Raw genomic sequence first — 66,714 nt, forward strand, 5'->3', positions numbered from 1 at the left:
ACAGGCATGAGACTTTCACATATGAATGTCCCGACCCTTCTGGCACTCACAAAAAAGGAATTTTGTGGATAACTGTTACGGTTTTTCCGCAGGAACAATTTGTTCGGGAGTAGCGAATTTGCAAAATCCTGAAGACGCTTTGGACCTCCATCACCCCAAATGATCCACTTTTTTACATCGTCGCTGTGCCTACACCGATTTTTGTACAAACATAAAAATAAGCAACTTAGTCCTCAAAAGCCAGCTGATACTCACAGTGAAAGAATTATTTTGATATCTCTTATACTTTTTCAGCTAGAGCGATTTGTTCGGGACTGTTTTTAGAGGATTTTGGAAATTCCTTAAAAAAACCCTTTAGATCATAATTTTTTACGCCTTTATTAAACTTTTTCCAGCAAAAAACGATAGCTTTTCTTCTTCTCCTATCCGTTACGAACTAAACGCAGAAAAAATTACGTCTCTACCATTTAGGGATCAGGAGATATGAAGCGTTGTTCGGGGCAAAGTTCTCCATTATAATCCAATGGGACTTATTGTGAGCAAAGTCTCTGCACTTCGGTAGACTCGCCCGCTTCAGGTGTGTCAGTGAGTTTCCATGACGACGGAACTCTGAGGGCCAGAGGGAGAGGATCAATTGAGATAGAATGGCAACTTTCGACGCTCACCGCAGTTGCTGTGATTAATGTAGGAATCTGAAATTCGCACAGTCACTTCCTCTTGACATTTTAAAATTTTCACGTGACTTTCAGCTATGTGTCATTTTTCTGTCCCATTTTGGATTTTACATGCTTTCCTATTGGGTCTTTGCTTCCAACAGGACCTGGCATGATGCCCAGACACGACCCAATTGGCCAATACAGCACCACCCACCTGTGGGAAATGGCGCTACTGACCATTTTGGTCAAATATTGAGTTCTGGGCCCAGATGTGGTGAGGCTGAGTTGCTAAAGGAGGCCAATCTGACCCATGAACTTTGGTCACGTTTGGCGACATTAAGTATTAGCACCCCTATTTGAGGCACTTCCCAGTACAGGATTTGGACCAAACTGACAGAGTACAATCACCCGGTGATCCTGAGCACAACCATGTTAGCGGCTAATGGTTAGCATGTTGCTAATTGGAAGTAGCTCTAGGAAGCTCGGACAAACTTCTGCTTTACAGAGTCTGTACCTCCTTTATACAGAATGCTCCACAATAAGTTTGGGCCTCGTCACGTAAAGCATCTCCAAGTTAGGAGGTGTCAAACATCCAATGCTTTTCAATGGGGGCGAAACCCCTTATACTCCCTAGAAATGCAGGCCCACATATGGCAACAGTATATTCAAGTTTGAAATTCTACTTATGCTTTGTTAAACGATTCAGTGTTTAGAATGAGTTAGGAAATGTTTGGTTCCTTTCCCTCGGTTTTTTCTTCTTCTAATAATTCAGCTATTGTTCTTTCATGTTCAAATTCTTCAACTCTTTCAAATTCTTCAACTTTTTCAACTTCTTCAACTTTTTCAACTTCTTCAATGCTTTTCAGCTATTTTTTCTCTTCTTCAAAGATCTTCTGCATCTTTCGCTCAATCATTCAGCGATCTGCATTCACAGTGCATTTTCGCAGGAAATGCAAATTTTTCTAGTTCCTGTTTATTCTTCCAAATGCGTTTTTACTGTTTAAACTTTGCTTCGCTTCTCCTCCTACAATTTTTCTCCGATTTCAACCATTCAACTTTTAAACTATTCAGCTTCTTCTGGAATGGATGGCTATGTCTTTTTGTACTTTTAACTCTTCAACTTTTTAAAATATTCAGCTTTTTCTGCAAATTTTCAGCTTTTTTTCTCCCATTGGAAATGAATGTAATTCACTCAAATTCCGCTCATTTCAGCTGCTTTTTGACAGCTTACTGCTTCAGCCTACTTTCAGCTAGAAACGTCATTCAACTTTTAAAATGTAGTGATATCTTTCAGCTATTATGGTCTATTTCAGCTTTTTCATATCTTTTACCATTTTCATATAGTACCTCCTTAAAATCATTTTAGCTTTTCAAGAAATTCAGCAAATAACATGCGTTGCTATGGTCGTCAAGGAGGCAGTTATAGAGTGCGCACTCTAGAAATTCAACAAATTCTTCTTCTCCGAACAACTTCTTCTCACTCGCTCAATTTTCAACCTATCCACATAAATTATACATCAAAACGTAGGAATTTTTGTCTGGATTCAGGAAATGTAACCGTCATTGGTGTAGCATTTATAGATTTTTCGCAAATCACCTCAGAGCGACACAAACCCGAAACCTCCCCCATTCATTTCCTATGGAGCGGTTTTGAAAAATGACGTCTGAAAATCCAAAACATCACACGTTTTCGCATTGTCGCTACTCCTAAACCGTTTGATGTACAGGCATGAGACTTTCACATATGAATGTCCCAACCCTTCTGGCACTCACAAAAAAGGAATTTTGTGGATACCTGTTACGGTTTTTCCGCAGGAACAATTTGTTCGGGAGTAGCGAATTTGCAAAATCCTGAAGACGCTTTGGACCTCCATCACCCCAAATGATCCTCTTTTTTACATCGTCGCTGTGCCTACACCGATTTTTGGACAAACATAAAAATGAGCAACATAGTCCTCAAAAGCCTGCTGATACTCACAGTGAAATAATTGTTTTGATATCTCTTATACTTTTTCAGCTAGAGCGATTTGTTCGGGACTGTTTTTAGAGGATTTTGGAAATTCCTTAAAAACCACCTTTATATCATAATTTTTTACGCCTTTATTAAACTTTTTCCAGCAAAAAACGATAGCTTTTCTTCTTCCCCTATCCGTTACGAACTAAACGCAGAAAAAATTACACCTCTACCATTTAGGGATCAGGAGATATGAAGCGTTGTTCGAGGCAAAGTTCTCCATTATAACCCAATGGGACATATTGTGAGCAAAGTCTCTGGACTTGAGTAGACTGGCCGCTGCAGGTGTGTCAGTGAGTTTCCATGACGACGGAACTCTGAGGGCCAGAGGGAGAGGATCAATTGAGATACAATGGCAACTTTCGACGCTCACCGCAGTTGCTGTGATTAATGTAGGAATCTGAAATTCGCACAGTCACTTCCTCTTGACATTTTAAAATTTTCACGTGACTTTCAGCTATGTGTCATTTTTCTGTCCCATTTTGGATTTTACATGCTTTCCTATTGGGCCTTTGCTTCCAACAGGACCTGGCATGATGCCCAGACACGACCCAATTGGCCAATACAGCACCACCCACCTGTGGGAAATGGCGCTACTGACCATTTTGGTCAAATATTGAGTTCTGGGCCCAGATGTGGTGAGGCTGAGTTGCTAAAGGAGGCCAATCTGACCCATGAACTTTGGTGACGTTTGGCGACATTAAGTATTGGCACCCCTATTTGAGGCACTTCCCAGTACAGGATTTGGACCAAACTGACAGAGTACAATCACCCGGTGATCCTGAGCACAACCATGTTAGCGGCTAATGGTTAGCATGTTGCTAATTGGAAGTAGCTCTAGGAAGCTCGGACAAACTTCTGCTTTACAGAGTCTGTACCTCCTTTATACAGAATGCTCCACAATAAGTTTGGCCCTCATCACGTAAAGCATCTCCAAGTTAGGAGGTGTCAAACATCCAATGCTTTTCAATGGGGGCGAAACCCCTTATACGCCCTAGAAATGCAGCCCCACATATGGCTACAGTACATTCAAGTTTGAAATTCTACTTCTGCTTTGTTAAACGATTCAGTGTTTAGAATGAGTTAGGAAATGTTTGGTGCCTTTCCCTCAGTTTTTTCTTCTTCTAATCATTCAGCTATTGTTCTTTCATGTTCAAATTCTTCAACTCTTTCAACTTCTTCAACTTTTTCAACTTCTTCAATGCTTTTCAGCTATTTTTTCTCTTCTTCAAAGATCTTCTGCATCTTTTGCTTAATCATTCAGCTATCTGCATTCACAGTGCATTTTCGCAGGAAATGCAAATTTTTCTAGTTCCTGTTTATTCTTCCAAATGCGTTTTTACTGTTTAAACTTTGCTTCGCTTCTCCTCCTACAATTTTTCTCCGATTTCAACCATTCAACTTTTAAACTATTCAGCTTCTTCTGCAATGGATGGCTATGTCTTTTTGTACTTTTAACTCTTCAACTTTTTAAAATATTCAGCTTTTTCTGCAAATTTTCAGCTTTTTTTCTCCCATAGGAAATGAATGTAATTCACTAAAATTCCGCTCATTTCAGCTGCTTTTTGACAGCTTACTGCTTCAGCCTACTTTCAGCTAGAAACGCCATTCAACTTTTAAAATGTAGTGATATCTTTCAGCTATTATGGTCTATTTCAGCTTTTTCATATCTTTTACCATTTTCATATAGTACCTCCTTAAAATAATTTTGGCTTTTCAAGAAATTCAGCAAATAACATGCGTTGCTATGGTCGTCAAGGAGGCAGTTATAGAGTGCGCACTCTAGAAATTCAACAAATTCTTCTTCTCCGAACAACTTCTTCTCACTCGCTCAATTTTCAACCTATCCACATAAATTATACATCAAAACGTAGGAATTTTTGTCTGGATTCAGGAAATGTAACCGTCATTGGTGTAGCATTTATAGATTTTTCGCAAATCACCTCAGAGCGACACAAACCCGAAACCTCCCCCATTCATTTCCTATGGAGCGGTTTTGAAAAATGACGTCTGAAAATCCAAAACATCACACGTTTTCACATCGTCGCTACTCCTAAACTGTTTGATGTACAGGCATGAGACTTTCACATATGAATGTCCCAACCCTTCTGGCACTCACAAAAAAGGAATTTTGTAGATAACTGTTACGGTTTTTCCGCAGGAACAATTTGTTCGGGAGTAGCGAATGTGCAAAATCCTGAAAATGCTTTACAGCTGCATTGTTCCACATGATCCACCTTTTTACATCGTCGCTGTGCCTACACCGATTTTTGTACAAACATAAAAATGAGCAACATAGTCCTCAAAAGCCTGCTGATACTCACAGTGAAATAATTGTTTTGATATCTCTTATACTTTTTCAGCTAGAGCGATTTGTTCGGGACTGTTTTTAGAGGATTTTGCAAATTCCTTAAAAAACCCCTTTAGATCATAATTTTTTACGCCTTTATTAAACTTTTTCCAGCAAAAACCGATAGCTTTTCTTCTTCCCCTATCTGTTACGAACTAAACGCAGAAAAAAATACGTCTCTACCATTTAGGGATCAGGAGATATGAAGCGTTGTTCGGGGCAAAGTTCTCCATTATAATCCAATGGGACTTATTGTGACCAAAGTCTCTGCACTTGGGTAGACTGGCCGCTGCAGGTGTGTGAGTGAGTTTCCATGACGACGGAACTCTGAGGGCCAGAGGGAGAGGATCAATTGAGATAGAATGGCAACTTTCGACGCTCACCGCAGTTGCTGTGATTAATGTAGGAATCTGAAATTTGCACAGTCACTTCCTCTTGACATTTTAAAATTTTCAAGTGACTTTCAGCTATGTGTCATTTTTCTGTCCAATTTTGGATTTCACATGCTTTCCTATTGGGCCTTTGCTTCCAACAGGACCTGGCATGATGCCCAGACACAACCCAATTGGCCAATACAGCACCACCCACCTGTGGGAAATGGCGCTACACGCCATTTTGGTCAAATATTGAGTTCTGGGCCCAGATGTGGTGAGGCTAAGTTGCTAAAGTAGGCCAATCTGACCCATGAACTTTGGTGACGTTTGGCGACATTAAGTATTGGCACCCCTATTTGAGGCACTTCCCAGTACAGGATTTGGACCAAACTGACAGAGTACAATCACCCGGTGATCCTGAGCACAACCACGTTAGCGGCGAATGGTTAGCATGTTGCTAATTGGAAGTAGCTCTAGGAAGCTTGGACAAACTTCTGCTTTACAGAGTCTGTACCTCCTTTATACAGAATGCTCCACAATAAGTTTGGGCCTCGTCACATAAAGCATCTCCAAGTTAGGAGGTGTCAAACATCCAATGCTTTTCAATGGGGGCGAAACCCCTTATACTCGCTAGAAATGCAGGCCCACATATGGCAACAGTATATTCAAGTTTGAAATTCTACTTATGCTTTGTTAAACGATTCAGTGTTTAGAATGAGTTAGGAAATGTTTGGTGCCTTTCCCTCGGTTTTTTCTTCTTCTAATCATTCAGCTATTGTTCTTTAATGTTCAAATTCTTCAACTCTTTCAAATTCTTCAACTTTTTCAACTTCAACTTTTTCAACTTCTTCAATGCTTTTCAGCTATTTTTTCTCTTCTTCAAAGATCTTCTGCATCTTTTGCTTAATCATTCAGCTATCTGCATTCACAGTGCATTTTCGCAGGAAATGCAAATTTTTCTAGTTGCAGTTGAATTTCGCAGGTGAATTTTTTGCAGGTGAATTAAAATTCAGTGTAAGGAATTCAATGTCTAAAAAAAAATCAGTGCTTAAAATTCAGTGTTAAAAAAATTCAGTGTTTAAAATTCAGTGTTAAAAAATTCAGTGTTTAAAATTCAGTGTTAAAAAAAAGGTGGATTCCAATGGGACTGTTTTTCTTCCATAGAATACATTGTTACAGAAATTTGGACAGTAAATGGGCCATTTAAAATAATCATCTTCTATAATCCAAGTAAAAGACTTTTGATAAATTTAATGGAGGAACTTGGGGTGTATTTAGAGGGTAAGGTTATATGGTGTGGGGACTTTAATGGCATAGTTCATTATGGGGTAATCATAATGATCAAGACGGGGATATAATAGAATAAATAATGGATGTTAAAAATTTGGTATGTCTAAATGATGGAAGTGGAACCAGAATTAATTTTAGAGATAATACAGAGTCAGCAATTGATTTAACATTAATTTCAAATTCTATAGCAGGTGTTTGTTTATGACAAGTAATCAATAAAACAACTATAGGAAGTGATCATTATCCTATTATGATTGAAATAAAGTTAAATATAGAAAGGTATGGGATAAAGAAATGGTGTTTTAGGTCTGCAGATTGGGAAACATTTAGGAATAGTAGTGGAATGAAAATGTTAAAAGTGGATATGAGTAGTAGTATTGATTAAATAATTTTTTCTATATTTAATGCTATCTTAGAAGCTGCTAATGAGGCTATAAGGAAGATAGGTGGGGGAAGGGAAATACGGTTGGTGCCCTGGTAGACATCAGAATGTAAGGAGGTTATCAAAAAACGAAATAAAGCTTTCAAATTATTAAAAAGAAATCACAACTTTCATAATCTGAATAACTATAAGAAATTACAAGCAAATGTAAGAAGAATTATTAAAAATGCAAAAAGAGATTATTGGAGGAGTTTCTGTAATTCAGTAGGAAGGGAGACAGATATTTCTAAGGTGTGGGCAACAATTAAAAGGATGAATGGGATTAAAAGAGTGAGTGGATATCCAATATTAAATGAAGGAGAAATAACAGCAGTTACTGATAGAGAAAAAGCAAAAATGTTGGTAAATACTTTTGTTAAAATTCATAGTTCTGAAAATATTGGTGAAGAAGGGAAAAAAAGGAAGAGAAAATACTATTTTAGAGAACAAGGATTTATCACAGGAAATGGAAGATACAAATGAACCGTTGAACATGTTTACAATCACAGAACTGAATAGGGCTTTTAAAAATATAAATTATCAGCTCCAGGAAAAGATAACCTTTATTATGTTACGATTAGTAATTTAAGTGAAACTTCTAAAAAATATTTTATTAGAAATGTATAATAGGATATGGGAAGATGGGGAATTGCCAAAGAGTTTAAAGGAAGCAGTGATTGTTCCAATCAGATAACCAGGGAAAGACGAGTCAAAACCAGGAAATTATCGGCCGATAGCTTTGACATCCAACTTATGTAAAATAATGGAGAGAATGATAATTGAAAGATTAATATATTATATGGAGAGTAAGGGACTTATATCGTCTTATCAGAGTGGTTTCAGGAGAGAGATGGGTACAATGGATCCAGTTTTATGTTTAGAGCATGAAATTAGAAAGGCCCAAGTGAATAAAGAGAGTGTTGTGACAGTATTTTTTGACATTGAGAGAGCGTATGATATGATGTGGAGGGAAGGGTTATTAATTAAAATTAGAAGAATGGGTATAAATGGTTATATGTTTAAATGGATTAAAAATTTTCTAGAAGAAAGACAAATACAAGTGAGGATAGGGAAGGATTATTCTTGAAGAGTATGAAAATAGAAAATGGGACACCACAGGGAAGTATAGTAAGTCCGTTATTATTTTCAATGATAGTTAATGATATTTTTAAGAAATAGAGGGTGAAATGGGATTCTCATTATTTGCAGATAATGGAGCAATGTGGAAAAGGGGAAGAAATTTTATTGTAACTTTATTGTAAAAAAACTTCAGGGAGAAATTTCAGTTGTAGAAAAATGGTCATATAAATGGGGTTTTAAATTTGCTGTAGAGAAAACTAAAATAATGTTTTTTTTACAAGGAAAAGAGTTGATGAAAAAACTAACTTAAAATTATATGGTCAGGATTTGGAAAGAGTTAAACAATTTAAATTTCTTGGGATGTGGTTTGATGAAAGGATGACATAAGGTATGCACATTAACAAAAGAATCGATAAATGTAGGAAGGTACTAAATATAATGAGGTGTTTAACAGAGTGGGGAGCTGATAGAAAATCATTAAAAGCAATTTATACTGGGTTAATCAGGTCAGTACTTGACCATGGATGTATAGTTTATAACTCAGCAGCAGATACAAACTTCCATAAGTTAAATATTATTCAACATCAGGATATGTACTGCCGCTTTTAAAACATCTTCAACAGCAGCATTACAGGTTGAAATGGGAGAAATGCCTCTTAAGAAGGAATCAAATATCATTAAACTACTGGTCAAATTTACAGGGACAAAGGAAGGATCATCCAACATTAGAGGTGCTTAAACCTGGATGGGAAAAGGAAAAGAAAAAATTAAAGAGCTTTGGATGGGTAATAAACACTAAAGTTAATGAAATTCATTTAAATCAGTTAGATATATGTCAGACAGTCCCATTAACAGCAATACCACTTTGGATACTTCCTGATGCTAAAGTTGGTCTTTCATTATTAGAAAAGATGGAAAAAGAAGGGACAAAGGTCCTTAAAGCACATTGAACAACAAGAGACTGCCACACTGTGAAATGAACTCAGCCAAGGATCTTCTAGGTCTAACATCGAGAGCCGTGAGAACATGAGCAGCCAGGATGAAGAGATCATGAACAGATAAATCAGGTGGACAGTATTTTTTATTTGGGTACCCTCCGGCGCACGGAGGACAGCCAGGCCTGGATGTTGTGGGGCTCTGGATGTTGTGGGGCTGTGTTGGTTAACGCGGCTCTGCAACATTGCGTGGACATCGGGGGCAGTTCCCCTGGATTGGCAGACTGGGGTGGTGGTCCCCCTATTTAAAAAGGGGGACCGGAGAGTGTTTTCCAACTACAGGGGAATCACACTCTTAAGCCTCCCTGGTAAGGTCTATTCAGGGGTTCTGGAAAGGAGGGTCCGTCGGATAGTCGAATCTCGGATTCAGGAAGAGCAGTGTGGTTTTCGTCCTGGCCGTGGAAAACTGGACCAGCTCTATACCCTCAGCAGGATTCTGGAGGGGGCATGGGAGTTTGCCCAACCAGTCTACATGTGCTTTGTGGATCTGGAGAAGGCATTCGACCGTGTCCCCCGAGGGATCCTGTGGGGGGTACTCCGGGAGTATGGAGTACCGGGCCCTTTAATAAGGTCTGTCAGGTCTCTGTACGACCGGTGTCAGAGTTTGGTCCGCATTGCCGGCAGTAAGTCGGACTCGTTTCCGGTGAGAGTTGGACTCCACCAAGGTTGCCCTTTGTCACCAATTCTGTTCATAACTTTTATGGACAGAATTTCTAGGCGCAGCCAAGGTGTTGAGGGAATCCGTTTTGGTGCCCTTAGGATTGCGTCTCTGCTATTCGCGGATGACGTGGTCCTATTGGCTTCATCAGGGCGTGATCTACAGCTCTCACTGGAGCGGTTCGCAGCCGAGTGCGAAGCGGCCGGGATGAAAATCAGTGCCTCCAAATCCGAGACCATGGTCTTGAACCGGAAAAGGGTAGAGTGCCTTCTCCAGGTTGGGGAGGATGTGCTTCCCCTAGTGGAGGAGTTCAAGTATCTTGGGGTCTTGTTCACGAATGAGGGGAAGATGGAGCGGGAGATCGACAGGCGGATTGGTGCAGCATCTGCTGTGAAGCGGGCGCTGTACCGATCCGTTGTGGTGAAGAAATTTACCGGTCGATCTACGTTTCTACCCTCATCTATGGTCACGAGCTTTGGGTCGTGACCGAAAGAACGAGATCCCGGATACAAGCGGCTGAAATGAGTTTTCTCCGTAGTGTGTCTGGGCTCTCCCTTAGAGATAGGGTGAGGAGCTCAGTCATCCGGGGAGGACTCAGAGTAGAGCCGCTGCTCCTCCACGTCGAGAGGAGCCAGTTGAGGTGGCTCGGGCATCTGGTCAGGATGCCTCCTGGATGCCTCCCTGGTGAGGTGTTCCGGGCACGTCCCACCGGGAGGAGGCCCAGGGGAAGACCCAGGACACGCTGGAGGGACTATGTCTCCCGGCTGGCCTGGGAACGCCTTGGGATTCCTCCTGAGGAGCTGGCCCAAGTGGCCGGGGAGAGGGACGTCTGGGCCTCCCTACTGAAGCTGCTACCCCCGCGACCCGACCCCGGATAAGCGGAAGAAGACGGACGGACGGACGGAGACGGACGGAAAAAGATAAATATGAAATTATGAATAAATATATAGTACAAGAACATTTAAATAAATATTATAATTATATACAAATATATACAAATGCATCAAAAAACACAGCTAATAGGGTAGGGATACCATTTATTATACCACAGTTTCATATTAAGGTAGGAAAAAGGATTAGTGATGGCGTTTCAGTGTATACAGGAGAAATGCTAGCTTTGCTTTTAGCAGTACAATGGGGGGAAGAGGTAAGCCCATTAAAATCTATTATTTGCTCAGATTCTAGTTCGTCATTAGTCAGTTTGCAAAATAATCAGTCAGACAGTAGACCAGATATATTAATTGAAATACAACAAACACTTTACAGAATAAATATGATGGGGTTAGTAGTAAATTTTGTTTGGGTTCCGGCACATAACGAGATTAAAGGAAATGAAATGGCAGACAGGATGGCTAAGGAGAGTAACAATAAGGTATGGGTAGATATTAATGTTAGTTTTGGTATAACAGAAATAAAGGGTATAATTTAACAAAAAGCAAAAGAGATGTGACAAAAGTTATGGGAAGAAGACAACAAAGGAAGGTGGTTTTATAAAATACAAAAGAGAATTGGACCAATGAGAAGATCAGAAAGGAACAGGAGAGAAGAGATAATTATTTCATGACTTTAAATAGGACACACTGGATTGAATAGATCATTATTTCTGATAGGGAAACATCAGACAGGGGAATGTGACTGTGGGGAAGATGAGATAGTGGAACATGTTATTTTGAATTGTAGGAAATATTGGATTCAGAGAAACGAGTTAATTAGGAAACTTAGTAACATGAAAATGAAACTTCATATTGTTGATTTATTGCAAAATGATTCAGGAAGCAGAGGATACCAGGTTATATTTGAGTTTTTGAAACAGATTAGGTTGTATAATAGGATATAGTTTTTTTTGTCATGTGGTCCACAACATACCATTTGGTGGCGGTAATGTTCACATAACGTTTTTTTTTTTTTGCCAACCGCCAATAAAATTCAAGAAGAAGAAGAAGAAGAAGGCTCTGCTCATGGCTGATATCGCTAACTAAAAGCCCAGTATGCAGATATTCACAAAGCAACACTTGTTTTGGACGGCTTCTTTGAATATGAAGATTTCCTAGGTACATGAGTCTCACAGGAGCTATCAGAAGGCGAGGAAAAGGAAAAAGCTGAAGGAAATAACAAGGCTAGTGTAACCGGAGTCCTCCCCCCTCCCCCTTACTGGGTAAGTAGTTGTACCACAAAGCTAATAAGCTAACATAGGACGTTATTCCGCACTCGATGTTTTGGAGTGCCTGTCAGTCTGCCCTATGTTGGTTTATGTTCAGCCAATAAACGATGCCCAGCGGTTAAACAGGCTGGTTTGTCAGTTGTAGTGGATCCTCCCAACTAGCATGCTAGCGGATTTGTTCGACGTTGCTAATTCTGTTAGCTTCACGCAATCGACATCAAACGTGGTGAGAAGTAAGGATTGTTTCATAAAACCAAATTTTTATTGAAGCGATCTTATATAAGCGGATGGGCATTTGTATATGCAGAGTCGACACATTATAAAAGGACTTGAATGACTTGATACAGCTAAATAATATTTCCCTGTAGTTCATATCAAGGGGTCACGGGTTCGTTGCTATGGTTATCGATACTCATGTGCAGGTTGATGTTTAGGATTCACTTAATTTGCTCAAAAGTAAAATTATTACTGTAATTATAGCTGCATTGATGCACATTCAAGAGCTTTACTGACTTTTCTATGTTGCTCCCAAACATTCGTGTCGTACGTGCATAAAAAATGAGTGAAACGGTCTAATTATGCAAGAACCCTGCATAATATTGGCTCCGTTTGGGGTCTTCACACTCAGAGATAGCACAGGGTTCTGAAAATTACACAAATACTCTTTTCCCCTAAATTAATATAATCAGAATAATTTTAAAAAGTTGACGAAAAACAAAAACATAAATCTAAACGGTGGAAAGCACTTGTCTCGTAGTACAAAGTATTTCGTCCCCCTGCCCTTTGCAATAGTGATGAAATCAGAGAGTAACAACTCCTGTTTAAACCCTTTTTTACTTTCAATTCAATTATGTTTATATAGTGCCAATTCATGATACGTGTCATCTCAAGGCACTTTCCAAAGTCAAATTCTATCAGATTATACAGATTGGTCAAAAAGTTTCTTACTAAGAAAACCCAGCAGGTTGCATCAAGTTTTGACAAGCAGCATTCACTCCTCCTGAAAGAGCGTAGGGCCACAGGGACAGTCGTCTGCATTGTATAGGGCTTTGCAGCAATCCTTCATACTGAGCAAACTTGAAGCGACAGTGGAGAAGAAAACTCCTTTAACGGGAAGGAAAAATCTCCAGCAGAACCAGGCTCAGTGTGAACGGTCATCTGCCCTGACCAACTGGGGGTTAAAGAAAACAGAGCAGAGACACAAAAGGCCCGTTTACACTACACTTTTTTTTAGCCGAGCCGAGACCAGTTTGAGCTTGTATCAGTTAACCAAGCCGAGACGACCTTTTACACACCACAGTATCCTGGTTCCTTGGTTGCTCCTCGCCTCCTAGTGACGATCTGCGGTACTGCTGCTCTCTGGGATTGAAGGCGGGACCGAGCAAATCAAAATGGCGGCGCCTGTAACATTCAGGATGTTATGGTTAGACAGAGTCAGCTTTTGGGACGTGGATAAGATAAACAAACGTCTAATAAGGATTTACAGATGCAGGAAACAACAACAGACACTGAGGTTCATCACACTGCTAAGCAGAATCATCTCTGGAAACCGTGTGGCATGGTAAGGAAGCTAGTATTTTTATGAATGTCTGAAATTTGTCTGAATGGAGTGGGAATCGGGACGTGCAGCCAGACACGCCGGAAACACCGCGGACAGTCAGCTGACTGTAAGGGGATGACGCGGTCTGCTCATGCGCTCTTCGTTATCAGATAACCAGGATTAAAAAAGACAGTCCGAGACCTACTCAGGAACTGGTCTGCAGTTAGCGCGGTCCGGTTATGTCTAGCGCGGTCCAGTTCAGTCTGCTGACCGTTTAGACAGGACAGTTATCTCGGTTACCGAGCTCGGACTGGTCTCGGCTCGGTTAAAAAAGTGTAGTGTGAACGGGCCTAATAAGAGACAAAAAAGCACAGAAGCACACATTCATCCAGCAATCTTTTCTACGTTATATTTTTCGTGCGCGCGTGTATGTATATACTGGAGGGCCAACTGAGTTTGCAAGCCGAAAAAACTACAAGTCGCCTCCAAAGCTTCCTCTGTTTGGTGGATATTGGTGTGCTGATGACCATTAGAGACTGCACAGTCGAGCAGGGTTGCATAATAGAACATGGCTGGAAAATGAGTGTGTATGAGCTGGTGGCTTTCATTGCAGTTCTGTTTATGAAGGCAGTACAGGGGAGTGTTGGCGGGATGTGTGGCCCAAAGACTTTGGGAATGCACATATCAAAGCCACAATGCCTCAAAACCGGTTTCAAGATATGATGAACAGGTGCGGATTTAGGAAATTTGGGGCCCTAGGCAAAGAAAGGCATGGGGCCCTCTAAATTGTGAAGACAACAGATAACAGACCAATTATACAGATACAGAAATTTTAATAGAATAGATATACATTCTTTTTTCTCCTTTTGTCCTTCTCTTATCCCTTTTCTTGTTGTTTTCCTCTATGTTTTCTTTTGTCCCTTTTTCTAGTAGACAAGCCATGATCTACTTATCTGTTCTCCATTTTTTTATTTGAATGAAATAATAGCTGGAAGTAAATCTGCGCCCGTCTCCATTTCTTGGTATGATCCTGTTCTTCACCTGGGGCGGTCCTCTCAGTACTATTGAGCAGCGTGCACGATCAGACAGCTGACTGGCCAGAGCTGGGTCATCTTCAGAAAGTACACTGTGCTGACTGCTTACCAGCAGAGTGGATGATGCTGGACTCTCTCAGTCTGGTAGAACAACATCATTCTCAAAGCCTGGCTGGATAATCAGCCCCCAGGAACTTGGGGGCCCTAGGCAACTGCCTTGTTTCGCCTAATGGTAAATCCACCCCTGATAATCAAATATCTGCGCTTCGACAACAAAGACACTCGTTAGGAACGTGTGAAAACGGACAAATTTGCTGCAATTTCAAACATCTGGCAACAGTTTGTACAGAACTGTGTGTGTCCTACAGTCCAGGGCAACATATTCCTGTTGATGGGCAATTATTTCCATCAAAGGTTCGTTGTCCCTTTCTGCAATACATTGCATCAAAGACTAATAAATTTGGAATTAAGTTTTGGATTGCAGTGGATCTGGACACAAAATACACGTGTAATCCATCCCCTATTTGGGAAAAGATCCGTCCCGCCCCACAGGAGAAAGGCTGTCTGAGAATGTTGTTGTGAAACTGATGGAGCCATTTATGGACCAGGGCAGGACTGTAACTATGGACAATTTGATGAACTTTGTTAGAGGTTTATGCAGGAAAAGGCAATACAAGAAGAAAAGATGAGACAGCATCGTGAGATGAAGAGACGTTCTCATGGTAAAACAACACAGTGCCAGGTGTGCAATCTCTGCAACAGGAACCACAGCACTGAGCGTTGTGTGCACTGCACAAAGTATACCTGTCGCAAATGCAGGAAGGACTCACCTTGGGTTTGTGGAAACTGCTAAATGGGACAATTGTAGCTTCATATGTAGTGCTTTTACTTGGGTGAAATCAATGTTACTCCAATACTGAAGTCATACTGTTTATTTTCTAAGCTGAAATGTTGAATGACATGAAAAGGCGAGACAAGACAAAATACAATTATTCTCTAAGTTCTTTCTTTCACACAGTGAGGTTTGCAATATAAATGAGTCTGTTGGTGAATGGGCAATATAAATAGGCTCTGCCTTGCCTTGTTGGAAAAGCATGGCTATGACCTGTTCTCAGCTCAGGAACTAGGACCCGTCACAGGTTATTTGCATTACAATAGGCATAGTTAGCAAGGTAGAGTGAATACACAAACCTGAAGAGGGGAGGGGGGCTTGCAAGAAAACTGAAATTCTCTGGGACTTCTAGTGGTAAAGAGTGACATTTAATCTGGTAAGTGAATTTATTCAGTTGCACTGCTGCAGCCAGAATTGGCTGAATACCTGGGAGATTGAATGGGGTAAATTAGCACAACAGGCCACTAACTCCAACCCGGAAAGTTCTCGTCAGAGCATTTGTGTCTAATTACACTGAAATTAGACAGTGAACTAACAATGCTACGTGCTAAGCTAACAGTATGGCACAGATGTTTCAGAGCTACATAAAGCTCACATACAGCATCTGCGAAGTTGTAAACCGCCCGGACAACAGACCTCTAAGATAGTGCTAGCTGTTATTAGCTTCACAGACAGCCCAATTATAGGGTTCTGTCACAGTCTGGGCCCTTTGGCCTGCACCACTCAATGCCCCGCTGCGTGAATGCATATTAAAACAGGGAAACAACATACGTACATGTGTTCAGTCTTTGTTGTTTCTAAGTTAGTGTTTTAATAAATTTTTAAATGGTACAGGGGCAGCATATATTTAGTTTCCACAAGCCTAGCGTGCCCTCTTGCGGCTATAGACGGTAATGTTTACTACTTGGTTCATGTTGTTCAGTATGATTTACCATTTAAAATTGATAAATAAGTTGCACCTGACTATAAGTTGCAGGATTAGCCAAAACATAAAAAAAAAGTAACTTGTAGTCCGAAACATATGGTACTTAACCTTGATTGAGCTAATACGTTAAAAAGTCTTACCAAACCTAGTCAGTTCAATAGTTTAGTCCCTTAAAGGAGCATATCACAAGTTCCGGAGTTTTATTCAGCCGTCTGACCCATCTGGCGACGAGTTGAAATGACATGGCATTGCATGGGAGAAGAGGAAAAGAATGTGCTGCTGCGACTGCACAGATTTTTTGTTCAGAGGCGTAATGTCTTCTGAGGTAGCAAATTTGAAATATTGAAGTTAGCCTGTGTTCTGTCGCTACTGCACCAATTACAGTGGAGTTTTGACAAAGGAGCCAGGTGAACGAGAGTGTGCGGAGCTCGCATACCTACGTGCACACCCAGAGAATACAACCCGAATCACTCTCTTATGAACTAGGGCTGGACGATAATTCAATAACAATATAGATCGATCGATAGACGTGTGACACAATAGGAAAAAAAAGGGTCGATAAAAGTGCGATACAGAGTTTTCCTTCCTTCCTTTCAGCCTATCATGTTAGTTGATGCTACAGTCACTACTTCCTCTCGACCAATCATAATCGCGGACTCAGGCACGCCGTCACAAAGCGCCGCTCTCTCAAACCACAACACACAGCACGTGAATATGTTGCAGTAAGGAGCGGTGGAGGAAACGGTCCCAAAACGGGGTTTTACTAGCTGACAAAAATAAACCACAGTGATTTGTAAAACTTGCCCAGAACCAGTAAAAACAAAGTCTGGTAACGCAACCAACTTGTCTCATCATGTAAGCCGCTCACTCCCGCAGCAGCGCGAGCTGTGCAGCCCCGCGCGACACCGCGTCATCTTCGTAGGAATCTTCTGGAACTTCTTCCAAAACAAAGCAGGTATAGCAGCTAAACTGGGCTCCCTTCTTCGTGATAAAAAGACAAATCGTCCAAGCGGCATCGCGCAAGGACATCACGCATGCAGTAACATGCTTCATAGTGAGGGGATATGTCTGCAGTTGAAAAACCTGCCTTCAAACAATTACTCGCCACTCTTGATCCGCGATATAAAGTTCCCGGACGCAAGTTTTTCTCTAACAGCGCTCCCTAAATTGTGCAACGAGTGCCGGGAATCAGTGCAAAATGAGCTGCAATCTGTGTCCTTACACGCCACAACCTCGGACCTCAGCCCTGCGTCAGCCTCTCAATTTTGAAACCTGAGAAGTAACTAGTGTACTATTCCCTCCTAAATAGGCTATTTTATTTATTTATTTGGTATATTTATATTGGTCATTTTACTGGTCACTTTAATTTATTCTTTGTCATTATTTAATAACATAACTCGGGTCTCTTAAGTTATTTTTCTTTAAAAAAATTCTGTTATGGTTAAAAAAGTTGGTTAAATAAATATTTAATTGGAGTTCTGTGTTTGTGTCCTTTATTAAAATTAAATCATTTAGCAATATCATAAAATGTCCAGGCAGAGCTGCACATAAAATATGGTTTTAAATATTTTCAATAATTATCGATATCGATCAATATGCATTTTTTTTTTTATCGATAAGCTTTTTTTTTATATTGTCCAGCCTTATTATGAACTAACTGCAGCAGAGGATGTTCTTCCTGCGGCAGCTGAAAAAATTCAACCTGCCAAGTACAATGATGGTGCACTTCTACACCATCTCAATTTTGAAACCTGAGAAAGGAGCCCAGTTTAGCTGCTATACCTGCTTTGTTTTGGAAGAACTTCCATAAGATTCCTCCGAAGACGCGGAGTCGCGCGGGGCTTACACAGAGCACGTGAATATGTCGCAGCAAGGAGCGGGGGAGGAAATTGTCCCAAAACGGGGTTTTACTAGTTCGCCAGTCTGACAGAAATATACCACAGTGATTTGTAAAACTTGCAAGGAACCGGTAAAAACAAAGTCTGGTAACGCAACAAACTTGTTTCATCACGTAAGCCGCTCACACCCGCAGCAGCGCGAGCTGTGCAGCCCCGCCACCACTCCGCGTCTTCGTAGGAATCTTATGGAAGTTCTTCCAAAACAAAGCAGGTATAGCAAGCTAAACTGGGCTCCCTTCTCTGTGATAAAATGACAAAGCGTCCAAGCGGCATAAGGACACCACGCATGCAGTAACGTGCTTAATATTGATGGGTATGCTGCTGTTGTCTACAGTTGAAAAATCTGGCTTCAAACAATTACTTGCCACTCTCGATATAAAGTTCCGGTACGCAAGTTTTTTTCTAACAGCGCTCCCTAAATTGTGCAACTAACGCTGGGAATCAGTGCAAAATGAGCTGCAACCTCGGACCTCAGCCATGCATCAGCCTCTCAATTATGAAACCTGAGAAGTAACTGGTGTACTATTCCCACCTAAATTTTTATTTATTTATTTGGTATATTTATTTTGGTAATTTTACTGGTCACTTTAGTTTATTCTTTGTCAGTATTTAATAACATAACTCAGGTCTCTTAAGTTATTTTCCTGGTTAAATAAAGATTTAATTGGAATTCTGTGTTTGTGTTCTTTATTAAAATTAAATCATTTGGCAATATCATAAAATGTTAAGGCAGAGCTGCACATAAAATATGGTTTTAAATATTTTCAATAATTATATGCATTTTTTTTAATCGATAATTTTTTTTCTATATCGTCCAGCACTATATATATATATATATATATATATATATATATATATATATATTCTATATATTATATTTGATATCTTATATAATTATATTATCGTGTGTGTGTGTGTCTCTCTCAGTATCATATGTGTGTGTGTATATATATAAATATATATGTGTGTATATATATATATATATATATGTGTGTATATATATATATAAATATATATGTGTGTATATATATATATAAATATATATGTGTGTATATATATATATAAATATATATGTGTGTATATATATATATAAATATATATGTGTGTATATATATATATATAAATATATATGTGTGTGTATATATATATATAAATATATATGTGTGTATATATATATATGTGTGTATATATATATATATATATATGTGTGTGTATATATATATATATATATATATATATATATATATATATATATATATATATATATATATATATATATATATATATAATATAATATAATATAATTTTTGTGTGGAATGTTTGTATATCTGAATATTTGGAGCATGTAACAAAAGTAATTTCCCTCTGGGATTATTAAAGTATGTCTGATTCTGATTAAACTCCCTAAGCCTGAATGTTATAATGCTTTATTTACACAAATGAAGTCTGTAGCATTTTAAATTTTGAATCTAAAAATATGTCTTGTAGTCAGCAACTTTCAGAGTTCCCTTTTTACTAGGAGTATGCCGTCCTGTTTTGTTGCAGAACTCTGCAGAGATGCCTGAGGTACGGGACCTTTCAGAGGCCTTACCAGAGATGTCTATGGACCCAATCACTGGTGTTGGAGTGGTAGCTTCCAGGAACAGGGCACCCACTGGATATGACGTGGTAAACAATGAAGGATGCCAAGGGCAAATGATGGATAAACTTGAGCCATTCTGTAAAGTGAAAATGTGAATAATATATTTTTTAAAAAGCACAAACATTAACTCCTACATGTAAAATATGGTCCAGAGTTTAGTGGGAACTTGTGTTAAATCAGTTCTTTGTTCCAGTCAACATGTTCATTTTATTTAACTTCAGACTTCAACAGACTTGTAACTTTCCTCACTAAACCATTTGGTGTGTTGCTTTATAGGCTTTACATTGCTCCCTGTCAGGGCGCAACGCTCATAAAAACATGTTTGCTCTTTTGAAGAAAACAAGAAGCATGCAGTGTTTCCCATAGCTTAAGAATTTACTTGTGGTGGTGGACAGTGCGAAGTAGCATGTTGCCTGTTTCGAAAGCACAGACATTCCTCATACTGTAAATCTCACATATCAGGTGGTATTTATTTACACTGAATGTGTAATCAGAATTTGACCCTGTCCTGAGCTGTTTTTTGCTTTGTTTTTTTACCTCATTGTCCAACTCTCTGTTATTCCTACCTTTGTTTGTCAATCATACTTTTCAACCAATCAAAACAGCACGAAGAGCAACATGCTAGCCAATTACTGAGGGGGTTGGGGGGTGGGTCACTACATTCGTAGCCTACTTGGATCATCGTCGCTGGTGCGGAATGCATATTCTGACTTATTTCTCAATACAAGAAGTGACAACTGAGCAAACGAGAGCGAACAGGAAGCAGTGCCATTAATTTATGTTGGAAACATCAACACTGAAGTAAACATCCATGCTGGAATGGTTGGCTACAGCAGTTTGGGGGCACAACATATTCACATGCTCTGTGTTGTGGTTTGAAAGGGCGGCGCTTTGACGGCGTGCCTGGGTCCGCGATTATGATTGGTCGAGAGGAAGCAGTGACTGTAGCATCAACTAATATGATAGGCTGAAAGGAAGGAAGGAAGGAAAACTGTCTCTATATCAAACTTTTATCGACCCTTTTTTTTTTTCCTGTCGCACCACACGTCTATTGATCGATATATATTGTTATTGAATTATCGTCCAGCCCTATTTAGCATGTTTAAGATAGTCGGCACGAGAGCCAATTCTTCTTCAGCAAGGTTCCATCCCACCAGTCAATACCCGGGAGAGACTGCGATGCTGCGCGTCCTTGCCTGCTTGGAGCAGTTCAGCGCATCCGTTCTGAGTCCATGTAAAACAATTCCATATGGGAACACTTCTTCCCGCCAAGCCGATTCCTTGATCACCGTGGCCGTAAAAAGAAGAGCTTTGCATGTCTGGACTCAAGTCCGCAAGTATGAGGAAAGGAGCCTGTAGTTAGGCGCACTTGTTTGTTCAAAAAAAGTGATCTGCTCTTTGCTAGCGCTCGTATTTCCATACAATGTCAGGGGCCTGTGCCCCGCAGTTCTGTTTGTTTGATAAATCTGGGGTTCAACTGTAAATTATGTGATTATGTCTTTGTTTTCCGCATCACGGAAATTATGGGCCTCAGCAACTAGCTACTTTATCGATACCTTATAGAATAGTCATACAATATGGGACAAAAAGTTTACTTAGCACTGAAACACCAGCTTTACACTCTGGCGCTAGGTGCATAAAGTAGGCTGCTGAATCTGATTTATTTTTTTTTTGGAGAGGGTGGGGTCTTCCTGGGCTGGTCACCCAAGTAGAGTCTGTATGGGAAACACTGGCATGTCACTATAATCCTGTGCTGTATTTGCTGTTCAGTCTTAATCTGGTTTGCCGCTCAAAAATGCTTTTGTGACTGTTTTGACAAACTGTTGGTTGAATTGTTGTCTCAGGTCAGTGATTCTTCCTCTCAAATTCCCTTCCTCTAGATATCTACGACAACAGATGGCCTGGATGCAGACTTGTGGAAAGATGGTCTTTTCAAATCCAAGGTGACCCGTTACCTTTGCTTCACCAGAGTTTTCTCAAAAGAAAATGTAAGTTGGCTCACTTCAGCAACCAACAAACTGAATGTATTTTTCACATATAAAACTGTTAACCTGTCTCCAGTTTATCAAAGATCAAAGGCTTCCTCCGCAGTCTTAAAAGCAATATATTTGTGGTGTGTGTCTTGAGTTGGTGTGGAACAGGATAATAGATTATTTTGTGTTTCCCAACCTTTCTATTGCTTTTAGTGAAAAATATTAATCTGAATTATAACAAGCAATTGATGACATGTAGATGTGGGAGATCCTAGCTAGATTTTAAACTGAGGGGAGCACATCAACATGTTTGCAGTCAGGCTTGTTAACTTTAATAAAGGCAATATTCTCAGCATCAACATTAAAGAAGATTACTTGCTGAATATACTCTCCATTGTTCCAGTTAGACATTAAAGTTAATTAAAACTATTCTGTTATGTAGCTTCAAAATAATTTAAATCTAAATTATAGCTGTGTTTACCTTCCACTCGTGCCGCAGTAGATTCTGAACAATCTGTCTCGAGGAGCTGCCTCAGTGCTGAGGAGCTTTATTGCATGCTCAGCTGACAGCTGGCTGTAGTGCAGCAACAGCAAACATAACGCAGCAAAGAACACCTTGGAGTACTTTAACATTTAAGCCATGTCTTGATAAACCAAACAGATATTGGAGCTTCACACAGCTGTGATGGGGTGCTCTTTGCTCATCTATTGACAACATATGCATAAACGCCTTAAGGACTGGCCTTGCCTATTGGGAGCTGACGTTTCAGACTGGCTGAAACGTCAGCTCGGCTGAAACGTGGGTCCCTCACGCGGTTAAAGTGCAGTTATTTGTGCTGAGGAAGCTGTTTGCCCAATTAAAATAATCACATAACTCCCATAATCTTTAGTCGATTTTCACAATGTTTGGTTTGTTACAAACGACAGAGATATGGTTATAATACAGCACACTGTCACACATTAAAGATATGTTTTCATGGGGAAATTACCTGTTTTATACTCTTTAACAAAGACTTATGGTATCACATAATAGATATAAATTAATACATTTTATATTTTATTAAAAAACAAGCCTGATTGTTTATTTGCATTTATTTAAATTATCTCTCACGCATAATCCTGAGCCTTCTGCACAGACCAACAATGATTTCTTCATATTTTTGCAAGCTGTGTATGCACAGTCACGTGCACACAGTGTATTCACACCAGCCCTGTTTGGTCCGCTTTAATCGGACTCTGGTTCATTTGCTCAGAAAGTTCGGTTCATTTAGGCAGGTGTGAATGTGCACTCAAACTTTGATGTGGATCAAAAAAGCGAACTAAGGTCCGCCTCAAAACCTAGGTCTCGACTGAGCTGAACTCTGGAGCAGTTTGAATGCATATGAGAATGCCAAGCGGGCCGGTGGCCACTCCAAAAGCAGGAAGCAGACTGTTGTTTATCTTTTCAATGAATTTGTAATTATTTTAATTTCTTGCCTGTTTTTGCACTAAGAGTGTAACATGGTCCTTAAATACACTATATGGGTTCTGTTTTATTTCAATAAATTATATTTTTTAATTTAGAAATCCGGAATGCAATGTGTAAGTTAAACTTTAAGCACTTTTTTGTTTGTAAACAATTTCACTACAGAGGCAGCTACACTGTATTGTTAGTTGAATTTTTGTTGACCAAAAAGGAATGAACTTTTAACATATTGATGTTAGAACGTTTAATTTTAGTTGCAGATGCATCCTTTTCAGTTTAATATTCAAAAGAATTTCACTATTTTTTAATTTGCATTTTTTCATGTATTTCTGTTAAAATAAGATTAAGTGAAAAATCTCCAGGATGTGCTCATGTTTTTAATCTGACGATTTGAATAATCATCAGATTAATCAATAGTATAGTCGAGTACTTAAATAATTGCTAGTGACAGCCCTAGAGTGTATTATTGGCAACTACTAATGAAATAATTGTGGTTGGAATATAGGAATATATTTCTAAAGTTATCTATCTCTTCTGTGGAAACTTTGTTTTACCATCAAAGAGCAACTGACAAAATGTAAGGATTTTTACACTGGTCGAGCAAGCATAATATATTGGGAACGGAGATTGTGCTTGAATCTATGCTACCTGCTCTTTTTTTCACCTCTCTTGACCTTCATGTGAATATCAATAGTCTGTCCTTGTAATCACTGATCACCCTCTCTTCTAGAGCCATTTAGGCAACGTTCTTGTGGACATGAAACTGATTGATATAAAGGACACTTTGCCAGTGGGTTTCATCCCAATCCAGGAGACTGTCGACACTCGTAAGTCTGACAAAAACCAATAGGGAATTTAAAGATTTGCTTCATCTTGAAGCTTTTAAGTATGGTTAAAGTTCAAATGGAAAGAAGTGCATCCAGAGCAGTTTTATTGTGTGTGATGGTAGATTATAATTTTTTTTTCTCCATGTGGCTGGTTGAAATTGCGATTAAAAATGCTCCAAGTAATAAAAAAACGCGAGACTTTTACAGTATACTGGGCGCCTCCAGCAATTCGCTAGTCCAGCGAGAACAGTCACGTGACGAAAACACAGCCATGACGTCAGTGTAGTCAAACATCCTCGAGCGTGTGTCAAGTACCACTACCACTACTAAAGGATCTTAAAAAGTCATTACAATGGTCTATTGTACTGCTGTCAGTTGTAAGAATGGCTTTAGATCAGGGAAAGGAATTATCCAACGGACCTGGTTTTGCATTAAATTTGGATCCGGAAAGGCTGGGTAAAGCTACTCCCTGTTAAATCCCTATTTCTGCCATGCTGCCTACTAGCGTCATAATCATCGCTACTACTCCTCTCTCCACTTCCCTCATTGTTGTCCCGGAATTCACGCCTAACTATCGGCTCAAAAGCATATGGCTGGACACGGCACTCTTCGTTTTTAACATCCGATGGGCTAGCTTCGTATTCGTCCTCGTTTAAGGTTAAAAACTCAATCACAAAGGTGAATAAATATTGACTCGCTATGTAAAATGACTACTTCTTGATATCATGTTTGACTGAACCGACGTCACGGCATCCTAAAGCGCTTCCTCGTGGCTAAGACAGTGGGTCACGTGACTGAATGAGGAATTTAGCGTCGTCTGCTATTTTTGTGAATTATTTTATGCTATAAACAATAAAACGCTTTCATTTTTTTTTGTTTTTCAATTGTGATGTATTTCATTTTGTACGTACTATCAAATGAGAAACTATAAATATGTGGTTTTCTATTTGAACTTTAAGGTCAATAATTAGAATAACCCTACTATTCCTTTATCACTGTCTTGTGTTTGAGTATTTTGTTGGTATTAGAGCGACGATCAGTCTGTCTTATTTCTTACAGAGGAACAGGCCTTCAGAAAGAGACGACTATGCATCAAGTTTATTCCGAGAGACTCTACAGAAGCAGCTATCTGTGACATCCGTATCCTTGGACGCACAAAACAGGCCCCTCCTCAGTATACCTTTATAGGGTGAGCATCCTGAGATCAGTAATGAGTTTTTGGGTTAAGACTTGGCAAGATGTTCATTAGGAAAGGCTAGGGTTTAACTAAACTTAACTAAAATATTTAGTCTGAACATTTGTTTGGTTTTGTAGCTGATTATATGGATGCATTGTCACATCCTTTCTTTGCAAGGAGTGAATGCCTAGTAAAGCCGGGCATACACTGGACAATATTTTCCATCGTTGTACTCAGATAGAGCTCAAACTGTACGACGACACTGCAGGGTTTAAAAGTTCACTGCTCACAATATATGTTCTTACACTGTACGGCCCGATGCTTTGATGCGATCTAAGTACTCACACTGTCTGTCTGAAAACCACAAGTCAGACTCAGCCCCATTGGGAGATGGCGCTACTCGGACTCGTCTATCCGGAAGCCCAATGTAAACAGTAGTTGAAGAAGAAAAAGATGGAAGTGTCAATGCTCACGGTTAAATATAAGGCTCACAAGAATGAGATGCGTTGCCTTGGCAATTCTACGAGTTGTTCCTCCGTAGTTTGACTCCATGTCACACATACCACCGCCATGCTTCTCTCCACTCCTGTGTTTTCGTCTGGGAACAAGAAGAAGAAGAATTCCCTTGTTTGCACATGCGCAGTGCGCTGGGTTGGAGGAAATCGACTCGTAGACGCTCGTAACTCCGATTCAACAGCAGGACGACCTCACGATCAATCATGAGGGCCGACTGAATTTCAAACATATTTGATTTTCATCCGACTGTCTGATTCTTTATCGGGTGGTCATCGTAAGAGGCTAATCGCCCCTCGTTACCCCCTGTATACTACACGACACAGGATGCACGATCCCACTGAAACTCTGCCCGATTCAAAAAATTCTCGCACGACTGAAGAATCGGCCCAAAAAGGGCAAAAACCCATACAGTGTATGCCCGGCTTAAGGTTAGTTTGAAACAAAAAAATCATAGGATATCTCTGCTGTCAGTAACAGCAGCTCCTACTGCTGTTTTGTTTTTTTTGTTTTTTTTCCAAGATGGCGCTGCGCAGGCAGCAGCCAGTCACAGCGGTATCCCTTCTTTTCCTACTTTCTCATTTTTATTGTGTTTTCTGGATTGCTTGTATATTATTGAATACCGGATCGGGTATTCTGAGTCTAGATGCCCTGAAGAAACCAACTTTATTATTATTTTTGTTACTTTCGGCACATTTCGATGCCGCAAGTGGAGATCCCTTTGTCCGCAACTCAGAGCGTCCCTTGATCTACACGAGGAACCAGCTTCTCGAACTACATGACTCCTCGCGCTGCGGCCCCGTTCATCACCACGCTGAGAAACTATACATCCCCGCAGAAATACGGAGGAGGCGGAGAGGATGTCGGGGCGGGAGGACGAAGCGGAGGAAAGGTTATTTACCATCGGTTGTCACGGGAAACGTTAGATCTTTACGGAACAAGATGGAGGAACTCACAGCACTAACCCGTTTCCAAAGTAAGTACAGAGACGCTAGCATTATGTGCTTCACGGAGACGTGGTTAGATGGATCTGTCCCGGACTCAGTGATCTCCCTGGACGGCTTTAAACTCATCCGCGCGGACAGAACTTTTGCAGGGAGTGGAAAAAAGAGAGGGGGAGGGCTGGCGGTGTTTGTGAATGAGAGGTGGTGTAACGCGGCGCATGTTCACGTGAAGCAGCAGATATGCTGCTCGGATTTTGAACTTCTCGCAGTGAGTTTGAGACCTTATTACTTGCCGAGAGAGTTGGGCCACGTGATCATGCTCTGTGTTTACATCCCTCCCTCCGCGGACGCCGCGTGTGAGCGGATCCACGCCGCTGTAAACAATCTGCAAACACAGCACCCCCGCGCGCTCCTGCTGATCACAGGGGATTTCCACCATGCCTCCCTCGGTTCCACCCTCCCCACGCTCACCCAGTACGTCACGTGTAAAACAAGGGACAATAAAACGCTGGACCTTTTTTATGCTAACGTTAAGGACGCTTACACCTCCTCCCCCCTCTGGGACGCTCAGACCACAACCTCGTCTACCTGCCCCCCCATTACATTCCACTGGTGAGGAAACAAAAGGCACAGAAGAAGTCAGTGAAAGTTTGGTCAGACGAAGCCAGTGAGAAGCTGAGGGACTGTTTCAGAACCACAGACTGGAGCATGTTCCTAAGCTCTCATGGAGAGGATATCAACAGCCTGACTGAATGCATCACTGACTACATGAACTTCTGTGTGGAGAGCATCGTGCCATCACGACGGCTACGATGCTTTCCAAACAACCCCCGCTGGGTGACCCCTGAGCTGAAAGTCCTCCTGAACCAGAAGAAGAGGGCTTTCTACTCAGGGCACAGAGAGGAGCAGCGTAGAGTCCAGCGGGAGCTCCAGTGGAAGATCAGGGCAGCAAAGAAGGACTATGGGAAGAACATGGAGGAGCAGCTGGCGCAGAACAACGTCAGGGATGTGTGGAGAGGTCTGAAGAACATCTCCGGCTTCGGGCAGAGGACCAGCAGGGCTGCAGACGGTGACACCAAGACTGCAGATGAGTTGAACACATTCTTCACTCGGTTCGACTCCCCCCACACTGGCCCCCTCCCTGCCGTCAACTCCATACGTCTCCAACCACCAGCCCTCCAGAGACCTACCAACCCCCCCCACCGCCACTCCTATCAACGACTGAACCATCCACACCTTCAGCCCTGCCTTCCTCCCCCCTCACAGTGACACCAATGCAGGTGAGAGGTCAGCTGATGAAGCTGAAACAGAGTAAAGCCTCAGGACCGGACGGCGTCCCCCCAAGGCTGCTGAGGACCTGTGCAGATAAGCTCTGTGAGGTCCTCAGCTACATCTACAACCTGAGCCTCAGCCTCGGGGTGGTGCCCACCCTGTGGAAGACCTCCTGTGTGGTACCGGTTCCCAAAACACCGCACGCCAGGGAACCGGCCCACTTCAGACCAGTCACTCTGACCTCCCACCTGATGAAGACCATAGAGCGCCTCATCCTTGCACACCTGCACACCGTGGTGAGCCCCACTCTGGACCCGCTGCAGTTTGCCTACCAGCCCAACATCGGAGTAGAGGATTCCATCATCTACCTGCTGCAGCGGGCGCTCACCCACCTGGAGACCACTGGGAGCGCTGTGAGAGTCATGTTCTTTGACTTCTCCAGCACTTTCAACACCATCAGACCGGTGCTGCTGAGGGGGAAGCTGGAGGACGCTGGGGTGGACAAACATCTAGCTGACTGGACCATGGACTACCTCACTGACCGCCCTCAGTACGTGCGGCTGCACGGCTGTCAGTCAGAGGTGGCACTCTGCAGCACCGGGGCCCCCCAGGGCACTGTTCAATCGCCGTTTCTCTTCACCCTTTACACCTCGGACTTCACCTACAACACGGACAGCTGCCACCTTCAGAAGTTCTCTGACGACTCGGCCATTGTGGGCTGTGTGTCTGAAGGGAACGAGCTGGAGTACCGGTTGGTCATCATGGACTTTGTGGACTGGTGTGAGAAAAACCATCTGTGCTTAAACACCAGTAAGACCAAGGAGATGGTGATCGACTTCAGGAGAAGACCCCCACCTCACTCACCTGTGAACGTCCAGGGGCAGGACATAGAAACTGGAGAGTTTCAAATACCTGGGTGTTCATGTCAACAATAAGCTGGACTGGACTCACAACACCGACGCCCTGTATAAGAAAGGCCAGAGCCGCCTCCACCTCCTCAGGAGGCTGAGGTCATTTGGAGTGAGCCGGCCTCTGCTAAAAACTTTCTATGACTCTGTGGTGGCCTCAGCCCTCCTCTACGCTGTCGTCTGCTGGGCTCCTGGCAGCACAGAGCGGGACAGAAAGAGGCTGAACAAGCTGGTGAGGAAGGCCACTTCTGTCCTGGGCTGCTCTCTGGACTCTGTGGAGGAAGTAGCTGAGAGGAGGGTGTTGTCCAAGTTCACATCCATCATGGACAACACCTTCCACCCCCTGCACCAGACTGTAGAAGAGCTGAGCAGCTCCTTTAGTGCAAGGAGCGCTACCGCAGGTCATTAATTCCTGCTGCTATTAAATTTTACAATGCTGCACTATAACTGGGACCATAACTGTAATAATTAATGTGCAATAACCAAGGTGCAATAATCTATTTAATACACTATCCTACAACCCGTGCAATAATCCTGATGTAGGGACTTCTGCTGCTATCAACACCTGAACATAAGTCAGCACACATGTATGTACAAATGTATACAATGTATATGCACATATATACGCGTAGGTACGTACGTATGTAGGCGCATATATATATATATATATATATATATGTATATATATATATATATATATATATATATATATAGACCACTAAGAATGTAAATGAGACATCATATGCCCATTCCTATTTCCTTTTTTGTATTTTTTGGTATTCTTTTATGAAGATATATATATATATATATAGATATAGATATATATATATGAAGATTCACTGTATATAACTGAATGCACCTTCCCTACTCTGCGCCTTCTTGTATGAGCCGATGTGACGAGTGAATTTCTCCATTGTGTGATCAATAAAGACTATCTTATGAGCTTTGTCCATGTTTAGCCTTGGCCATTGCAACAGAACATTCTGCTCATAACATTTTATAGCCTTAGAAAGTGTCATAGGAGTCTTTGTAATTTCATATCCAATTAGAGATTGCCCTAATAGAGTAAAAGAAAAGGTAGCTGGCTAAGACTTGGAGGGGAGTTAGTGTTGCACTGCCTATTGGGGGGAGGTTACAGGTTACTCTATGGAAAAATTTACAGAAGCAGAGGTGACTGGTTACTTTAGAAGGCATGTGATTCAAGATTATGATGACGATGGAAATCTAACAATACCTGATTTTGGCTTTGTTTACAAAGGATTGGGAGCATTTGTAGGTATAGTGTATATTAGGGTTGTCACGATTCATTGAATGATTCCAGGGCCTCGACAATTAAAATCAAGGTGAGCTATCTGCATCCAGGTATGATTAAGTTATGTGTAAGTATTCTGCACACTGTGTTTGCTACTGCTAATCATAGCATACCCTGCTAATACATGCATGGCAAGTACATCCAAGTGTAGGGTTACTTTAAACTTAACAAAAAGGAAAACTGAGCAGCACGCCTGCTGGCATCAACTAAAGTTCTAGCACTTTGACTGCTTAGCTCTCAGGGTTCCTCGTCCCACTTTTGCTCTTGGACGAACTTTGTTTTGATTGGTCAGTTCAGGGGCCTATCACGTGAGGATACAGCATCACGCCATTATATGAAAATAAAGAGGGGTGCATATGGTTGCAGCTGCGAGTTGAGTGTGAGTGTATTGCATTTTCCTGTAGTCTAACTATGAAGGATAGGTTTAAACAAAGCATCTGGCTGCAGGTTAAAGATACTGGGAACAGCAAAGCAGAACTCCTTCACTGCAGAATGAAAATAACTAAGAACAGGTTCCACTAAAAACCTTCTGACATATCAGAGCTGTCACTTTAGAAGAGTCTGGTTCTGTTCTGCGGATTTCTTTGTAGTTTTTTGTTAATGTTTGTAACAAAAAACTTTGACTAAAACATTAAACAAAGAAATGGTGTTAAAAAAGGCAGTGTTATGCCTGAATTAAAATTAGCTGTTTACTTTTTGGATAAATGTGTAATTATTTTTTCTTGTCTGTTTTTGCACTGCAAAACAAGAAAAGTGTAGTTTGTTTTATTTGAATAAAATGCTTTTAAATGTAAAAGAATCCAGAATGTTGCAAATAAAACTTTATGCACTTTGTTTGTGACCATTTTCATAACAGAGGCACCTAGCACTGCAATGATGTTATGCTAATCAAAAAGAGCTGAGCTTTTAACATATTGTTAGCAGAAAAAGAAAAAGAGCTGCGAAACCCGCAGTAACTTACGCAGGAGTTCAAAAATATGAACTTCTGTAAACCAATCAGGGTATAGACAATTAGCAAGACTCGTTCTGCATAAATTGAGTCTAGATCCTGAAAAGGGCATCCCACAATCCCCTGCGCTGTTCTCACCACCCGTGCTAAGTCCTTCCTCTCCTGGACTGTGCAGCTCCCATACCATACAGTTAAACTGATACACAAAACACTCTCTATGGTAGCTCTATAGAAATTCTTTAGCAGTTTAGTGGGAAGTCCAGACCTTTTCAGTCTCCTGAGGAAGAAGAGCCGTTGTTGGGCCTTCTTCAGGTGGGAGGTGTTCACAGTCCAAGAAAGGTCGGAGGAGATGTGAATGCCCAAGAACCTAATGCTGTCCACATGCTCTACTACCTCCCCCTGTATGTAGAGAGGAGCGTGTTCACTCCTCCTGGACCTCCTGTAGTTTATTATTATCTTCTTGGTCTTAGCGGTGCTCCAGGAACAAACTGATCCTGAACATCAGTGTGTGAGATTGCTGACATCATCCCTGTAGTGGGACTCATCATTGTTGGAGATGATACCCACTACAGTGGTGTGGTCCACAAACTTGACCACTGTGTTTGTGGGGTGGACAGCAGAATAGTCTTGAGTGAAAAGAGTGAAGAGGGCTGGGCTAAGGACACAACCCTGCAACGTTCCTGTGTTGAGGATTAGTGGAGCAGATGTGTGTTTCCCTATCCTCACCACCTTGGGCCTGTTGGTGTCACTGATCCAGGAGCAGAGAGGTGTGGACAGTTCAATGTTGCAGCGCTTCAGAGGCAGCATGTCTGGTAGCACAGTGTTGAATGCTGAGCCTAAGTCCATGAAGAGCGTCCTAATAGGTGTTGGGCTGCTGCAGATGAGTCAGAGCTGAGTGCAGTGTTAATGAGACAGCGTCCTATGTGGAGTGATTCTCCCTGTAGGCAAACTGCAGACTGTCCAGGCCAGCAGGGATGGCGTCCTTGATGTACTTTAGGAGGATCCTGTCAAAGCACTTCTTGATGACTGGTGTCAGAGCGATGGGACGATGGCCATTGAGGCAGGTGATGATTGGTTTCTTGGGGACAGGCACGATAACTGAGAATTTCAGACAGGCAGTGACTGTGGAGAGCTGCAGGGAGAGGTTTGAGATGTCTAGAAAGACCCCTGCTAGCTGGTCAGCACACGATTTAAGCGTCTGGGCTGACACCATGTCTGGGCCTGCGGCCATGTTAGTGTTTACCTCTTTCAGGGAAGAGGTCACTGCAGGACGAGAGGCTAATGATGCTCCTCTGGCTGGGGAAGATGTTCAGGCTCCCTGCTGCACGGAGAGTCGAAGCGTGCGAAGAAGCTGTTTAAGGTGTCTGGGAGAGCCGGATCATCGCTCGGCTGCTGGTCCCTGCGCTTGTTGTCTGTGATGTTTCTGATGCCTCTCCACATGTCGCCTGGATTGTTGCTGCTGAAGTGGTCCTTGATGTGCTGCTTGTACCTTTGCTTGGCATTCTGGATGCCTTTTTTGAGTCAGCTTCTAGCTCTGCTGTAGGCCAGTCTGTCTCCAGATCTGAATGCTGCATTCTGGGCCTTCAGCAGTGTCCACACTGAGCTGTCCACCCATGGTTCATGGTTAGGAAACACTGATTGTCTTTGTGGGTAGGACAGCATCAGAGCAGAAGTGGATAAAGGAAAGCACAGATGATGTGTAGCTTCATCTGTGTCAGTACCCTCTTTAAATACATCCCAGTCAGTGATTTCAAAACTGTCCTGTAGAGCTGAGCAGGCCTCCTCTGTCCAAACCTGAATGGATTTTATCATTCACTGTAAAAAAAAAAAAAAAACTGTAGAATTTGCAGTAAATTACTGGCAGCAGGGTTGCCAGCCAGTCACTGTAAAATTTACATTCAGGTTACTGTAATTTTATTACGGTTTTACTGTAATTCTATGATGAATTTACTGTAATTCTATTGCAGTTTTACTGTGATTTTCAGTTTTACTGTAATTTTATGATACATTTACTGTAATTCTATAAGTTCTACTGTATTTTTTTTTCAGTTTTACAATTAAACTCTGTTTTCTTTTCATTAAAGGAGCTATAAGTAAGACATTCACTGTAAAAATAAACCTAAATCATTCTCATTTCAGTTCAATTTTATTTATATAGTGCCATTTCACAACACATGCCATCTCAAGACACTTTACAAAGTAAAATTCAATCAAATCATACAGACAGGTGGGTCAGAAAGTTTCCTCTCTAAGGAAGCCCAGCAGGTTGCATCAAGTCTTGACAAGCAGCATTCACTCCTCCTGAAAGAGCGAAGAGTCACAGTGGGCAGACAGGACGGAAGTAACATTCCCTATAAACAATCTGTCCTCTCCATCAACAATGTCTTAGTCAAGTTTTTCTCCTTTCAGTTTTAACCCATAGAAGAAAAAAAAATAAATGACTTTATTTTATTGTCAATTTGAAACCAACAAAATGCAGCATAACAAAAAACATGTCTTACAGCAGCACCATTTGCTTTTTACAAGAACTCATCTTAAAACATTACAATTGATAATTAAAAAAATGTATAACCCACTTGTTGATATTATATTGCATACACTTTATACTATTGCCTTCACAATAAAAGTTCCTAAGGGTCAAAATTTCCAAACTGTCTAACAAACAAAGGCACAAGAACAAGGTTTTAAAAGTCTTTTATGTAAAACCTTTAGTCAAAATTCTAAATGTCTTTGTCCTTTATAAAGGAAGAAATGGATCCACCACTGTCAAACTTTAAAATTGGAGGTTAAAACTTACTGAACACCCAAACAAAGCCAATATGAGTATTGAGTAGGGCTTGTTCCTGAACACCACCAGAAACCATCCAGGGGTTACTAGAGGATATTGAAAGGAAAATGTTTTATTAAAACATGACATTTTCATTAAATTTAACTGCATTTATGTCAGTTAAAGAAAGACTGGATGAGAAGGACAGATTTAGTGGACGGACAATCCTTCTTTGACCTTCCCTAATTGTAGCTGTCTCCCTGTCTTTCTGTTAGAAATGGACAGGATAGACAAGGAAAAAGACAAAGTCCAAGAGTCAGAAAGACAGGGGGAAACAGAAAAAGACAGACATTGAGACATAGACGGAGAGACAAAGAAGAGGGAATGACAGATACAGAGACAAAAAGAGACAGACAGACAAATACAGAGAGAGAGAGAGAGACCAAAAGAGAGAGATAAAGACACAGAGAGATGGAGACAAAGAGAAAGACAGAGTGAGACACAGGCGACAGAGGGACACAGAATAGGAGAGACAGGGAAAAAGAGACAAAGTGAGAGAGGGACAGAGAAACAGTGTTTTTTTTTTCCCTCAATCTTTCCTCCTGTCCATGACACGACCAGGAGGACAGATTGAGAAAACAGAGTGTGTGTAGATGTGTAATTTTAGCTTTTTAGAAGTTCCACTGATAGTCCATCAGCTTGGAAAGTAGAATGGAGACATTTGGGTTCACTGCTGCCTGTTCCTTTGCACCAGTCATTCTGTTGTTTTGGTTTTTACTTTTCCTCTTGCAGCTTTTGTTCCCCTTTCTGGATTGAGGCCCATGAATTGTCTGAAAACCGATGAGGGATACATAGATCAGTGTTCAAAAGACCTATTCCTTCTTTCTTACATTTTTCCTTTTTAGATAAAATACATGAGAAAAAGCAAATAATTTCAACAAAAGGATTAGTGAATTTTTTTCTCACCTTTGGATAAACTTTAGTGTGCATGTTGCCTTCTCTGAATACTCAAGGTTAAAAACATAAATCACTGCAAAAAGTGCAGCGAGACCAGCCTGGAAGTTAGGTTGTGTGCCTTCACAAACAACTTCAGGCTCAATGCTTATCATCCACTGATGAAGGGAATTGGTGTCTCCTGGAAAAAAACAAAATCAAACAAAAAAATCTTCACTGTTGTTTTTAATTTTAATTTACCGTTCAGGTACTTTGTTTCTTCAGTTTCCTATTTTTATGTGTTACCAGTACTAATATTCATACTATTCAGAATTGCACAGATAGGGACAACAGAAAGAGCTGATGTGCCATCCCTCTGCCTATTGACACAATGAGATGATGTGTCTATAGAGATATTTCTAGGGACAGCAGACAGAGAGAGGGATGGCAGATACATCCCTATATCAGTGACATATAGACGTATCTGCTACTCTTCAGGCGCATCTTCTGTCTCTGTCCACGTTGCATTTTCCACCCCTCTGTCTATAGATGTAGGGCTAGCAGATACAGAAGATGTCAATCTCTCTCTGGAGCTTCCATCGATGTGTCTATAGACAGAAGAATGGAAGATACAGACACACTGAAGAGTATATTGTGCATATGCTACTTACCAAGGGCAATGAGTTGTGGACTAAGCCGCAGATTGTGTTAAAAATAAATCAGGTTTTCTCATACTGCTACAACCTAAAAAAAAAAAAACCTATTAGTTCATTTGAGATATGTTTATTCAATTGTTAAACTACCAGTAAAGTGTAGCCAAAAAAAGCACAGTTGAGGCTCCTGCCCGATGGAAAAAAAGTGCCAAAAAAATGTTTTTCTCCAGCTGAAGAAAACTCTTTAGTTGTTATTAAAGGTCTAATAACAAACGATACACGTTAAACTCAAATAAAGTAGCAGCAACTGATTATTAAATTCAAGAAGACAAGATAGATAAATATTTTTGCACATAGATTTATTATAGACTTACAGTAGGGCAGCCTAAACTCTAACATCAAACCATCCGAGTGAGATGCTCACTCTAACAATGAATTAGATGTAGGATGGGTGCACAGAAAATTATATATTTTTTCACATTCAATGTTGGGTACAGCAAGATGCAATAGTTTTTCATTAGCGGAGATCGCACTAGCAACTACATTTGATTAAGAGTAACGGCAGCATGAGGATGAATCCAGTCCGCCATCATCAAATACTATTTAGGTAGTTGCCTGAACATAAATGTAAAAATAATTATTTTAGGAATGAGTGATTACAAACGAAGTTTAACCAAATAAAGCAGAAACTAACATGCAGCTGTCTGGATGAGGCTCACTTAAAAAAACGTTTAATCTCGTCTCAGACGCAATGTGCCAAAGTTAGGCACAGAATATGCCAGTTTGCGGTTGTCACGGACGTATCAGACAGAAAGTGACGTATTAACCCCGATAACATTATAAATATTAATTTCAGCTAAATATCTAACCATCGGCATATTTTTGGCAAAAAATAAATGTCAAAACGGAACTAAAAAGCAGTTGTGCTGCACATAATGCTAGCTTAGAAATGACCGAGGATAGCTTTAGCAAACAACGCGATAAATGCGTGAGAAGCTCAGTATCATCACATAACATTTATTTATGTCCTTTAATCGAGACAAAAACTGCAAAAAATACTTACCCAGAGAAAGTCCTTGTGCACTCCCGCTCCCCTACCCGCAAACATTGGTGTCCTGCCAGTAAATATCCCACAATGCAGCTGTACATTTAAATTGTACATTACGGTTATGCAAGTGATCCAATAGTCCAATCAAATTCGATATTCTTTCCAGAAGCATTTCTGTTTACAGCTAAGAGCTGTACTTTCAAAACCCAGCTTCATGGCTGTATTCTCATGCTGTAGTTTTTACAGCAATTAGTTACAGTGTTGGTCTGGTTCCACAGATCAGTGGCTTGTAGGCAGGAATCAGGTCCACAGAGATGTAATCTGATGAACCAAAGAGTGGGACTGCGACAGCTTTGTATGCTCCTGGGATGTTACATTAAACTTGATCTAATGTATTATTGTCTCTGGTCGGGGACTTAATAAATTTATGGGACTTGGGGAGCACAGACTTTAAATTAACATTGTAAAAGTCCCCAGCAATCATCATAGCCCCTTCTGGATTAATGTTCATTTGGCCAGTAACAAAGCAGTAGATTTCCTCATGAGCTAGTTTAGCAATAGCTTTCGGTTAAATGTAAACAAGAATTATTATCACAGTTTAAATGGTATACACTTAACTGCAAGGTATTCCAGGTCATGTGAGCAGAAGATTCCGACTACTTTTGCCGAAGTGCACCAGGAGTTGTAAATTGCTAGACCTCCTCCCGTCTTTTTTAATTAGAATCTGCCGTTTGATCGACCCGCAACAGCGTGCGCTGCTCTAAACCTACAGCTTCGTCGGAGACGCTGCCGTCTAACCACGATTTTGTGAAAAACGCTTCACAGCTGTCCATCTTTAGCACAGCGATTTGTGTTGTAAAGATCATGGGTAGGACAGTCATCAAATCCCGCCATCAAGTTTGTTGGCGGGATTTTACCTTGGCCAGAGTGAGGCTCAAAAGTGTTGCACTGGATGAGTTAGCTTTTAGCTGAGTCAGCAGGCCTGCCCGACAGCCTTGCCATCTCCTTTGCTTACCCCGTTTCCTTGATTTCCAAAGCACATTGAGTGGAGCCCCTGTTGTCTGTTGCAGATCGAGGTGAATAAAGTCCTGATTCCACAGTCAGTAGGGCTTGTGAACTCCCGGGTTGGGTTGCAATTCCAACAGCTCCTCTCTCCTGTATTGTGTTAGAGCTTGGAGTGTTGATAACACGAGTGAAAACACAAAAACAAACAAAAAATCCCAGAGCACCTCGGCAGCTGCAGATCCCTGCGCCCCCACCATCTTGAAATACATCCAGGATGCAAACTGTAGCAAGAAGGTTTGCTGTGTCTGTCAGTGTGGTGTCCAGAGTATGGAGGTGCTACCAGGAGACAGGCCAGTACATTATGAAATGTGAAGGAAGCCATAGGTGGGCAACAACCTTGCAGCAGGACCACCACCTCCGTCTTTGTGCAAGGAGGAACAAGAGGAGCACTGCCAGAGCTCTGCAAAATGGCCTCCAGCAGGCCACAAATGTGCATGTCTGCTGATACGCTCAGAAACAGAATCTATGAGGGTGCCATGAGGGCCCGACATCCACAGGTCGTGGTTATGCTTACAGCCCAACACCGTGCAGGATGTTTGACATTTGCCAGAGAACACCAAGATTGGCAAATTCACCACTGGCGCCCTGTGCTCTTCACAGATGAAAGCAAGTTCACACTGAGCACATGTGAGAGTCTGTTGACGCCGTGGAGAATGTTCTGCTGCCTGTAACATCCTCCACCGTGACCGGTTTAGCAGTGGGTCAGTAATGGTGTGGGGTGGCATTTCTTTGGGTGGCCGCAGAGCCATTAAGTACAGCGATGAGATCCTTAGACCTATTGTGAGACCATATTCTGGTGCAGATGGCCCTGGGTTCTTCCTAATGTGGCTGGAGTGTGTCAGCAGTTCCTGCAAAATGAAGGCATTGATGCTGTGGACTGTCCCGCCTGTTCCCCAGACCTGAATCCAATTGAGCATATCTGGGACATCGTCTCGCTCCATCCACCAACGGCACGTTGCACCATAAATCGTCCAGGAGGTGTTAGTCCAGGTCTGAGAGGAGATCATTCAGGAGACCATCCGCCACCTCATCAGGAGCATGCCCAGGCATTGTAGGGAGGTCATACATGCTACTGAGCCTCATTTTGACTTGTTTTAAGGAAATTACATCAAAGTTGAATCCGCCAGTAGTGTGTTTTTCCACTTTAATTTTGAGACCTCCATGGGTTAAAAAATTTGATTTCCATTGATAATTTTTGTGATTTTTGTTGTCAGCACATTCAACTATGGAAAGAACAAAGTATTTAAAAAGAATATTTAACTCATTCAGATCTAGGATGTGTTATTTTAGTGTTCCCTTTATTTTTTTAACAGTGTATATTGAAAAATCGGAAATGTCATATCACCTTTATTGAATAAAGTTGTATCGCGATATATTTTCATTATTGTCCACCTCTACCTTAATTTATCACAAAGTTGTTTTAAGATAATTTGAAGCAAAAACATACACCTCCAAACTTCATCTGTGCAGTCAGTTCATCAGGATCATGAGCCAAATTAAATTCTGCTCAGACTTGTCGAGAGCAGCAGAGACTCGCTGACCCACTGCAGTGTCACCGACAACACTGCAGTATTACGGCCGCTGCTGCAGCGTTATTACTTGGCTCCACAGTCTGTGATTTCACGCAGAGTGTATCATGTTCCTTGCGGCTGAAAAGTCACTATAAAGCATTTTTTTTTTTTTTTTTGCTGTGATCAAAAGTGCTTCACTTAAAAACTGCTCTATCTGAACATGGCATGAAAAATACTAAAAATTAGGCCAGTCTTCACTCCACGCATGTTAAACACACACACACACACGTGCGTTTGCACAACTGCGGTCCCCGACCTGTGCACGCAGAAAGAACCTGTGCTTTATTTTTATTTACAGGAGTAGATAACACACCTCTCTGCAGCTTCTGTACTGTTACCTGTCCATTATCCTATTGAGACGGTGTCTTTCCCACGGCCAAAACTTAACAGATCAAAAACATATCTAAAAGGAACAAATCATAAAAACCTAATAAAAATCAATACGGTTCACCTTGAACCTAGAAACAAAACAATTAAATGTGGTCTATTAAATATAAGGTCTCTCCCTCCAAAGACTTTGTTAGTTAATTAATTGATTTCTGATAAACAGAACATTTTGTCTCACAGAAACCTGGCTACAAGAGGACTACGTTAGTATAAATGAGTCAACTCCCTCCAATTATTCAAATTTCCACATTCCCAGATCTGTGGGAAGAGGAGGAGTGGCAACCATCTTTCAGTCTGATTTATTAATTAGTCCCAGGCCAATTAATAACTACAGTTCTTTTGAACATTTAACCCTCAGTTTCCCTCATCCAAACTGCAAAGCAATAAAACCTCTTCTGTTTGTTGTTTTGTATCGTCCACCAGGCCCTTACACTCAGTTTTTGGATGAGTTGTCAGATTTCTTATCTGATTTGGTGTTAAATACTGATAAGGTTATTATAGTGGGTGATTTTAACATCCATGCTGACACAGAATGTGATAACCTTAGTGTAGCCTTTAAAACTATCCTAGATTCAATTGGTTTTGCTCAAAATGTGCATAAACCGACGCCATACTTTAGACCTTGTGCTGACATATGGCATAGACCAGTTCATTGTTATTGTTTTGATCTGGGTTTTTCGCGCATGCGCGCCGGACTGGTTGGCAAAAGACGAACACAATGGCGGACGCAAACAGAGAAACTGACGAGTTCTCCACATATTTTTCTTCTTTAGATAACGTATTACAAGATCGTTTTAAGAGTAAGTTGATGGTTGATGGTATCAGATTGCCAGATCCACACAGCAAAAGCCTGAAGGGACGGAGCGAGTCTGTGAAATGCTGGCCAAAGGTTCCGTACCGCACATATATAGCTGCCTTATAAACACGGCAGGGCAGTAAAGACGAAAGAGCATGAAAGCCCCTGAAACCACTGGACGTCTACAATTATTTTATATCTGGAAAAAGGCTCCAGCAATGCCCACGACGCCATGAGGGATTAAGCGGTCAGAAAATGGATGGATGGATGGATGGATGTTCACACGTTTGTGCAACAGCACAAAGCGGCGTCGGACACAGAGAGGAAGACCCGCCCGGTAGGATAAAAAAAACATTGTGTACTAAAGATTATTTTGGTGTTTTTGTCTTGTTAAAATGGGTGGGGGTGTCGGCGACATTGCAGCGTAAACACAGAAGTACTAGCGCCCGTGAACGGGGGCGTAATGGAGCTGTAGCAGCTTCTCCGGCCCGTGTAGCGATCGCCACCTCTTCTCCACCGCTATTTAAGTAGAACAATGACTAGAGCAGAATTAAGTTGTATTTACCGGAGATGAAGTGTAGACTGCAAATTCTGTCGTAGTATGATGGCTCCCCCAGTCCATTGGGAGTGTCTGCCTGCGCTCTTTTCATTGAAAATATAAATTTCTTTCTTTGTCCTTCCTCCTTCGGTAAACGACAGAAACGTACATCCAACGATTTGGAATGCCTCTGTGTGCAACCGGGAGCACAACAAGTCGTAGACATTTTTTAGATTCCAAAAATAAACAAACTAAAAGTATGCTCTAAATCACCCATTTTGTCATGTAGTAGACGAGAACAGTACTGTTTTTTGCCAACCACCGTGCCCGGATGTAGCGCTGACGTCATGCGTGATGTCACGCGTGAACTACCCTATTGATTGTGAAGAATTAACAGTATTTCCTCACATCCCTGTCCTATCTGATAATTTTTTAATAACATTTGAGTTTAATCTAACTGAGTTCTCCACCCCCAAAAGAGGGTTCCATTATAGTAGATCTTTATCGGACAATGCTGCATCAAACTTTAAAAAGTCTGTCCCCCTCTTAATATCGTCAGTATTGCAGAAATACCCTGCAGATAGCAGCAATGTTGTTTCTTCCAATTCACAAATAGATGTCTTTGTAAACGGTATGACTTCGTCATTGCGTTCTGCATTAGACAGTGTAGCTCCCTTGAAAAAGAAGGTGATTATTCACAGGAAGCTGGCTCCTTTGGTTTAATTCAGAGCTGCGTTCCTTGAAGCACAATGTTTGGAAATTGGAGAGAAAATGGCGCTCTACACACCAAGAGGAATCCTACCTAATCTGAAGGGACAGTCTATTGTTGTATAACAAGACCCTTCGCAGAGTTAGAGCAGCATATTTTTCATCATTAATCGAGGAGAATAAGAATAATCCTAGATTTCTCTTCAGTACAGTTGCCAAACTTACACAGAGTCATAGCTCTGTTGATCCATCAATTCCCTTAGCTCTTAGCAGTAATGATTTTATGGGATTCTTCATAAATAAAATTGATTCCATTAAAAATAAAGTAATTGGCATTCTCCCAAACATGATTACCTCGTCCTCAGTAAGTGAGGCAGCATTGGAGGAATCTTTAGAACCTGCGCAGTGCCTGAACTGTTTAAAAGCAGTAGAGCTTTCTGAGCTATCTAAAATTTTAGCTTCATCTAAACCTTCTACCTGTATGTTAGACCCAATCCCAACCAAGTTGTTTAAGGAGGTATTCCCTCTGATCAGTGGTCCTATTTTAGACATGATTAATCTATCCTTGGTAAATGGATATGTACCACAGGCTTTTAAAGTAGCTGTTATTAAACCTTTACTTAAGAAACCTTCTCTTGATCAAGACGAGTTAGTAAAATACAGACCTATATCTAATCTTCTTTTCTTATCTAAAATTCTTGAGAAAGTAGTTGCTAATCAACTATGTGAACATTTACAAAGTAATGACCTACTTGAGGAGTTTCAGTCAGGCTTTAGAGCTCATCATAGCACTGAAACAGCTCTGGTGAAGGTCACTAATGACATTCTCATGACCTCAGATAATGGACTTGTGTCTATACTTGTCCTGTTAGATCTCAGTGCTGCATTTGATACAGTTGATTACAATATTCTCCTACAAAGACTTGAGCATACTGTAGGGATTAAGGGAAAAGCATTAGGCTGGTTTAAATCTTATCTGTTGGACAGATTCCAGTTTGTTCATGTTAATAATAAATCTTCCTCAAACTCTAGGGTCACTTGTGGAGTACCACAGGGTTCAGTCCTTGGACCAATTCTATTCGTCACTGGCACCAGGATCCAATATTTCAATATTCCAAATAGTTGAGCTAATTAACGTTCACACTTCCAGATTTTATCCCATCTCACCTCTGTGTACGACCACCGCAGTCAGCTTATCAAGCTTATTGTTCTGTTCATTCATCGCCTTAGTGATCACGTCGTAAGCAGCCGGCAGCCTGATCAAGGCCATACTGACCGCCAGCAGTTTCTGAAGTTGCTGATACATCAGAAATCCTCCGAATCCAATAAGAAGAAATCCAAGTATCGTAAATCAGAATAAGTAGACATCTTCGACGTCCTCGACAGAAAGAATTGAGAGGCACAACGTGGACCATTTCTCCCACGGGTCCAAGATGTATCCCGCAAAAAAAGTTCCATCGGGACAGGCACGCTCCCCGGTCCTTAGCTTTCCAGTTGAAAAAATTTGATCAATAGCATTGAGAGACCAGCTGACGAGATCCACAATTTCCTTAGAGCTTTTGGTTGCTATGAAAAAAATGCACAAAAGACACAAAAACGAAGCAAAATAGCAGGAGAGAGGGGGCAGGGTGGTAGCAGAGCAGATAAGGAGCTCTGGAGAGCTGAAAAGAAACACGACCAACCTTGAAGAGAGACAGAACAGAAAGAGAGAACAGAAACTTGCCCAACTATAAAAACGTCTGCCCCACCCATCAATCAGCGGTGCGCTCTGATCAGCCCCTGGACAGAGTGGGGCCGTGGAATACTGTCTCACCAGAGTTGCAAAATGGTACAAAATAACTTGGTTTATTATTATTTTGTTTACAGTTCAGCTTGGATTTTATTTTCGATTATGCACGCACGCAGCTTAGAGGGAACACTGGTCGCCAGGGCGCTAAAGAGCCGCAGTTTGCCGACCCCCGGGATAAGGCATGGGTTAAAGCAAAAACTATCAATTTGACTGAACAATTTTTCAAGTCAGCCCATATTTTCCCAGGGCCGTGGACGTCATTCCACATTATTACACTTATTGTGCAAAGTCAGCTTTAACCAAATCTGTCAGTTTTAAAAAATGCATTGACGAATCCTGTATCTCTCCCACCTTTTAGCTTCAGAGTGTCATCTTGGACAGCCCTCTCTATCCTCTCCTTCTACATCTATAACATCACCTGGTTAACTTATTTTTAGCTTTGTACCATCAAGCAAATTCTTCTTTTAAACATTTGACAAGCTGATCCACAGTCCACTCACATCTCAACTTTACAATTTCAACTATTTTCCCTCCCTGTTCCCCAGAAGCCCTCCACTCGTAAAACGACTGCTTGCTTATATGCTATCATGGTAGCAGGCGCTTCATTATTAACAGGTCGGCCACCAAAATACTCTTTCCTGTTCACTACTTGATGTCGCTGGAATTGGGTCAGGATGTTCTTCGGTTGTGCCCTTTCCTCCGATAAAATGCTTGCTACATATGTAGGCCGACCGCACCGGTGTACCGAGCGCACACATTTCTCCTTGGCAGTCTTGAAGAAAACATCCATCATATGCGGCCGATCAGCGTACCTCGATTCGCTGTTGCACGTTCCATAGCAACAATGTTTAAAAACCATGGTCTTAGATTTGGAAAAAGCAGTCGTTTTACGAGTAAAACCAAGGGTAACGCACAGCTCTTTTACAGCAAAACAGCGGCGGACTATGCAAGTTTGCCCTACTGCGTGCCACGTGATGTGACGTCATCGTGACGTTACATTTCTAAAAATAGCTCGCTCGCGGTACGCTATTGGCCAATACAGCATCACCCACCTGTGGGAAATGGCACTACTGACCATTTTGGTCAAATGTTGAGTTCTGGGCCCAGATGTGGTGAGGCTGAGTTGCTAAAGGAGGCCAATCTGACCCATGAACTTTGGTCACGTTTGGTGACATTAAGTATTGGCACCCCTTTTTGAGGCACCAAACTGACAGAGTACAATCACCCGGTGATACTGAACACAACCTTGTTAGTGGCTAACGGTTAGCATGTTGCTAACCGGAAGGAGCTCTAGGAAGCTCGGACAAACTTCTGCTTCACAGAGTCTGTTCTTACTTTAGAGAGAAAGCTCCACAAGAAATTTGGGCTACATCGCATAAAGCATCTCCAAGCTATGAGGTGTCAAACATCCAATGCTTTTCAATGGGGGACCAAACCCCTTATGGACCCAATAATGCATGCCCATATATGGCGCTACAGTGTAGCTCAGATGGAAAGTGCAGGCTTTGCATGCAAGAGGTCGTGGGATCGATTCCTGGTGTGGAAGACTTGGAGTTTTGTATTATAATCCCCACATTGTGTATATCAAAACATGTGTGCTGATCACATGAAGTATTTTTTTGCACCACCCGCCATTTTGAGTTACCATGGCAACGTTATAAACAACGTATTTTCTCTCTATTTGAGGCACATCCCAGTACAGGATTTTGACCAAACTGACAGGGTAACATCACCCGGTGATACTGAACACAACCATGCTAGCGGCTAACGGTTAGCATGTTGCTAACCGGAAGTAGCTCTAGGAAGGTTTCACCAACTTCTGCTTCACATAGTCTGTTCTTACTTCAGAGAGAAAGCTCCGCAAGAAATTTGGGCTACGTCGCATAAAGCATCTCCAAGCTACAAGGTGTCAAACATCCAATGCTTTTCAATGCATGTCCATATATGGCGCTACAGTATAGCTCAGAGGGAAAGTGCAGGCTTTGCATGCAAGAGGTCATGGGATCGATTCCCGGTGTGGGACACTTAGAGTTTTATATTATAATCCCCAGAGTGTGTGTATATCAAAACATGTGTGCTGATCCCATGAAGTTTCTTTTTGTACCACCCGCCATTTTGAGTTACCATGCGCCATTTTGAGTTACCATGGCAACATTTAAACAACGTATTTTCTCCCTATGTGAGGCACTTCCCAGTACAGGATTTGGACCAAACTAACAGAGTACACTCACCCAGTGATACCAAACACAACCATGTTAGCGGCTAACGGTTAGCATGTTGCTAACCAGAAGTAGCTCTCGGAAGCCTGTACAAACTGCTGCTTGACAGATTTAGTGAATTTTAGGATTTTCTCTGCTAGCAAGAGGCTCCTAGGAGGTCCATTGACTTAACATGGCACATTTCAACGGCCGTTGCAAGGGCTGTGAAGACCGTAGGAACCTGAAATTTGCAGTTTTGCTTCCTGTTGCTATTTCTGTTGGTACGGTACGCACCAAGTGGCAGGCGCCTAGCTAAATTTCTTCAGAAATGTTCTAGTTAGGCGCCTGCCATAGCATTTGCAATGAGGAGGCAGTGCTGTGCTTCGCACAGAGCTGCCTCCCATGCAAATGCATGGAGGCACCTATTACTATTCACCTCTAAACGGACTCTTTATTAGGCGCCTGCCATAGCGTTTGCAATGAGGAGGCAGTGCTGTGCCTCAAATGCATGGAGGCACCTATTACTATAACCTGACAACAGCCAGATGCATGTATCGCTCCGCCTAGCTTCACTCACATACATCTGGGACCTCTCCATAGCAATTGCCTTTACTGAAGGCTGGGCCTTATCAAAACTCCTTGCATATGATTGGATAAGCCACTTGTCTGTCATCTTTATTGACGTTCTATTTCAACCACTCACACCGAAGCTAACCCGTGACGCTGATGAGACCGACGCAGGAAAAAAAACCCTTTTTTTTTTATGTGTTTGCGGCTCTAGTGCAGGGTTTCCCGCAGCGCTATCTTGGCGAGGCGGCCGCAAAAAACATGTCGTCCACCCCCCCCCCCCCACCCCCCACTCCGCGAGCCGGAAAAACCACCCCCAAAAAACCCATAGGAATGAATGGAGTCGGGTAGAAAGAAAGCCTCAAAAAAGCCTCCAAATGACCATTTTCAACGCTGTACTGTGTCGTCATGCTTTCACCTACGAACACCGTTTAACTTCCAGTTTGTAGATATATCTGTGACCTACTCAGAAGTGAAAACGGGATGTGGATATCTTTTATCGTCTCCTCACAGTTACTCCTCAAAGCTCATGTCATAAAATCAGTGAAATCATCGTTTACAATGAAAGTCAATGACGGAATTCTCCAACCGCTAGAGTGGCCCACTCTAGCTTTTTTAAAGATTTCAAAACTCCGAACAACTTGAGCTTACTCGCTCAATTTTTACTCTACATAGACAAATTATACATCAAAACGTAGGTATTTTTGTCAGGATTCGGGAAATGTAACCCTCATTGGTGTGGCATTTATAGATTTTTTGCAAATCACCTCAGAGCAACACAAACCCGAAACCTCCCCCATTCATTTCCTATGGAGCGGTTTTGAAAAATGACGTCTAAAAATCCAAAACATCACATGTTTTTGCATCGTCGCTACTCCTAAACCGTTTTATGTACAGGCATGAGACTTTCACACATGAATGTTCCAACCCTTCTGGCACTCACAAAAAAAGGAATTTTGTGGATAACTGTTACGGTTTTTCCGCAGGAACAATTTGTTCGGGAGTAGCGAATGTGCAAAATCCTAAAAACGCTTTGGAGCTGCATTTTCCCACATCAACCACTTTTTTACATCGTGGCTGTGTCTACACCGATTTTTGTACAAACATAAAAATGAGCTTCATGGTCCTCAAAATCCTGCTGATACTCATGGTGAAAGAATTATTTTGATATCTCTTATACTTTTTGAGCTACAGCGATTTGTTCGGGATCATTTTTGGAGGATTTCTTAAATTCCATAAAAATCTCCTTTATATCATAATTTTTTACGCCTTTATTAAACTTTTTCCAGCAAAAAACGATAGCTTTTCTTCTTCCCCTATCCGTTACGAACTAAACGCAGAAAAAATTACGTCTCTACCATTTATGGATCAGGAGATATGAAGCGTTCGGGGCAAAGTTCTCCATTATAATCCAATGGGACTTTTTGTGAGGAAAGTCTCTGCACTTCTGTAGACGCCCGCTGCAGGTGTGTGAGTGAGTTTCCATGACGACGGAACTCTGAGGGCCAGAGGGAGAAGCTCCATTGGGATACAATGGCAACTTTCATCGCTCACTGCAGTGGCTGTGATTAATGTAGAAATCTGAAATTCGCACAGTCACTTCCTCTTAACATTTTAAAATTTTCATGTGACTTTCAGCCATGTGTCAGTTTTCTATCCCATTTTGGATATCACATGCTTTCCTATTGGGCCTTTGCTTCCAACAGGACCTGGCATGATGCCCAGACTCGACCCAATTGGCCAATACAGCACCACCCACACGTGGGAAATGGCACTACTGACCATTTTGGTCAAATGTTGAGTTCTGGGCCCAGATGTGGTGAGGCTGAGTTGCTAAAGGAGGCCAATCTGACCCATGCACTTTGGTCACGTTTGGTGACATTAAGTATTGGCACCCCTATTTGAGGCACTTTCCAGTACAGGATTTGGACCAAACTGACAGAGTACAATCACCCGGTGATACTGAACACAACCATGCTAGCGGCTAACGGTTAGCATGTTGCTAACTGGAAGTAGCTTTAGGAAGGTCCTACCAACTTCTGCTTAGCCGGGGTTGTTCGGCCTTTACAGACAGAGAGGGCAGCAGCTGTCAGTGAGTCTCCTTGACACCGCTGCTAGCAAGAGGCTCCTAGGAGGTTCATTGACTTAACATGGCACCTTTCAACGGCCGCTGCAAGGGCTGTGAAGACCATAGGAACCTGAAATTCGCAGTGTTACTTCCTGTTAGTATTTTCGACGGTACCACGAGGCAGGCGCCTTGCTAAATTTCTTCAGAAATTTTTCTAGTTTTATTTAGTACCATGTTAATCCATAGGGTGAACTCAAGGTGCTTATAAATAAAATGTTATATTACAATAAAAGGTGAACACAGACAAACCACACTACTGAAAAACTGAAAACAGGAAAGTGATTTAAAACTAATTTTGCCTTTTAACATGTTCAAATTTATATTTTTTGTAGCTATTTGCTAGGTTGACAGTATTATAATTTTATAGAAATGACTATAAATTCTCTGTAGGTTTATATAAATTTGTATATACAGTTTGGCCGACAATTCCATTTTATACTGGGGAGCAATGCCCTGGGTGCAGAGATAAGAGGCACGTTTGATACAGTCTTGAAAGTGCTCTCTGATCTTCAGCAACTGACTTGATCGGATCAACCAGAGGCTGTGAGAGACAGGTCATGCCTGGCTATAAATACACATATGCAAACTTTCAGGTTGCACACACGGTCGGCCATGGATACAGGTGACTCGGTTCTGTAGCAGTTTCACAGGTAAACAGGAGGTGTGCTGCAGCAAACAGGTGGTATTTGGTGGCATATTATGCACATAAACACGCCTGGCAGGTTTAAACTTTTTGCACTACGATTGACAATTTTCCCATTTTCGCCCGCTTCTCTCAGCTAAGCCTCCCATTTATTCTTAACACCACGTCAAAGGTCGATATCCAACCCTTCTTAAAGAAAAAGTGCGTTCATGCTAAATTAGCCTAAGCTAACGCGTTACTCTTCTTCGTGTATCAAATAAAAATGTAATAGCGAATCCCTTGTTGGTCCCCTGCGTTCATCAGCTAAGTTACTGGAGTCAATAAATGCTGACAAATGACATCTAATTAATTAACTACAAGAACAGCGATAAACACTTATAGAGGGAAGTTGTTCTCAGATGTTCAATCCGCGGAACTTTCTGACTTCCTAGTTCACATTAATCCAAAGAAAACCATTGACCACCACTACTTTCATCCATGTCATCTGTGGCCAGTTTGTGAGATGTTTTTCCAAAATTTTAAAAAATGGAACGCCGACAAACCTTAGGCTGGCAGATTTGCAAAGACCCGCCCTACTTTCTTTCTGACTGGCTAGTGTCCCGGCTCTACCAGGTTTAATTGATTGAAAGCAGCTTAAGTTTAAAACCTTGAATAAAAATTTATTCAATTCAATTCCATTTTATTTATATAGCGCCAAATCATGAAACATGTCATCTCAAGGCACTTTACAAAGTCAAGTTCAATCATATTATACAGATTGGGTCAGATTGGTCAAAAATGTCCTATATAAGGAAACCAGTTATATATATATATATATATATATATATATATATATATATATATATATATATATATATATATATATATATATATATATATATAATATAAATTATAAACTGAACCAAATGGATCTGTTGTTTGCTATCAATTGACGGAAATCTGTCACAGCAATGGAGAACTTTTACCCAAGGGCTAGTGAGATGCAGCGCCATCAGTTGCGCTTCGTCCTCCAGTTTCTCCTGAGTCCAGATCTCTGCATTTGTCTGACTGCTGTCTTCTTGCCGCCTTCCGCTGGACCAGAGTGGTACTGCAGTTTCTCATCACTGTGTCCCACAAGTCATTTGGTTGTTTTACATAAATGGCCCCTAGCTAATGTAAACCGCAAAACCCAAAAGCCCCAGGCTTTCGTTTAAGGTAATACAAAGCCTGGGGCTATGAATCTTGGGTCTTTTCAATGGAAAAGGTGCTAAAGGTACATACTTCTATAAAGGATATTAAAACTTATCCAAAGTGTGATCTTGCCTGTTGGTTTGGAAAACTGAAAAGTGACTCCTAAATTATATATTTGTTTAAACAAGGGCTGAATTGTGCTGTGCTTATTTGTTTTGCCCTAATATTGTTATATTGTAATTAATTATTTTTGATCATAACAAAAAATAACCTTTTCAACACCTCTTTTGCCATGGTTTTCTAAATGGTGTCTAGTATTTTTTTAGTATCTATATGGCGTTTGATAGTATTGTAAAAACTTCTAATTATGATTATCGCACATTTTCCTCTGATCGTTTTCTTTTTTAGCATTTCAATGTCCCTGTAACTCTCCCTGAGCTTTAGCATCATAGTGACAACAATCTTTTATATTTGCCCAACTGAGCAAATATGATATTGGCAAGCAGATTATGAATATATGGCACCTGAGGAATATCCTACCAAAAAGGGCCTCTTTTAATACCTGATTGCGATATTGCTGAAACAGTTTATATTCAATATATTGTACAGCTCTATATTAGGACAGCTTATTGTTAATTTGGAAAGTATTGTTTTGAGGGATATTCAACTAGGTAAGACATTTTTCTGTTATCATTCTAATGTGTGTTATATTGTATCCCAGGGAGCTCAACAACATGGGAATCTGGTATCGTATGGGTAATGTGCCTCGTGCTCAGGACTCAACGCAAACACCAACAACCAACAATATCCAGAATGCAAATTCCTCCACTGCCCCAGTCCCAGCTGCTCCTATACCCAAGTATGTCAATTGAATGATTATGCACACATGGTATCATACATCTGTTTTTTTCCTTATAGAGCTCTGTTGTAACCTGGCCAGCCAGATTGATAATGTGTAGCACTCTCTGGTCCTGCACATTATCAATTTGGCACTGCTCCATTTGAATTCGTTTGGGGGGAAAAGAGGGACATTTAGCAGAACTTTCCAAGCTGATTGGGCGAAGCGACACCTAGTGCCTGCCTATCAAAGGTTGGTTTTAGCCAATCGCTGTGTCAAATGAAAATGTAAGCAGCAGGTGTTATGAGAAACCATAACAAATTACGCTGGTCAAAGAGCTTCTTGCTTTCATCAAAGCTGGTATGTCCCACCTTAAACCATAATACTACAACGTGATTGGCCTGAACAGTTTTTGGTTCGGTCAGAAACGGTTTAAGCCCAAGCGGTACATGATGGATTCTCGTGTGTTTTTGAATTAAGCTCGCAGGCAACGTTAGTGTCATTGTTGCGGTTTTGAAAAGCACAATACTTGCTACTCGCCTGTGTTTGCAACTCATATCTTTGTTTTTGTAAAGAAATTGCATCCAGTGAGACATCAGTGAGGATCTTTTCAATTGTCACACTTTAACAATCTGAGTAAATTAGTTTCTGCAAACACATTTACTTCATCCCTCACTACTACAACGCTGCAGCTTTTCAGTGAGGAGCTTTGACCATTTTCAACTTTGACATTAAAAAAATAAGAATTTGTGATTAAAATTAAATTAGGATTTTTTTTCTCATTGATTAAAAAAGCAAAATGTACCTGGAGTGGAAGCAGATCTATCAATAGTTTAAAAAACACATTTGACTTTTGCTATTATACTTAGGTAATATTAATATTATGAATTGTGAAGGACAAATGTGAAAATGGGATTAATCAATTTCGTAGTTACTCATAATGTGATAGTTTTGCTGAAATTGTGCAAATGTTTGTGCACATTATTTTATAGTTAAATCTAAGAAATAAGATCAAAATGTTTGTTTGCTTTTTTACATTTAAACACATTCATTGCAGATCAGTGCTTTTTTCCCCTTCCTTCTAAACATGTTTCCATTTTCTCCACTGTTTTTCTCATCTCTGAAGGCATATTTCCATGACCCTGCCAGCCAGCTTCAGAGGAAAGAACACCACCAGACCAGACTATGAGCACCAGAACTCTAATCTTTATGCTATCTCAGGTCAGGAATACCTTTGCTTTATTCCACGAGTTTAGAACTTGTGTTCAGAAGTGCAGTTGATAGTAATTTGATTTTAGATGGAAATTTCAAAATACTTTTTTGGTGATTGGTGAGTTCAGTATTCAGTTGTAGCCATTGTTAGTTTTGTCAGTATGGATTATGACGTAAGATACATTTTTCAAATAACAATGTTTGAGGCAGAATGTGCCGGTACCAGCCACAGGGTTAACATATATTAACGCTCTTTACTGATTAGAATTGTATGCACGAACATCATTCTATTGTATTGTTTTGACTGTAATTTGTTGTTTTCTAAATTGATCCATGCCTTTGTTATGGCTGTGAAAGCCGCAGTTTGGTATGAATTCTTTGAACTGTTTCTTTCAGCTATGGATGGAGTGCCTTTTATGATTTCTGAGAAGTTTGCCTGCGCCTCCTCTGATGTAAGTTGGAAGCAAGTTGATCTGTTTGTGGGAAACTAAGTTCTGTACGTTTCTAGCTGTTAACCTTTTTGTGCTTTTAAAATGCTGCTTAGGTTTTAGAACAGAATGATGGAACAGTTAAGAAAATAATGAGTGTCTACCTCTGAGAAAGCAATGTAGCAAAATATGTTAAGAACATCAAATGTGGGGAATAGCTTAAAAAAATAATCTGTTTGTATTGGAAAATGCTCTATATTGATTTTTGTAAATTTCCTGATAGAATTGCAGGAAGTCTCCTGCTTAGAAGTACAGCATGTCAAATTCAGCACTGACGTTTATAAAGACCCAAGTCCATGATCATATTGCTGATATCCATTAAATGTCTTGTCTAATGAATTCAAATAAAACTTTGGACAGTAAGAAAGTAAGTAATCTTTTTTCATATAGCACTTTTCTCAGACAGGAGTCCCAAAGTGCTTTACAGTACAAGGCATAAAATACAATACAGCACAAAACAGAATACATATAGACAAGATACATACAGTCATAGCAGCCATTGGGAATGTGAGTCTGAAATGCTTGCTTAAAAAAAATGTTTTTAGTTGTTTTTGTTTTTTTTAATCATCCACAGAGTTCACCCAGCGCAGGTAAAGTGGTAGTGCATTCCACAGTCTGGGTGCAACAGGTTGGAAGGACTTGTCTGTCCTTAGGGTTAGGGTTCTAGAAAGAAAAGACTTGAAGCTAACCCCCTGATATAAGTGGTGTATCTGACTAGACTTTTGTGTTCTGTTCATACAGCTGCAACAGGTGGATCTGATGGGCATTACAATCAAGTCTCTAGCTGAGATTGAAAAAGAGGTGAGGAAGGAAATAGTGTCTTATTTGGTTTCTTCATTTAAAGTTCTGACTCTTTAGCAGGTTAGATGCAGCGTAAACCAGACTGAAGCATTACTGTTGTCCAACACTCACCTCTTACGTGTACTGCTGTTCATCCTCTTTAACATAGTTCCCCATATTCTTTTGACAGTGATTCATAAGAAGTCTATTTAAAACAGCAGAAGTTTAAAAGAATAAAACAGATCAGCCTAAATTAGCAGAAACAACCAAAATGAGACTTTCCACTGTATGATCTGCTTGGAGAATTTTTTTTTAGATCTCTCTTTAGTCAGATGGTTTTTCGGACTATAAGGCGCACTTAAAAATCCTTAAAACTTCTCAAAAATGTATAGTGCGCCTTATGTTTGATCAAAGTTGTGCTTACTAGCCGATTTTATGTGGTAACCAACGGATATTCGGAACATTACAGGCAACTGATGGGACCCCAGAGCTGACTACAAGACTGCCTGACTCTAATGTCGAAACTAGAAGGGTAGTCATGTAAAGGCCCTCACATACTCGGGTGTAGTTCACTCCGAGCGTACTAGAGGCATACTCAAGGCGGAATCCGCGCATACAGGTTTCACACTATAAACTTCTCGGAGACAAGAAGTCTTTACATCTAGCTTTTTTATATTTGACACCAAGCTTGATGCACTGAGCTGCTCCAAGCAGACGGTCGCAAGGATGTGCGGCATCACAGTCCCTCTCTGTTCTCACTGACAGGTGTGCAGTGGGAGCCTGCTGGAAAACAAACGGCTCTAGGTACTCAGCTAGCTAATCACACGTTTTACCATCCGTTCCACTGCTTCGTCCCACTGTCAGAAAGTTGTAATTGTCCTCTGAAGTCCAGAGTTTCCTGGCCTAAACAAATGTCTTTTTGATTAATATTTAGTTGGCATTAAGTGGACTTTGCCCCTGCAAAGTCTTTCAAAGATCTGGGACCAGGAAAGGGAAACCTGTAGCTCTAAAGCCATCACAGTATAGCAATCATATTCAATAAATTAGAATATAATTGAAAAGTTAATTTATTTCGGTAACTCGTTTCACTCAGGGAAACACATTATATAGATTAACACAGACTGATGATGTTTCAAACCATTTATCTCTGTCAATCATAATTTTTTTCCGCCATCTCCAACCAATAAAAACTCAGCATTTAATATTAGAATATTGCGTCAGGCCAATAAAAAAAAAAAAATTTTTCATGCAAAAATGCATATTCTAATTTATTGAATATCACTGTATATGAATATTGTCGTAGTAAAACTTTTGCACCCAAATCTACATTTGAGTTTTGGCCAAATGAGGCCAGTTGTGTCCAGTATTAAGTGAGGAATAATGGAAGTTCACTGTGGCAACCAGATGTCACTGTGATAGTGCCAACACGCACAACGAAAGGAACCCAAAGGGTGTTGTTGAACTTTATGGTGACATTTTTCTGTCAAAGACTCATGTAATGTGAACGAAGAGATGATTACAGCTCAATAAAGCTTTGCTATCTGTTTGTATCAGTATGATTACAGTTTCCGCACTGAGCACAGTGCAGCGGCTCGCCTCCCTCCCAGTCCAACACGAACCTCCCTGAGCTCTGAAGCCTGATGTTTCACTAACAATAAATACCAACAGGAGAGACTTGTACACAACTACTGAGTACCAGCCCACTACAGTGAAGACAACCAACCTCTCCAAGATGGCCATCCTGAGAAGGAAGTCAAAGTCCAGCTGGAGCCAAGCATGTGCAGACTGAAAACACTGCATACAACACAGAGGAGCTGGTTTTTAAACAGAGATTATGGATTTGTTTTTCTGCAAATGCAGAAGAATCTTACTCACACGTCACCTTCAAAACAAACATGGCTACGGTCACACTGCAGGTCTTGATGCTCAATTCCTACTTTTTGCAGAAATCAGATTGTTTTTGAGGTGGCCGTTCATTGCGTAAGTAATGGGGAATATAATTGTTTCCAGAAATGTTCAATAAAGTTTCGTTATAAAAAAAATCCCTCGAAAAGAAAAAAAAAGTGGATACTGGCCGGCATCTCTCCTTGTTATTAGAAAGCTGTTGAGTGATGGGACCGACAACGTTAAGATCACTTCATTGCAGGACTAAATAAGGTAAGAAAATGGCAGCGCATCTGTAAATGGTCTTTTATGGAGCGCTAACTACTACTGCTGTGTGTGGATCTGTAGTGAGAGACAGGAGAGTGACATGAAAGACGTGACTATTCAGACTGCTGACGCTTTGAAAAAAAAATCTGATACCTATCCGAATTAGTACCACATATGAAAGTGTCACGGAATTGTTCACAATGTTTTGAAAAAACAGACGTGGGATGCACATGGACAAAAAGATTGGATTTGGGTTTTATTTCCCTGCAGTGTGAATGTTGCTATGATGAGAGCATCCCAGGGCAGGTAATTGTAATGAAGGATGTGTTTTTGTTTTTGTTCATCTAAAAGCAGATGTGCCCCCTTCTAACGTCCCTGCTACTGTGTTCTGAATCAACACATTGTGAGGCATATTCAAGTTCTACTTGGCTTTATTGGAAAAATACATTGTTCTCTTCTTGTTACTGTAGTATACTGGTTTAACTGTAAGTGCACTTTGTGTTTGGGACTTTTAGTGTGCTTCCTGTTTGCCTGAGATGTGCTGGAACCACGTCTACATCTTTTTACACGAGTCAGCATCTTTGATAGCTTATGGAACCACTGTTACAGTTTGCTAACACCTAACAGCTTCCACTGCTAAATTACAAAAACCACTATAAAGTTTCAGCGAAGTTGGTTGATGAATGGTAAAAAACAATATATTATCTTTACATAATTTTGTAGAATTCTTGTTTTTGTTTTATTGGTTACATAATGTCCTGAATCAGATTCAACCTACCTGTGACATTATCTTAAACCACATTTGCTGTTTAATTGTCTAATACCAACAGTGAAAAGAAAGACATTTCTGAAAAAAAAAAAATACAAAAAAAACTTAAGCTTAGTTGAATTTATGGATCACATAGGAGAAAAACCTGCTTTTGTGTTTTTCAGAGTACACCTTTATAAGTTTCTGTTTACTTTGTTTTTAACCTCAAACCTTTTTTGGAAGTCATATTATGTATGGATCATATCTAATTATATTACAGGAATTATTAATAATAACGAAAGGTCAAACGAGTTTTCAGTCACTGCTCCCTTCTAACAAACTACTAATGGGATAATTATAGAGTAGCTTCAGTTCTAGATGCTTTTTTTTTTTTCCTTTTCATTATTGTTTTTTTCTATGGTCTGCTGCTCATTGAGATTTTATACATTGTTTTTGTTTTAACTTTTGTTCCAATTGTCTATTTTATATATATTTTTTATACTCAAGCTTTTGGGGGCTCACAACCAGACTCATATGCACCAGTGAGCGTGTGATCGGTAAAATGTGCACTGTATTCTTTTTTTTTTTTCTTTTTTTTTCATGCATTTCAACACCTGGTAATGCACAAATATCGGTAACAATCTGACACTCTTCTATAGTTTCAATCACTCCAAATGTTTAATGCCTGTCAAAAATATGTTGGTATTTGCAGTGTTTTCAAGTCATTACCACAGATAAACTAATTTTGCTATTCTTGACTATAATTTATTAGTCGATTTCAATATTGTGATCATGTTTTCTGTAAGGCTCTGTTCTGGTTGTTAGACCTTCAGCATAGAAAAATGCCCATTGCACTGCTGATATGATCACCAGGATAAAAAAAGTAAGTCGATGTGCTTGCTTTCAGTTAGGCTAACCCTGTATCATTTCTTAGATTTAGTGTTCACTAAACAGTCTAGAGGTCAGTAATTCCAACTAATCCTGTTTTGAAAGTGCTTGTTGGTCTGCATGTTGTCATGATGAAGTATCAAGATTTAGGATATTTTTTGGGTAATGGTCAAAGATTTTGTTTCATAAAGATTTCATCTTTAATTATAAACAATTCAACTTAAGTGGAAATTGTGTTACAAGGATCTTGATGAACAAAAGCTTACACGTCAGGATTTTTTGTTTTCTTGTTATCACAATAGAATAGATTGATAAAGAAATGGTAAACCTGAGCAAACTGTCATTTCATTATGTTCATTCTTTCTCTATATTCTAAGCAGTCAGACCTCAGTTTTAGGCATGTTTCCAGTCCCGAATCTTTCCCAGGTCTCTCAGTAGTTTTTCACTCCTACTGCCCTGTTTCATTAGTTTTAAAAAATGGAATTCTAGCTTCAGCTGTCTGTGAAGACAAACATCATAAATCCTTTAATCAAACTAATATTTTAGTTTACGGTTTAAAGCTGTGTATATAGGAAACATTTCCTGACAGAACTGCAAGAGTTCAGCCAATAAGTAACAATTGCAATGGACTAGTTTTTGCAATAAGAAATGTCTTTATTAGCCCTGGGTCTTTCTGCATGGAGTTTGTATGTTCTCCCTGTGCATGCGTGGGTTCTCTCCGGGCACTCTGGCTTCCTCCCACAGTCCAAAAACATGACTGTTAGGTTAATTGGTCTCTCTAAATTGTCCTTAGGTGTGAGTGTGTGTGAATGGTTGTTTGTCCTGTTTGTCTCTGTGTTGCCCTGCGACAGACTGGCGACCTGTCCAGGGTAAACACCGCCTCTCGCCCAGTGAACGCTGGAGATTAGGCACCAGCACCCCGCGACCCCATGAGGGATAATGCGGATCAGAAAATGGATGGATGGATGGATGGATGTCTTTGTCTCACAGTGGGGAACCTTGGGTGTGACAGAGGAAAAAACACAGACAGGGTTACACACTAGATCAGTCATGATGTATAGAAAATTGCAGGCTGTGTCTGAACTAGCCTACTTTCCCTATTCCATAGAGCATGTTCAAACCAATGTGGAGAAAAATTGTAATTGACGTTAAATGCAGCACTGACATGAGGATCCAAGCCCATCATCTGACACTGTTGATGGAAAGCTTTGATTTTCTTTTGTACTTTCCTTGGAAGCAGAATATTTGACATTTTATGTAGAATTCAGCATGTTGTAATATGTTTCCATCATCCATAAAGTGGGTAATTGCCCACACACTTCTGCAGTCAATAAAAATAGATTTTTTGTTAAGTATGTTATTTTTCAGTACATATGGGCCTGTTGGCGAAAATCTGATAATTTTATAGGTAGTCTTTTTAGAATCAAAATTGCATTTTTAAATTTTTAAAGAAGTCTAACTAATTTGTTAGACCAAATGTTATTGTGAATGTGAATCAGAGAAGATGACTCATTCCTCCTGTACTGCATGGAAATGTATTCTGGCTGATTTCACTACTTGTATCTGCTTTCTATAAACTAAGGCTGCACGATGTTGCAAAACCGGACACACTAAAGCTGCAGAGTGGCAACACAGGTTATATATATATATATATATATATATATATATATATATATATATATATATATATATATATATATATATATATATATATATATATATATATATAGAGATAGATAGATAGATATAGAGATAGATAGATAGATAGATAGATAGATATAGATAGATAGATAGATATAGAGATAGATAGATATATATATATAGATATTAGATAGATATTTGTGTGTGTGTATGTGTTATGAATATAAGGATCAATTTGTTAAATCTAAATATTGTGGTCTTCATTATTTCATAAAACCGTGTCACATGTGAACCTTTAGGAACAGACTTTTTGGGGGAGTATTAAAGAGGTAAAATTAATAATATGAGGAAAAAAAAGTTCTGGGTCAATAAAGTAAAAAACAAACAAACACAAAAGTGATAATGTTATGAGAAAAACGTCATATTATGAGAATTAAGAGGGAACATTTCCAGAATAGTACAGTTTGCAGAATTATTTCACTCCTGGAGTAATAGGGCCAGGTTAGATTATTTTAATTATTTTTATTCTTTACGAGAATAAATTCAGGAGAACGAAGCTTAAGGGATACGAAAATAAACTTGTAATATTACAAAAACAAAAATACTACGAATACAAAGTATATTCAGAGATTAAAGTCCCTCTGATACTGTTTAAGTAACTGAGTAACTGCAGATTTGCCACATTTAAGATGGCTGACGCATCGCACCATAGGCAGAACCCACCCAATGACGCGTCTACTTATATGTCTATGATTTCAACAACTTTATCTTTAAAGTACTTCTTATAAAGAAGTACCTCTGTACTTCTTTCTTAATTGTTTGGGATTTTTTACAATCTCTTCCATCTATTTTGACACAGGAGATTTTTTTTTTGGCTGACTACATTTTTCCAAATTAAAGAACAGTTTTCTTCGTCTTCAATCCACCTTTTTCAGAGATCTAATATATGCCCCTCGTGCTCTGTCACGATACAGCTGATCCAATTTATTTTGTGATTTAATAAGATAAGTTTTATCACCACACTCGGAGGTAAGGAGCCCGATAATTCCAAGCCTTGGCCAATTGTAGCAGAATTTGAGTATTATAAACAAAAAGCAGGTTAGAAGTTGGTGCAGAGAGCTGCGAGGAACGAATTTCAGTATCAATGACCAGTTTCCAAAAGAAATCCTTGATCGAAGGCAAGTATTATTCTCAATACATGGCTGAGGGAGTTAGGGCTACAGTTGCTGTAGACTAGCTTTATATTAATGGTCAGCTGTTCAGGGATCAGAAGGTCACTTTGTGGCTTTATTAGCAGCACAACAGGTGAATTACAAGCATGTGACACTTGTTAAAAGAAAATAGAACTGAACACGGTGATAAATTTATACACAACTCAACAGCACGTTTGCACGGTTAGTCACGGCTGAGTTTCTGGGTCATGGGTTGTAATCCTTTTTCTTTCACCCCTTCTCACTCTGCACTTTCTTAATTCTCTCTTTCTTTAACTTATTCCTCTGCTTCTTTCCTGTTGATTCAACAACCACAAGCACTTTATATGATGTCACCTGGGTCTATGTACATCTATTTCTACATGGATATACACTTTCCAACTTCAGCTTCTCACACCTATGGTGAATTTAAGGTTTGTGACATGGAATATGCATGGAGCTGGCACCAGAGAGAAAAAATAGAAGATTTTTTAACTAGCTTAAAATATTAAAGGCAGATGTCTTATTGCAAGAAATTCATAAATCAGCTACAACTGTAAACAATCTTAACTCACCCAAGCTCCCTAATGTATTTGCTGCCTGCTATAACTCTAGACAAAGAGTAGCAATTTTAATCCACAAAATTGTTAGTTTTACAATATTAGACACAATTATAGATCCTGAAGGTAGACTCAATGAAAATATCTATTCATAACCAAACGTTATGTCTTGTCAGTGGGGAAACGGTGGCGCAGAGGTTAGGGAGTTCGTCCTGCAATTGGCAGGCAAGGTTGTGTCCTTGGGCATAACACTTCACCCGCATTGCCTGCTGGCGGTGATCGGGGGCCCAGCGGCGCCAGTGCATGGCAGCCTCTCCTCTGTCAGTCTGCCTGAGGGCAGCTGTAGCTACTAACATAGCTCACCACCGTGAGGGTGTGAATGGGTGAATGGCGCTTTGGCGGTCGCCAGACTAGTTAAAGCACTATACAAGCCATTTACCATTTATATAGCCCAAATGTTGATTACCCCTCATTCTTCCACAAACTTTTCCATGCACTGTCAAAACATGTGGATTGTTCTCTATTTATCGGTCTAAATGAGGAAATAGGTTGAATACAACAGGGACTCAGCGAAGTTGGCAATTATTAAATGTAGTCAAACAATACATGAGTGATTATGGTCTTTGCGATACAAGTCGATCTCTTCATCCTAACAGTAAGGAATATACTTTCTTTTCAAATGTCCATCATTCCTACTCACGTTTGGACTATTTCTTAATCAACAGCTCGCTGCTGTCTGACATTCCAGATGCTGTAATACATCCTATTGCTGTCAGTGATCATGCTCCTGTTTATTTAACCCTAATAACTAAAAAAGTAACCCCACAAAACAAAAGCTGGAGACTGGAAAATTAGAATTAAATGAATAGATTGAAAAGCAAAATACATTTTTAATACAAAGACTTGGAATAGAAAACTTTGAACATGACAATAAGTCAGGACGCTTCATAGCTAATCAGCTAACAGTAAATAAGTTGCAGACTCAACTGGTAATACATTATATGTTCCTGAAAGTATAAACAACACCTTCGGAGGTCAGATAATGACATTTCTATGACAAGGCTAATGTTCCAGATGGATTTACGGTGGAATTTTATAAAGAATTCTGGAATATTCTGGCTCCAACGTTCCACAGAATGCTGCAGGAAACGGCAGATTCCCCCTAAATATGAATTCTTCTACCATTAGCCTCCTGCTCAAGCCAGGCAAATATCCTGTGTTTCCTACCAGTTATCGTCCCATATCCCTTATAAACGTAGATATTAAAATAATATGTAAAGCGCTTGCAAAGCGATTAGATAAAGTCACTCCCCTCATAATACACTCTGAAACTGGTTTTATAAAAGGAAGGTAGTCATTCACCAATACATGCAGATTACTTAATTTAATAGATTATTACTGTAGTAAAAACATTGAATCCAATATAGTGTCTTTAGGTGCAGAAAAGGGTTTGATAGAGTTAACTGGAAAATCTTTTTTGCGACTACATAAATTTGGTTTTGGAACTAAATTGGTCAAACAATTTATACAGTTCCCCAACTGCATGTGTCAGGACAAATAACCAAACATCTTCCAGCTTTTGTCTCCAGATGGGCCCCAGGCAAGGATGCCTGCTTTCCCCTCACTGTTTGCCATTTTTATTGAACCACTAGCAGTAACAATTAGACAAACTAATGATATTAATGGTATGAATTGCATGAATATAGAGTGTAACCAGGACGTGTGTCCCTCCCTCTTATAAAAGAAATCTATACTGCTGACATTGGGTATAACATCTACAGTATCCAAATCTAGGCTTGCATCAATAATCTTAACCCTAGGACCCTACTGTACTGGATTAATCAGATTTGCGCTCACTGATCTACTAGGTTTGGAAAGGAGATTGGCAGTAGCAGGCTTTGTAAGAAATTAAGACCTCCAACCCACAAAACACACTGAACCCCAGATGTATGAAATAGAAATGTATCTTTATGTAAATGTCCTGTTCAGGTTAATTTAATCCTTTTGTTTTACAGGAAAATCATTAAATTAAAATAAATAACTGAAGTATATCACAAAAATAATCTAAAAAACCTAAATGGATGTGGACAATAAACAGCCAATAGTGTTTTAGTGTCTGAGTCTAACAGCAGATTCGCCATATTCAACATGGCGGACACTCTGACTCATCCGCAGCATAGGGAGACCCAGCCTAACGAGGCGTCTACATATATAATGTCTATGCATAGACACACACTGAGAGCTGCAGGTGATATGCCTTCAGGGCAAACTCTGGAAATTCCATTACCAGACGAGAACTAACACACAGGAAACTACGATCCATTCAAGAAACCAGTATGTCTGAGTGCTATAAATCTAATCAGGGTTACAAGATCATAAAATGAGTCTTTATGCAAATGATGTATTACTTAATCTCCAGCACTCAAACACCTCTTTGTCTCGGATAAATAGATTACCTATAATCTTTCTTGAGTTTCATATTATTGTATAAATTGGTCAAATTGTACAGTACTGCCAATTAACTGCTCTTTACAGAACCCTCTGGATACACAACTACAGTCAGAGTATTAAACATTTGGGTATTACTGTGTCGCATAATAATATTACTGTGTCCGATTTAACAAAACATAACCACATGCCCCTCTTAAAGAAGATAGAAAATGATCTTGCCAGGTGGAAATCTTGACAAATTTCACTTATTGGAAGGGTTGCTTCAATCAAAATGATGGTTTTACCTAGAATTAATTACTTATTTTCAGTGATCCCAAATAAACTATCATTTGACTGATTTAAATCTCTGGGAAAAGATAAAGACACGATCTGCCTAAATTCCATCACTACTTCTTAGGAAATAGGCCGCAATACATCTGAAAATAGTTAAAACATAATCCCTTAGATTAGCCCTGGCTAAATACAGAATATAAAATATGTGATGATATCAAGATCTCTGATTTGCCATTTATTAGCTTCAACATAAAACTGCATGTATCTGTAAAAATATGTAAAAATGTATGTATATGTAAAAATATCAACACCAGGTCTTCTCTGACAGCATGGTGAGAGTTTCTTAAATTGAAGAAGTCACCAGTTATTCCATGCAGCCTTTCACCCATCTGGAATAATCCTGATATCAAACAAAAAAATTATATCCTAAACTTTCGTTACTGGAACAGTAAATGTATTGAATACCTGGAACATATGTTTGATGGAACTGATCTTATCACATTTGATAGATTAAATATACAAACTGGTATTAATACAAATAAATTCTTAGAATATCAACAAATTAAATCTGTATTAAAAATAAATTCAAGCTCATTAATGGTGGTTTACAAATGCCAATAAATATATTAGAGTTCCTTGATCTACACTCCCCAAAGTTATTGTCTAAATTTTACAGGAAACTAGATGATTCAATATCTCTTTGTCATGATCTTGCCACTAGTGCTGGTCTGATTCCCCATCTGACAAACCTGTTCAGCTTTGCCCCGTTCTTATCAGCCTTCACCAGATCCACCTGCACCTTTGAGTATATAACCAGCTCTCGGACCAGTCACTAGTGCCAGATTATTATGAGCCACTGGTGAGTTTAATCCAGCGTTTCTGTATCCTGCCTGCTTGTCTCTGACCTGTTTCTGCCTCCTGATTCTCTGAACCTGCCTAACCCCTGTCGGACCTGACTTTTGTGCTATCTGGATATCTGACCTACTTGTGTGCCCTAATTCTGCCCCCGGATTCTGTTTTGTATTGTCTCTGGATTTCTGATCACCTGGCTCTGACCTTGGATCTGCTCTGGGATTTCGGACTCTGGTTATTCCCCCTGACCATCCTGCCTGATTCTGCTATCATGGTTCTGACCCTGTGCCTGTTTTTCGACCAGTCCCAGGAGTGAGGTCCTTCAAGTTGCAATGATCGGACTCTGGATCACATTGGGCTTCACCAGCGATGTCTCCCACCAACAGGAGCCTTGACTCACTCTCCCAGCTTGTGTCCAGATTGTGAGAAGTGGTTCCTGTCCCAGGCGCTGGTGATTCACCCTCAACCTGCAGCAGTTTATGTCTCAAACTGTTTTTTTAAAGCGATCTGATCTTGTCTGGCTGAATTCTGGGTCTTTTGTTTCCAGTCATTACACTCTTCCTATTATGAAATGGCAGATCTATCAGTCAGCTTTGAAAAAAACTCCTGGTCTCAGATTTGTTTAAGATCTTTCAAAATGACTAGAAACCCGAATTTATAACTAATACAATACAAAACCCTTCATCGAGTACACTATATAGGTCAAAGATTGTTCAGGGTGGGTTTTGCACAATCTAATATCTGTTCACAGTGCAAAGGAAATAATCCCGACAATTACATTCATGCACTGTGGTTATGTACACCTGTTCAGAGATTCTGGGGCCAGATATGTGAGGTGACCAAGTGCAACTTGGTTGTTAGCACTTTGGAAAACAGATCAGTTTGCAAGGCTTTTACTGCCCTATGTTCATATCCTCGTTCCCACTCAAGGGAATTGGAAAAGCAAAAAAAAATATCAGTATTAATCAGTATGGAGATCTTTTGTTGAATTACATTAGTCTTGAGACAGCATCTGCATCCACATCAGATGGAACCCTCTGGGGGAGTGGGAGTGGGGAGCTGTTGGATGTGTCCTGTGCGGCATTGTAAGTGGGAGTGGGATGTCTGGTGGGTCCGGCACTGGGGTCTTTCGCCCCTGTTGGGGTGAGGTTTTGGGGGCCTCGGGGTGTTTGGCCCTACCCAGAGCCTGTGGTGTGTAGGTCTGTCACAATAAAAATATATACTTGTAAACCTTGTCTTGGTCCTGGTTCATGGTGGCTCTCTCAGTGCGGGTTCTATCCGGGGAACAGGGGCCTGGTTCTGTTGATCAGTGTTTTTTTTATTGTTTTTTTTAACTCTCTTTCTTCCCCCCGGACCATCCCTGTGGAGCCCATGTACCCTGTCATGCTCCCCTCCTTTGGCTGGTGCCGTGACCCGCTGGTGTGTTGGCCTCTTATTGTGATTATGAAAGCAATTCTTAATGCTACACTGCCAGACAGGACATGTGTAAAAAAAGTAAATAAAAAATAACCCAAGCAGTAGGGTAAGATTTGAATTGATTCTTTTGAATCTTCGTCCAACAGGTAAAACAGCAACGAGCGGAATCCCAGCTGGATACCTGGCATACAGGCTCATCAGGAGCTGTAAACTGGTAGGTTACAGCATAGCTGTATGAGTAGGTTGGTAATTGAAACCGCACAGCTGTAACAGAACACTGTATGAGCAACTGTTTATAATGATTATACTAGCACCGCCAGGCTGGCCCTCACCTTCCAGCCATAAATCGAACCCACAAGAGGACAGATCGGTCTTTAAACACAGGAGACACAGCAGAGGGTCTAAACCAGGAACCCTTCTCAGCAGCGGAAGGAAACAGATGTCATGATGCATGTAGTGTCGACAGACAGGTAGAGACGTGCTTTTATACAGAATCAAATCAGATTTATTTATATAGCACATTTAAGAACAGCTGCCATTGGCCAAAGTGATGCACACAAAAAGAAAAATAGTCAATGATAATTCAAATAAAGAAAAAATTTAGAAAAACTTCCACACTGTGTTAAAAGCCAGTGAGTATAAATGTGTTTAATTACCAGTAAATGACTAATATAAGTTTAAACACAATCACAAAAAGTAATTTCTAATATAGTCAACAGTAAAAAAATAACTTGCCTCTATGTGGAAAGGTGCGTATGGATGAACATTATTTGGTAATTAAACATTTTTCAGTTATTTTCTATAATGTATCATTCCATCAAGTAAAGTGGGATCTCAGCTCAGTGATATGACCAGCACTGCATATCAGTGGAAATTAGCATTCCCTTGTGGAAGACAACAAAAAGAAAGAGTCAAAAGACAGCTGACAAGCAAATTTGAATCTGATCGAGCCTGCTGCAAATAGTCAACTAAAAATGTTGGTCTGGTATGAACCA

General features: G+C 40.4%; 1 protein-coding gene across 1 annotated transcript; it reads left to right on the forward strand.

Annotated features, from left to right (window-relative positions):
- Positions 1 to 11,747: 11,747 nt before the first annotated feature.
- On the forward strand, positions 11,748 to 57,668 carry LOC105922272 (multivesicular body subunit 12B). The gene is made up of 10 exons (XM_036130338.1): positions 11,748 to 11,993; positions 19,834 to 19,956; positions 21,811 to 21,918; positions 24,099 to 24,195; positions 25,255 to 25,384; positions 50,953 to 51,090; positions 52,196 to 52,290; positions 52,678 to 52,733; positions 53,511 to 53,570; positions 55,104 to 57,668. Exons 2-10 carry the CDS (start codon positions 19,846 to 19,848, stop codon positions 55,188 to 55,190), a joined length of 882 nt encoding a protein of 293 aa, XP_035986231.1. The 5' UTR covers positions 11,748 to 11,993; positions 19,834 to 19,845; the 3' UTR covers positions 55,191 to 57,668.
- The last annotated feature ends 9,046 nt before the right edge of the window (positions 57,669 to 66,714 follow it).

Source organism: Fundulus heteroclitus, unplaced genomic scaffold, assembly GCF_011125445.2.
Source record: "Fundulus heteroclitus isolate FHET01 unplaced genomic scaffold, MU-UCD_Fhet_4.1 scaffold_341, whole genome shotgun sequence".
Lineage (NCBI taxonomy): Eukaryota > Metazoa > Chordata > Actinopteri > Cyprinodontiformes > Fundulidae > Fundulus > Fundulus heteroclitus.

What these genes read in the sequence shown, in the direction of transcription:
- LOC105922272 (XM_036130338.1), top strand. Translation starts at nt 19,846, where the DNA reads ATGCCTGAGGTACGGGACCTTTCAGAGGCCTTACCAGAGATGTCTATG. An exon ending in GAGTTTTCTCAAAAGAAAAT is followed by an intron (nt 21,919 to 24,098) that starts GTAAGTTGGCTC and finishes CCTCTCTTCTAG; the next exon opens with AGCCATTTAGGCAACGTTCT. An exon ending in TAGCTGAGATTGAAAAAGAG is followed by an intron (nt 53,571 to 55,103) that starts GTGAGGAAGGAA and finishes TGTTTGTATCAG; the next exon opens with TATGATTACAGTTTCCGCAC.